The sequence below is a fragment of the Sorex fumeus genome, unplaced genomic scaffold (assembly GCF_029834395.1).
Source record: "Sorex fumeus unplaced genomic scaffold, SorFum_2.1 ptg000008l, whole genome shotgun sequence".
NCBI classification, from domain to species: Eukaryota; Metazoa; Chordata; class Mammalia; order Eulipotyphla; family Soricidae; genus Sorex; species Sorex fumeus.
This window is the reverse complement of record NW_026606065.1, coordinates 6,999,964-7,072,052: the sequence shown is the minus strand read 5'-3', so window position 1 is coordinate 7,072,052 and position 72,089 is coordinate 6,999,964. Positions and strand designations below refer to the sequence as shown.

The 72,089-nt window shown below is 38.4% G+C and overlaps 1 pseudogene; it reads right to left on the bottom strand.

Moving 5' to 3' along the window:
* Nucleotides 1-43,748: 43,748 nt before the first annotated feature.
* On the bottom strand, nt 43,749-62,652 carry LOC130019314 (disks large homolog 3-like; annotated as a pseudogene).
* Nucleotides 62,653-72,089: the final 9,437 nt, after the last annotated feature.

Here is a 72,089-nt window from a genome sequence, read left to right as displayed (position 1 = left end):
TCTGCTTTCAGCATGCTCCTCCCATCCTGGGAGGATCCTCCCAACACCCTTTATTTGGTGTTCCCTTATCTATCTGAGCTTCCTTTTCCCCTAGCCCAGGTGGCTGGCCTCTAAGTCATGAAGCAAAATTCCTGGTACTAATCTTGGCCACTCCTGGGTGTTAGTCTCCCATTTTGTTACTTTATGTTCCCCAGATGAATGCAATCTTTCTGTGTCTATCCCATTCTTTCTGACTCATTTCGCTTAATGTGATACTTTCCATGTAGTACCAGTTGTATGTAAATTTCATGACTTCCTCTTTTCTAACAGCTACAGAGTACTCCATTGTGTAAATGTACCAGAGTTTCTTTAACCAGTCACCTGTTCTTGGGCACTCACGTTTTTTTTTCCAGATTCTGGCTATTGTAAAGGGGACTGGAACTTTTATCAGAGTTCTGCACAGATACAAAAGTATATTCCTTAGCAGTGTAAGCCAATAATAAGTCCATTGGTTAAAAAAAGAAATAAGTGTTGGAGAGAAGGGAAACCTTATATATTGTTGATGAGAAAGTAAATTGGTGCTACCATTATGGAGACCATTATGGAGAACAGTATGAAGATTTTTCAACAAATTAAATTGAAAGTTCATTTAATTCAACATCTCACTTAAGGATGATTACCTAAAACAATTTTTTTGTGTGTGTGTAATACAAGTGCAGACGAGGACTTCATAAGGAGGACTTCATCTCAAAAGGGGCATCCATCACTTCTAAAAAAAAAATAGTTCAAACCATGGCTAACCACAGGAAGAGCCTGATTACCCCTCCACTGAAAATCCTTTGTTTTACAGATCCTCTTTGATTTGTCTAATATGTCACATGGCTCTCACTTTCCTTTTTCCTAATTAAATCTTGGTTCTATGATTTCAATTCCAGCTTTCATCCTCTGAATTAACCAATAAAAAGTAGGTTGATGAAACTCTAAAACAATCAAATTTGGCACCTGAAATTCCGCATTATCTGTGAACACATTGTATCTCAGATACGCAATGTAATTTCAAGATTTTAAGAGAAATAAGCTATACATATACAAGAGTCTCCTGCCCCTGCGCCTAGCTGTCCTCACCTGGGCCCCTTGGAGGGGGTGGGTTGAGTTTCCCTCCCTGCCCCAAGCAGAGCCCCGGCAGCCGAGGACCTCCAGAACCAGCAACAGCTATGCTGAGACCACTCTCCATACATCCGGACAGGCCTTGTGCATGAGGGAACCGGCAGAGGAACCCAGGCATGCAGGTCCCGGGCTGAAATCTCCAAGCCTGCTCGGATTGGAACTGGGCCTTCTCCACCCAGATCCCCCATCTTCCAGTAGGTAGGCATTACACCCACCAGCTGCTGCCAGCACCAGGTGGTTCCCATCAACGGCTAAGACCCAGAGACTATAAAATCCAGCTCCCAACATCTTATTATCTCATTTTTACTTTGGACAACCCAGCAGGCTACTGGAAGTATCCTGCCTGCACGGCAGAGTCTGGCAAACTTCCGTGTCGAACTCAATATGCCAAATACCAGTGACAATGATAGGTCTCATTCTCCTAGCCCTGAAAGAGCATTGAATATGGCTGTTTTAAAACCTCAGGGCTAGGAAGAAGGAGACGTTACTGGTGCCTGCTCGAGGCAATTGACGAACAACAGGATGATTGTAAAGCTATACATTTAAAAATTTCCTCATGGTTATTATCAAAGGGTATCCTGAAATATTATCTGTTCTCATCATAATTATGAGTAAGCTGAGAATAAATAAATAAAAATCACTTCAAATAGTAAAGAATAACTTCCAATGAATTGAAACTGAGAGAAGTAAAAAAAGTTCCTCTAAAACATATAATGGTGAAAGTTTACTTTCAAAGTTGCTCAAGATTTTTCTAAAGAAAAAAAGGTGTTGAGAAAATAAATTTTATTAGAAACAATTTGGCAGGTTGGAAGATGGTGAACTCATGTGTAGAGAATTCACTCAACTGCCTAGACACCAGTGAGCAGGTGGCAGACAAGAGGGTCCCAGTGTGATCAGATAGTTCCCTTTTAAGAAATCAGAGATCAACCCTCACATTGTCTTCTTAGACTTTTGGTGGAAGGACCTGGGAAAGGAAACAAATTCTTCATATTATCAACATCCTGTGCCTGAAGAGTTTACTATTTTTGAGTTCATCCCTTAATTTTTTTTATCATTTCCAGATATTTGATAAGTCTTAGTTTACCTATCATAAATCATTAAAGAGATACAGAAAACTTAGAACCCTTTGTGCATAAGCACTTTGTTTTTGGCCTATCTTTGTGTTAATTCAGTCTTTGCTGTTCTTTCCATTTGAACATAGACATTGTTTACTATCTCTGTTGCCTTAGATAAGTAAACTTATGAGAATAAGTGGAATTACTTTATTTTAGTTGTATCTAACTTTGATCTAATGTCCATATGTGAGAAATAGTGAGTTTCCCTGAATCTTCAAATGTTTGTTTGTCCATCAGCTATAATCATGAAAAGAGGCAGTATGTTTTCTGTTTCTGGAATATAAATTTTCACTATGTAACTTGACTTTGAAAACTAGAAGTAGAGAACAAAGGATAAAAGTATACGTTAGTTGCAACCTTTTACTTATTTTAGGTATAATTCCAGTGTTCTCACAAGATTCCTGTCCTCCTGTAATTCATATTCCAGCTGTCACTGTCACTGTCCTCTCGTTGTTCGTCGATTTGCTCAAGCAGGCCCAGTAACGTCTCCATTGGAGACTTTTGTTGTTACTGTGTTTGGCATATCAAATACATCACAGATAGCTTGCCAGGCTCTGCCGTGCGGGCAAGATACTCTCGGTAGCTTGCCGGGCTCTCCGAGAGGGGCAGAGGAATCGAACTCGGGTTGGCCATGTTGGCTGCATGCAAGGCAAACGCCCTACCGCTGTGCTATCGCTCCAGCCCATATTTCAGCTAAGGGATTTTTAAATGAAATTAGGGTTACCAATTACTTAACCTCATGGGCAGGATGCATTGATGACCTTATGTAATTACACAGACCATTAAAAATAGAAGAGGAAAGTAGAAACATAATGTGTAAAAATACAAAAGAAGGGTAGTGAAATAGAAAGAGAGGTCAGAGTCACTGAAAGCACAAGGAAGACTCAACTCACCCTCCAGTGCTGTCTTTGAAGACAGAAGTTCAGGAAGCTTTGCATCTTCTAGAAGCCCACAGTCCTAGCATCACAGGAATTGAATTGTATTAACCTAAATATGCCTGGATTTAGATTTATCTCCAGAATTTCCAGAAAGGAATATAATCCTGCCAATAATATAGGCCCTTTGAAATGCAGAGGAGAGAATCAACAGAGCAATGCCAACTGAGACTCTGGCTTACAAAGCTGTGAGAAAATACAAAGTATTTAAGCTGTTAAATTTGTAGTAATTTGTTATATCAGCAAGAAAAAAAAACATGCCTTTATGAGCCAAGAAAACTATTTTAACATTAGGCAGAATAAACCATTGCCATTGAAATGAGCCAGTGGTGCTCCCTGAATTTTAAAATTCACTTTGCCAAATGAGGTTTTTAAAATATTCACAAGCTTATTGTTAATTATCAGAAACCAATAATACAACCTCATAAGTATCTACAATGTTAAGGGAAATCATATCATTGAAGGAATTTTAACAAATTTTAATAAACAAATTTATCATTGAAGGGAGTCCACTGCGTTTAAGGTCATTCTTGTAATGATAATACAGAAGATTCCAATATATTTTGAATTGATAAAAAGAGGATGCAGACCAGCTTTTGTATACCAATTACTTTGGCATTTTCAGCTTCAAATTTTCCATTATGTTTTTTAACTTTCTACATTATATCTTCACATCCCTTATGTTGAATTACATTGACAAAACTGTCTCCAACTCTGTGGTAATCCATTTGGAGACAACACTGCATTCTCATTAGAAAAGAATTTCTGAAGAGACATCTGGTGTATAAAAATGCTTTAAAAATCAATGAGTTTTTAGAAATGGTGACAAAATGATAAAGCAGCCAACTTCAAACTTGCAGTGAAGGTATTCTTTTATATCAGCAAACATTTATTAAAACTCTACTGTGTCTTGTACTTGAGAAACTCTTAGGCTGTAATGGCAAAAACAAAATCAACTTGGAACCCGACAAATTTAGGACTGGTTCAAAGATTCAATGTCTTCAGGTACCTTTTGGACTTTAGTAGTTTCATTTGTACATTCAGAGTAGCAATACGGTATGGGTTATTAAAGTTTGGATCTTGTGACTTCAGTGCTCTTAACTCTAGTTTGGGTATTTAGCTCTATCATTCCCTGAATGATGTCCCTGAATCCCCCTGCTCCTATTACTTCACATCTATCTCTTCTTCCCTTCATCTTCACTCTTTCCTTCCTTCTCCTGCCTATATTCTGGGGCCAAGGGTAATCTAGGCATACTCCCTTTAAACCATTGTGTCTCCTCACGCAATTACTCCAAACACCACATGTAATTGATATGCTGTGTCTGTCCTTTTTCTTGTTTACTTTGTTTAACATGATGTCTTCCAATTCCATCTATGTTGCAGCAAATTGCATGATCTCATTATTCCTTACAGCTGCATAGTATTCCACTGTGTGTGTATATATATTATATATATAATAAGGTAAGGTAAAGGTCCTCCCGTTGATCGTCGATTTGCTCGAGCGGGCCCAGTAACGTCTCCATTGGAGACTTTGTTGTTACTGTGTCTGGCATATTGAATACTCTTGGTAGCTTGCCGGGCTCTCCGAGAGGGGCGGAGGAATCGAACTCGGGTCGGCCCTGTTTCCCGCGTGTAAGGCGAACGCCCTACCTGCTGTGCTATCGCTCCAGCCCACCTTTACATATATAATAACAAGTTCAGATGCCAGTCAAGATGGCAGCCTGGTGCAGGGGGATAGGAGAAGGAGCAATGGTGGAGGAAAATTGACACTGGTGCTGAAAATGGTGAGGAAACAATGTATGTCAGAAAAAAACCATGAATAGCCTTCTAACTCATGGTGTTTTTATACTATAAAGTTTGGAGAAAAAAATAGCAATAACTACTCCGCAGAGTAGTTGTCAAAATGCTTTTATGATGCATTGGGACTTGATATTTTAGCAGACTGAGAAATGTCCTACAAAGACACAAGTTACTAGTCCCTGGAACCTCATAGTACCACCTTTTATGGAAAATGGATTTTTGTAAACACGATTGGAACTTTGAGTGGAAATACAATTTTGGGTTATCTCAGTATTCCCAGACACAACCTCAAATGTCCTTATTAAAGAGGAGAAGAAGAAGAAAATTTCCCAAAGGAGAGAGGGCACTGTACCTGAGGAGGAGGAAGTTGAAGAGAGATCACCATAAACCAAGGAATATCAGTAGTCACATGGAAACAGTTAAACGATGCAAGGATTAAATTCTCCAAGAGCCTCCAAAGAGTGAACTTTCTAATACCTGTTTCAGCCCACTGACACTTATTTTTGGACTTCCGTTGTTTATAGAGATGAAAGAAAAAATTGCTATTTCTTTAAGTCACTAAGTTTGTCGCATTTTGTTACAGAAGCTACACATGATCAAGATAATGCTCAATGAATGCCAATTTGCTTTTAAAATATTTTAAAGCACTCTTATCTATTATTACCTTATTGGAATTTTTACTTCTTTTTCATCTTTGGAAACTAGATATAATAACTGCTTTAAACGGTGATGCAACTCGTTCAACCAGTTTCAGTTTTCCTAAATCTAAATAAAATATTTGTTTAAAATTATTGCTACATTTATTTATTAATAACTATCTTCAAGACAATGTATTAGGAGTATAGTGGATGACAATTTGGACAAAGACCAAGATCTCAGCCTAGAAACAACTTGTAAACTGTCTTATTAATCACACTTATATAAGGCAATTTATGGTAAATAGGCCAGAAATGTTTTAATCAAGTGAGGAAAAAGGTTAATTCCTGCTAATCTGAAAAGGTTTTGTGATTTAATTCACCTTTGATTTTAATCAGTAAGATAGATATTTTTTACTCAGATGAAAGTATAGGTCAGAAAAGAACAGTAAACATTGGGGCAAATATGAACTTACAAAGTGGGCCATTCCTCTCTGAGAGGAATGGATAAAGATATTCATGAGAAACACTCTACATATTTCAAAATGAGATGGTCAATAACCTCATACATATTGAAATCAAATCTAGTTCCTTATTTTTGAAGAGCCCATAATGTTTAGTTTTTAAATATTTAAGATCCTATTAGGTCTCCAAAGGTTTTGGCAACTAGATTATGAGAGACAAGTTGAAGTGTCATTTTTATTGTGGTGTAGATATGACAGATATCTGATACTCCTAGGTCAGGAAATCACAGCTTAAAGCTCTCCAAGACCACCTATCCTCTCATTTTCAGATCTAATTCAAACTTAACTTCATATCATTTTCATCAGCAACTAACTGAATGTAGTGTACACAAACTAATGCAGCAATTATTTACAAAAGTATTGGAAAGTTTCATGAAAATTAATGTTTCACACATTTACTGTTTTATATTTATTGTTCTATGTGTCGTGTTTTTATAGTTCCCTGAGACAATAAATATTACTATTTTATTGATGGAAAAATTGAGGCACAGAGAGGTTATAGAGTCTTATAACTAATGCTATCCAGGTTTTTTAGATAAGGAAGTCGAACTTCAGACCTCATGTTACTAACAATGTCATATTTTGCCTCAAATTCAATTGTGTATAAACATTATTTTAGGTCTAGCTTTCACTAACAAGTATTCATCCTCTAAATGCTCTGCTTGATTTAATTTGGGCATCTTTACATTTCATTCCTCAGCAAATTGCATTCAGACCTACCAAAAGGCATCATTAGATAATTTGTTTTCTATTGCTGATTATGAAGAGCATATGATATCATGTGGCCACAATAGTGGCCACGCAAATTTGGATTTCTGATATTTTAGTAATAAGCCTAGAGAGATTACTGCTCAAAGACCCGGGTTCTGAGATTGTGTGCCTCTGGGATTATGGTCCTTCAGGATCCGGAGGTGGCGTTTGAGGGTGGCAATCCAGGGCATTGTCATGGCGAGGAGAAGAGCCGATTCCACTCTCCATCCCACGAGGCCCCATGTGCCTCGTCAATGCAGTCTCATACCTGGTTGTTCATTAGGTTCTAAAAGATGGAGGCCACCACGCTGCTGCCGCAAGGGGGGGACAGACGGAGGGACAGACACCCTTCCCCTCCCAGGGCAGCATAGCACCGTAGTTAAATGCACAGTCCAGATGCATTTTGTTTGGGCATTATATTTTGCTCAGATTTTCCCACCACTATTTAAGCCTGATTTTCAGGGACAAACACTAGATCATTTACTTTCCAGTGATCACTTTGCATATCAGGAAATTTCAGTTCGGAAGAATAGTCCTGGTACCTGCATACTAGGCCGTGCTTGTAGAAGCTCATGGTTGCCAGGATTCCATCTGGAGAAGGCGAGGAGATAGCCCCTACCCCATCTGGGACCTCCCAGTGATATCTGCTCAATATGGGGCCTGGAGAATTCTCTGGGAATGGTGGAGCCCACAGGCCAGTTTTTTTCCTATATGTTCTAGAAAAATAAGAAAAAATTTTTCTTTTGGGTTTTTTTGTTTTGTTTTTGTGTCACACCCAGCAATGCACAGGGTTTACTTCTGGCTCTGAACTCAGGAATTACTCCTGGTGGTGCTCAGGGGACCATATGGGATGCTGGGAATTGAACCCAGGTCAGTCATATGCAAGGAAAACGCCCTACCCACTGTGCTATTGCTCCAGCCCTGCTTTGGTAATTTTTTTATTCATTTGTCTATTGTGGATTGAACTGTGTAATTTCCAGGTATGCTTTGCATGCAAGAGACACGGGTTCAATACTCAGTAATGTGTGATCCCTTAAATATGAAAAGGAGCAATATCCAAGCAAAGTGCCAGAAGTAACTCTTGAACACTGCCAACTATGGTCCCCAATGGACAAAAAATAGTACATGAGCTAGTAGATTTAGCATTATTGGAAAAACAGAAGTATTGTTGGAAAAACAGAAATATTTTTGACCACTATTAAATGTGAAGGTAGTTAGTAGAGTCAGTCACAATTACCCAATGTTTTCTATTGAATATGGAGGAACCTCTCGATATTAATGAAGATATAGACTTCTGAAGTTGAAAGAATTTAGAAAAAACTTCAGAAAGATACAAAATAACTTAGATAAGCAAAGCAAATGTAAACGAGGAAAAAATGAGGACAAATCAATGAACACAGAAAAAAATCTAAAGGAACAGGAGGTAGAAAATGAAGCTTTAAACAAGAATCTAACAGAGGTTCAGAATATGAAGAGCTCAATTAAAAAGATCAAGAGTGCTAGAGAGGACACACAAGAACAAAATAATAATGAACAAATGCGTTCAATGATAGGAACCTAGAACTAGCATAGGTGTAAAAACAGAAACTTCTTTTATAAGACCTATTTCACTCCATTAGTAAAAGCAAAAGGTTTTGGGTTCCATAGGGTTAAATCTATTGATTTAAAAAGAGAACAGGGAGTTTAATCAAAGAAATAAGACTTTGAATATAATAAAAGTTTGGGGAAGAACTGAGCATTGCTGTTCCCTCTGATACCTCACTCTTCCAATATAGTGTAACTCCTATTTTAAAAGAATATATTTTTTCAAGCTTCTTTGGCAATTTATACTAATTTGAGGAACTTTCTTTGTATTTCTTCTCCCAAATTTTTGATGGAGTTGGATGTTTTATTTTTGTAAAGTTCTACCAGTGCCTTAAGTATCCTGGATATTTATCCTTTGTCAGAATGATTGCACACACTTGTGGGGTTAAAAAAAAACAGAAACAAACAAACAAAAACTACCATAATATGAGACCAATAGCCAAGGATGGTAGAAACAAGAGCCAGGATCATTGCCTGTGATTGGAAGCCTGTCTCAAGTGCTGGGGAAGTAGGCAGTTTGAATAAAGAAGAGACTACTATGACAAATATGTTTGGAAATCACCACTCTGGATAAGAACTGCATGATGAAAATAAGTAAATGAACCAATGGGATAAACACTCAATATTTATATTGCAAACCATAAATGTGGAAGAGGAAAGAGGTGAGGGAGAGGCAGAAGGAGAGAATATAGATAAGGAGAGGGAGAGAGAGAGAGAGAGAGAGAGAAGGGGAGAGAGACACAGAGACACAAAGAGAGTGTGAGTGTGTCGTTGAGGCAGGTGGGGAGGGGACACCAGGAAACGTGCACTGGCGGAGGTAGTTGGAGTATTGTACTACTGAAACCTGACCATGAATAGCTTTGTAATTTTGTATCTCACGGTGATTAAATTAAAAAAAACTTAATTAAAAATTAATTTTTTAAAAAAGAATAAAGATGGATTTGATTTGCCAAAAACAGTAACAAGTCTCACAATTTATTGTGAAATGTTACTGGTGCCCGCTCGAACAAATCAATGAATAATGGGAGGACAGTGCTACAGTGCTACAATAAAAATATCAATACCTTAGTATAAACTGAAATATAAGAACTTTACCCTAAAGATTATAAGGTCTTGGTAAAAGGAATAACAGAAGGAAGGAATATTAAAAACAATAGAATGTTTCTATGTTCAGGGACATAAAGGACATTATCATTAAGATGGGTATATTTCCTAAAACAATGCAGAGAATGTAGTCCTTATAAAAATTGCAGTGACATTTTTCATAAAACTAGAATCATTTTAAATCTTAAAAAATTTCAAGTGAAAAATACCTCCAAAAGCAGAACTAATCCTTAGCCCAAAGAAATAAAATACAGGAATCATACTCCCTCACTTCAGACCATACAATAGTAAACAAAATTGCATGCTAGTAGAATAAAATACAGACACAGATGGATGAAATAGAACCTAAAGCCCAGAAATAAATTCACACACAGATGGACACTTGATTTACAGTGGGAGCCAAGAACAGACAATATACAAGGAAAGTTTCCTAAGAATATCACGGGAAAACTGCAGAGCTAAATGAAGACTAATGAAACTAGACCACTATCTACTACCATATAGAAAAATTAAATGAGGTGCATCAATGTATTTAACATAAGAGCTGAAATCATAAACACAGAGGAAAATGGAAAAATGGACAATATGCTCAATATAAGTATCAGAGATGTCTTTAGAGTCTTGATAGCAAGAGACATGAAAACAAAAATAAATGAGATTACATTATATTATAAAGCTTTCTCTAAGTAAAGTAAAGTAAAGTAAAGGTCCTCCCGTTGATCATCAATTTGCTCGAGCGGGCCCAGTAACGTCTCCATTGGAGACTTTGTTGTTACTGTGTCTGGCATATCGAATACTCTCGGTAGCTTGCCGGGCTCTCCGAGAGGGGCAGAGGAATCGAACTCGGGTCGGCCATGTTGGCTGCGTGCAAGGCAAACGCCCTACCCGCTGTGCTATGGTAGAAATCGTATCATTAATTAAAAACGTTTCTTTTTTTGAGTCACACCAGTCTCTGCTCAAGGCTTCCTCCTGACCAGGTAAGCCGACTCTGTGTGTTAATCAAACCTGGGTCAACCACATGTAAAGTTATCTACTGAACTTTCTTTCTGGTGCTTTGTTTTTATTTTGGGGGCCACGTCCAGCATTCCTCAGGAGCTATTCCTGGTTCTGTGCTCAGGAACAGTCCTTTGCAGTACCAGATTTTTTTCTTAAGTTTAACATATGAAAATAGAGGCAATAGACAGAAATAAATGCTTCATAATAGCTTTTCTAGGTCCAGAGAATAAAAACATAAGTCCCCAATAAAATGGGCCTTGGGGAAAAAAGGAAAAAAAAAACTGTGTGCCCCATTTTTAATTTACTTAAATACATATATTTATAATCTGTGATTATTTTAAAAATAATTTCATAACATTTTATATAGTATTATTAGAAGCTGGAAAGCCAGATCAAAACTACAAAAAATACTGTGGTAGAAAGAACTCATTGCCTATAATTCCAAAATAGTGAAGACTTTTGACATTAATACACTGGAAGGTCTTCTGAAAATATATAAATTTGGGAGCATATTGCAGTTGTCTAGTTGAGCAATGAGTGTGATAATGAAGGTGGAAAACCCTTATCTGGTAACATGGAAAATGTTTTTGTTTAGGGGACATATCCATCAATACTGAAGGCTTACTCCTAAACGTTCTCTGGGATCAATTTTAGTAGACTCAGAGGACTCCATATGAAATGCCAGAGATTGAACTGTGTCAGTCACATGCAAGTAAGTGCCCTATCTGCTGTACTATCACTCTGACCAAGAAAACATTTTTAATTGATTAAAACCGGAGAGATAAAAGTCAACAATTATGAGGTCTAAAATAAAATCTGCATGAAAAGTATAAAACATGGCCTCCTGAAGATTCACATTATATCTACAAGTTATCATTAAGAGGCTGACAAGAGGCTTTAAAAAATAAACTTAGTGATATCAAATATCAAATCTACTCTCAATATACTAATATTAACGTATTAAAGGTAAATAATTTGGTAGGGGGATTGTCTATGACATCATTGTTCCTCTATATTTTTGTTGTTTTATTTCTGTAAATTTAAATGTTCAAAAATATGTTTGTATACTCAGTTCCATATTCCTTTTTAATGATGTGATATCACGTTCAGATGATCAGGTTATTGCCCTCAAATAGTCAAGATTAAAAGCAAGGGGCTGGAGAATAAGTGGCTGAATTCAGAAAAGATTTTATTTAAGGAAAGAGAATGGAATGCAAGGAAAAATCCCAGATTATGGGCATGATCTTCTAAAGGACTAAGGCAGAAACTGAGGCACTTTTATATACTTAAAGATGGGTTCATGAGAATTTCTTTAATACATTCCAAGAATCACTGTCACTGTCCTCCCGTTGTTCATCAATTTGCTCAAGTGGGCCCAGTAACATTGTGAGACTTGTTGTTACTGTGTTTGGCATATCGAATATATCACAGGTAGTTTGAAAGGCTTTGGCGTGAGGGCAAGATACTCTCAGTAGCTTGCTGGGCTCTCCAAGTGGGTGGAGGAATCAAACTTGGGTTGGCCGGGCTGGCTGTGTGCAAGGCAAATGCCCTACCCGCACAGGATGGGAGAAGCTTGCTGAAAGTAGACTATAGACCAAACATGATTGCCATTCAATTTTTCTTTTGCAAACCACAGCACCCCAAAGGAGAGAGAGAACAAAAGGGTATGCCCTGCCACAGAGGCCGGGTGGGATGGGGCGGATGGGGGGTGGGAGGGATACTGGGACCCGTGGTGGTGGAAAATGGGCACTGGTGGAGGGATGGGTACTCAATCATTGTATAACTGAAACCCAAGCACAAAAATTTGTAAGTCTACAACTGTACCTCATTGTGTTTCACTAATAAAAACAAAAATGCCCGACCAGCTGTGCTATCACTCCAGCCCATTCCAAGAATAGCACTATTAAAATAGGGGAGAAGGTGCTGAGATGATTCTCTTCTGGTGTTCAGATCTATCAGGGACTATATCAAGTCATTCAGGCACCACATAGGCCTCCCTCAGGACAAATGACTCCTTTTCTTTATGGCCATAACTATTCCCTTTTTCCCTATCAATAACAATTAATCTATTCTACAATGATTCCTTCTGCCACAAAGGTTTTCAGAAAAAGATTTTTTTTCCCTTTGGGCCACAATGCTAGGGATTGAAGGTATCCCTGGTCACTCACATGATAGGCGAGCACCTTACCTATTGTATATAACTTACCTATATGGTATCAGAAAAATTAAAGGAGAAAAAAAATCATGAGGTGAGTAATGGCCAAGGACAGCATAAGAAAGTTCTTGTGGTATTGTCTCTTTATGCCACCTTTATTTTTAATAAAAGATTTGAGTGCTAAGTGTTAGTAAAATCAGGCATTTTTCTTCTATATGGGCCTAAGGAGTAGTACATTTACATATCAAAAGAGTCTCACTCACGGGGAGGCACCCAGAGAAAAAAAATCCTTAGCTCCAACCATAGTGGCAGTAACCTCACCTTCATTGTTGAACACTTACAGCATGTAAACAAATCAATAGCATTTATAGCTGGAAGTTCCTTTCTGAAACAGCATGTAGACTAGTAGCTGCTACCACATTTACACAGCCTTTTAAAACTATGCTCGTGAATTCATTCTCCAGCACTGAATCCATTATGTTTAAAATACAGTCCATGGGCTCCTAACAATCATGGAAGTTTGTAAACCACTATAAACATTCACAATTAGTTTCCATAAGGTTCAGAAATGTATAAAACTGTAAGAAAATATGACTAATAGAAGCATCAGAATCAAGGATTCAGTATTATACAGACTATGATTCCAGTGGGTAGAACATTAATGTGGCATACTATTCCCTAGTATTTGGACTAGAAGATCTATCCTACCCAGTAGTGATGTCAGTTCTAAGCCTTGTCTATCCTGTGCACCATTTATGAAAGGACGTATTTAATCAAAAGATCCAGGCTCTCCCAACAGTAAATGGTTTGATCGACAATAAGATATCTAGTTATTATGATTTAACCGGGATACATAAATGGGATGTCAATTTTGTCCTAGATTTTAAGTTTATTTCTATGTTGATAAATTTTAAAGTCAGTTTTTAAAAATTACAAAAATTTATTATGAATAAGTTTTCACCTTTTCTATATATGACCTTGAAGAAATGCCTTTGTGCTAACACTTAAACACTTATATTATTTTCGACTCATATTCGTCTTTTCAAAAATAGTAAAAGGTAAAGGTAAGGTAAAGGCCCTCCCATTGATCGTCGATTTGCTCGAGCGGGCCCAGTAACGTCTCCATTGGAGACTTTGTTGTTACTGTGTCTGGCATATCGAATACTCTTGGTAGCTTGCCGGGCTCTCTGAGAGGCTATTACTATTACAAAAATAGTAATAGGAAATGAATTCTTTGTATGAACACATCTGAAAAATATGATGGCTTGGGTTTAATTAGATTCTATTAAATAAAAAAGTGAGATATTGGGGAGCCCTGGGACAGCTTTGTGGTAGAATACATGTCTTGAAGATGAGTCTTCAAGCTGCAAGTTTCATTCCTGGCACTGATCCAAATGAGTGAAATCCCAACAACTTCCAGTAAAGAGCACTGACACTATGCAAAGTGGCCGATGTTCACCCAAGTGCAACCATGTATGTACAAAAAAACATGTTCCCACAACCATTCCTACTCCAGTCACAGCAGTAGCAAAAACAGATAGAGTAGACATTGACCAATCAAACATAATGTCCATGTTTTTCATTTTATTGTTGATTCCCATCAAAAGCTAAGGTTAGAGAGCTCCCTGTCATTGAATGCCTCATTTGAAGATGAGTATCAGAATCTGACTACTGCAAAAGGCATAGCAAGTATCTAGTCAGTACTGTACACATATTTCTTTGTTAAGGGCTATGTATTTTTACCTGGTGAGTTTTGATTAACTTTTACAAACATATTCCTATTAAAAATAAATAATAGAAATGTTTCAATATAGCTTAGCCTAAAATAAGTTTCTTTAATTGAAGAAACATAAACTTTCTTGGAACATGAGTTCCCTTATTTAACTAAAAAGATGTTGAATGAAAATAAAATTAAATTCATTCATATCTCCATCCCTAGTATACATTTTTCATTGTATATTGATATTTTATGTGAATAAGAAATCTCTTGTTAATGATGATTGAGGATTTTTTTTGTAACTTTAAAATATCATGTTTCTCATTATTACTAGTTTGTTAATAGAAATTTATTTAATTTTACTATTACTTTAGTGGAGCTATTACCATCTATGTTAAGCACTTACTCCTAGATCTGCAATCTGGGATCACTCCTGGTAGTGCTTGGGAGACTATATATTTCAGAGCCCAAGATCTAATCCAAGTTGGCTGCCAGCAAGGCAAGAACCTTACCTGCTGTACTATCTTTCTGACCTTTCATAACAATATAAGTATGCCTGCATAGAAATAAGTGACCTCACCCAATCTTAAGTTTAACAATTTGTGAAATTATCACTCCTCACTAATAAGGAAAAAAAATTACCATCATCCAAGGAAGCTTTTGAAAATTTCATCCCAATCTTCATCACCTACATTCCCCACCCCAAATAATCCAAAATTATGACTTTTAGCAAAAACAGATTAGTTTTGATCATTTTACCTTTTGTATAAAATGTGATATGTAGTATTTATCCTTTCCTCTGTGTATTTCTTTCATTTAACTTGGATCTTTAGGAGTTATCAGTGCTATTGAGGACACTGAAGTTGGTCCATTTATTCTACTATCAGCTATTCTATTTCAAGAACAAAACAGAACTTAATCAAGTTATTAAAGTTACTGGACATATGCATTACTTTACATCCTTAAAATTTCTATAATAAGCAGCTACAAGGGTTCTAGTATATCTATTTTGATGCACTGTGTGTTAAGCATTTCGGTGGGTAATATGAAAGAAACAAAAGTGAATGTGTTGAGGAATCTCGATCCAAGATCTAGATCTTGGTACCTACAATATATTAGACACAAAAGTCACCAATATTCAAATATTTATTGCTTTTATTTTTGGATCAGAAAAAAAATTAAATGGTAATTTTCTGAACTCTAAAAATTTAGATAATCAAAAAAAAGTTGCTACATTTTGCAGTAGTGTATGTTGTTGCTAATAATGAAGAGTACCTTTCTCTGTGATAAAGCTTACTCAGGAAATAGAGAACATCCTAAGATAATTGCCTTTTCTCCCTATTTTTAATTTTACTAATGATGTAACAAGGTTTACATGTTACATGGTTTACAAGTTACATGGTTTACATGTTACATGGTTTACATGTTACATACTTTACATGTTACATCATTAGAAAAATTAAAAATAGGGAGAAAAGGCAATTATCTTAGGATGTTCTATACTGGCTCTTTCAGGGTCAGGGGAATGAGATCCATTGTATTTACTGGTTTTGGCATATCCAGTACGCCACGGAAAGCTTGGCAAGCTCTGCTGTGCAGGCAGAATACTCTTGGTAGCTTGCCAAGCTCTCCAAGAGGGATAGATGCTTTTAGGGCAGCCTTTAATCACCCTTGTAGGTGTTCCCATGGTTCAAACCATATTTGAATCCTATCAACTATGGTACGGTAATCCTGGAAGATGGGTATTAAGTGTCTTAGGATGTGCCGCAAGGCTGTGCGGCCTGGAAAGCATCGTGGAGCATGGCGGCAGCTGGGAAGTGGAGGTAGTGGAGGTCTGCCAGTGAGGTATTCATCTGGTAACAGTAGGGTGGGTCTTCTGTGTGTAATTCCTGGGTCGCTGGTGGTTGGTAGAAGCAGACAGAGCAGGGTAAAGTGGGGCTCTGGGTTTTAATCCCTTGGTCACCTGTGATTGGTGGGAGCAGGCAGAGGCTCTCTGTTCCCAGGTCTGTTGAGCCTGGAGTCCAAGGTCTCAGAGTTCTGCTTCCCTGGTTCTGTGGGGCTTCACTTGTGCATGAGTCTCGGCCCAAGTATCTGGAAAGCGTCCTGGAGCCTGGTGGGAAATAGCTAATACACAAAAAAATCTGCAAGATTTTTCCAATTTAAATAAGCAGAGACATAGAAAATAATCTGAGGATAAGATGTCAGTGCAATTAGGATTGTCTATAACAGTGAAGGAGGACAGTGCTACAGTGCTAATATTAATATGATTAGTTTTCCATATTAATGTATAATTACAAGATTAATATTCCCTAATATTACCTGTAGGGCATACTGTATTTTACCGATTTAACAAGTGGTACATTTTTGAAACAACCTGGAATATAACAAATTACCTAGTATATTATTAGAGAAGCCCAAAATTATTTGATAACTTTGAAGCATGAATAACTATTCTTCATTTAGAGAAGAGATTTTCATCTGTGCATTCGTCCTCTAGTTCTATTATTGCCATTTTAATAAATTAGATTTAGAGCACTGCAATTGCTATTTAAGGCAGTCAATTAGAAGAGCAACGTGTTGAAAATACACCACAAATTTGTGATTATAAAACACTTTATATGCGCTCTAAAAAGACCAGGTTTAGTCTTTTCCTATGAAAAAGAAATAACAAGAATTCAGGATATACTGGAAATGTGTGGTTTGAGGAGAGACCAGAGACAAAATGAAGATAAAGAGAGAGAACATTAATAAATTTTATCTAAAATAGACTGGAGCTGGAGCAATAGCACAGCGTTAGGGCGTTTGCCTTGCACATGGCCAACTTGGCTGACCTGAGTTTGATTCCTCCACCCCTCTCGGAGAGCCCAGCAAGCTACCCAGAGTATCTCGCCTGCACACAAAGCCTAGCACGCTACCCATGACGTATTCGGTATGCCAAACACAGTAACAAGTCTCACAACAGAGACCGTACTGGGCCCGCTTGAGCAAATCTATAAACAAAGGGAGGACAGTGCTTCAGTGCTATCTAAAAGAGAATATGTTACAAGATTATTTACAAATGGAAAATGATGATACTCGGTTACTAAAAAGTTTATCGCTGAATTGTAGAGCCAGAAGACATGGATAAATTTTTAGTTATATTTGTTTATTTTGTGGGCTACACCCAACAGTGCTGTGGCATTATTCCTAGATGTTTCAGGTTTCACTCGTGTCAGGACTCAGTGAAACATACGAGATTCTGGGGACCGAATCAGGACCAACCATGCATAAGGGTACCTTACCCACTATACTATTCCTCTAATCCAAAAATTGGTAAATTTTTATATTCTTGAAATGTCCCAAGACTGAATCAGGAAGTAGAAAACCTGAGCAGACCAATTACTAGCATGGAAACTGAAACAGTGTTAAAAAATGCCCCCAAACAAAAATCCATGTTCAAATGAATTCATTGTAGTTTTTTATTAATACTTTTCCTTCTCAATATCTTTCAGGAAGTTAACAAAAACAGTATTTACTCCAGTTTATATGAATCCAACATTACCCTGGTGCAAAATATAGACATTACATAAAAAACAAAATTGTAAACAAATATTCCTGAGGAACAGGATATTATGAACAAATGTTTCTGATGAACAAACTTCAACAAAATATTAGCAAAACAAATGCAACAATAAATTTAAAAGTATATACATGACCAAGTGAAATTTATTCCAGGGATACAAGTTTGGTTTAATTTTCACAAGTCAATGTAGTACAGCATATCCAGTTTAAAATTATAAAATCGTGTTAGTAGATGCAGGGATTTCAACATATTAAACACTCATGTATGTGAATTAAAAAACACAGCAAAATGGGGTATAAAAATAACTCTTAATATGGCAAAGATCAAATAAAATAACTCTCAAGTTTTTAACATACCCAAGGGTAAAAAAATTAAAACTTTCCTCTACAATTAGGTACAAGACAAGGGTATCCATTCTTAATATTAAATCAATATAGCTACACGTGATCGAGCCACAGAAATCAGTCATGAAAAAGAAATTTAACAGAAAACTAAACTATCACTATTTATAGGTAACATAATATATTATATTAAACTCTAAAGATAGCAAAAAATAAAGACTGTTAGGTGTTGCATTCCATAACTACACTTTTTTAATTTAATTTGTTTTGCTAACAAAACAATTATTGCTTTCTCATAATTCCAACACCACACCATCAGTGTATCTGTCTCACTTCCAGAACCCCAACCACCCTCCTCCTGATCCCTCCAACTAAATTAATTGTGTGGATCAGTTCCCCCACTATGTTGTCACATTTATCTTTAAGTCCCACATATGGGAGAGATCAATTTGTGTCTGTTCCTTTTTATCCTGACAAATTTCAGCATGGCATCTCTAGTTCCATCCATATTGCTGCAAATTGCATGGTTTTGTTTTCAGAGCTACTTAGTATTTTATTGTGCATTTATTTCTCAACATCTTGATCCATTCCTCTGCAGTTGGGCATTGGGTTGTTTCCATAGTTTGGTATTGTACGAAGTGCAGTGATGAGATTGAAGCCAGGTGTTTCCTGACTTTAAACTATAATATGAAAAATGTGTGGTACTAGAATAACAGCAAACTCTCAGACCAGTGGAATAAAATGGAGAGCCCCTAAGTAAATTCTCAGGTGTATTGATAGTTTACAATAAAGGAGATTGTACATTATTGGAGCAAGGAAAACCTGTTGAACAAAAGGTTCTAGGAAAACTTCTCAACAACGTGTAAAAATCCAAAATTGTGCTAACTTACACTCAATGTATGATAAAAATGTATTAAACACCTGACATAAGACTTGGATATATAAAATACTTGAAAGAAATATAGCTAGAACTTCCGTGGTATTGGACCTGGGGTACTTTCAGTAGCTTGACTAGTTTTGCAAAGAAAACAGAAGCTAAAACACATGAGACTTATGAGCTAAATTTTTTTCTGCACTGCAAAATAAACTATGAACAAGATAAAATAATCCTATAGAATAGAGTATGCAACAAAGTTGTTAGTTGTTTGGGGGTCAAACTTGGCTATGCTCAGGATTAACTCTCAATTCTGTGCTCAAAGATCATTCCTGGTATGGCTTGGAGGGCTGGATGCAGGAAGGTGAATTAACAGAGTTGGTTGTATGCAAGCAAAGCACTTTAAACGCTGTGTTTCTTTCTGACCCCAAAGGGATAATATGTTTGCATACCATACACCTGATAAAGGACCAACTCCAATATATAAAACGTCTTCACAGAGTATCCCCTTCCCCCACAAAACAAGAAGAACAGTAGATGGAAGATGACATGCAGATTGACAACAGGCATATGTTCAGATATTCATCAATATCAGAAAAATGTAAATCAAAGCAATGAGATATCATCTCACAACAATGAGGCTGGCCTATGTCAAGAAGATTTAAAAAAAAACAGTGCTACTGGGAATGAGTTCAAAAACTAACTCTCTCTTAATTGTAGGTACAACTGTCATCTGGTAAACCTTAAAAACCTTAAGGAAGCTTCTGAAAAAAATAAAAATAGACTTTATGGAGGTCAGGATGATGACTTAAAGAACCAGTGTGAAAGTTTTGCATGTGAAAACTCCTGGTGAGACCCCAAACACCACATGGGCACTAAGCACCAATATGGGCGACCCTCTAGCACTGAGTCTTGAGTGGCCTCCCCAAGCAGATGTTGCTCCCAAATTAATTTCTGTATAATCCAGAAATTCTGTACTTTGGCTTCTACTAGAAATATATGAAAACTTTAATTCCAAAAGATATATGCACACCTAAGGTTCTTTGCAGCATTATTTATTTATACTAACCAAGAACTGGAAACAACCAAAATACCCAACAATAGATTAAAAAATAAATAAATTGTGGTATTCATATACAAGGGAGTACTTACTAAGTTACCAGAAGTGAAATATTGTGTGAAATATTTTTCAGGTAAGGATGAAATGTGTGAAATATTATGTGAAAATATTCACAAGAAGTGAAATACAGTGAGGCAGTATTGTGGATAGGGCATTTGCCTTGCATGCAGCTGACCCGGGTTTAATACATGATATGCCACATGTCCTCCAGCTCCTGCCAGGAGTGATTCATGAGCAGAGACCCAGGAGGAATTCCTGAGCACTGTGATGTGAATATAAAAAAAGGGTAACATATATGATGTGAGTCAGGAGGAGGAAAACAAATAAAAGACGAGGCCATTCATTTAAGACTATAAAGAAACAAAGTAAGGGAATCGTACATGGTAAGTGAAATTCTGTCTACAAAACTTATTCTGACAAGTAGGGTAGGGTGGGAATGAAAGTAGATAAGAAAGGATCCAGGATTATTTGCGTTCTGTCAATTGTTGTGATATAGTAACACTGTATGCCTAAAATAATAAAATTGATACCATTATAAATCAAAGTACTCCATTTTTTTTATTAATGAAACTCCATGTGGTACAGTTGTTGACCTTCAAATTTTTGTGTTTGGGTCTCAGTTATACAATGATTGAGTACCCACACCCCCCACCAGTGCCCATTCTCTACCACCAATGATCCTAGTAGCCCTCCCACCTCCCCGCAACCCCTCTTCCCAGCCCACCCCTGTGGCAGGGCATTCCCTTTTGATCCCTCTCTCCTTTTGGGTGCTGTGTTTGCAAAAGAGGCATTCAGTGGCTATCATGTTTGGTCTATAGTCTATTTTCAGCATGCATCTCTCATCTTTGGAGGGTCCTCCCAACTCCCTTTACTTGGTGCCTCTCTCTCTATCTGAGCTGCCTTCTCCCCCAGCATGTGTGGCTGGCCTCCAAGCAATGGAGTGAACCTCCTGGTTCTTATATCGGCTACTGTTGGGTGTTAGTCTCCCAGTTTGTTACTTTATATTTCCCAGATGAATGCCATCTTTCTATGTCTTTCCCTATCTTTCTGAGTCATATCGCTTAGCATGATACTTTCCATGTAGTAGCACTTGTATGTAAATTTCATGACTTCATCTTTTCTAACAGCTGCGTAGTACTCCATTGTGTAGATGTACCAGTTTCTTTAACTAATCATCTGTTCTCGGGCACTCGAGATTTTTCCAGATTTTGGCTATTGTGAATAGTGCAGCAATGAACATAGAAGTGCAATTATCTTTTTGACTGTACTTTTTTGCCTCACCGGGATATATTCCCAGTAGTGGTATTCCTGGGTCAAATGCGAGCTCCATTTCTAATATTTGGAGAATTATCCATACTCTTTTCCAAAAGGGCTGAACCAGTCAGCATTCCCACCAGCAGTGAAGGAGGGTCCCTTTCTCGCCACGTCCACGCCAGCACTGGTTGCTTTTGTTTTTTTGGACGTGGGCCAAAAGTACTTCATTTTTATATAAAGAGATTAAATTTAGTATGAAAATAAGATTTTTGGCTTTTATGTACTGTAACAACAAGACTTTACTAAAATAAACAAGGATCAAATAAAATGCCCAACATTTGAATATATAGCATATATATGTATATAAACACACATATATACATATATATTGCTGCATTACATGTAGCAATTTGATTTTTATATTTGTTCTATTTTTAAATTTTTTTTAAAAGGCTGAAGCAGTAGCACAGCGGTAGGGCGTTTGCCTTTCACGCAGCCAGCCTGGCCAAGCTGGGTTCGATTCCTCCGCCCCTCTCGGAGAGCCCGGCAATCTTCCGAGAGTTATCTCGTCTGCAGAGCAAAGCCTGGCAAGCTACCTGTGACGTATTCAATATGCCAAACACAGTAACAAGAAGTCCCACAATGGAGACGTTACTGGGCCCGCTTGAGCAAATCAATGAACAACGGGAGGACAGTGGACAATGTATTTTTAAACCAAGATATTAATCTTGTATAAATATTAAAAAGGTAATGGTCTTTTTTGAATATTTTTCCGTTTCCTAGAACACTTTGAAATTATGTGACCACACGTTATCTCTAGTAAGAGTTTAATGATTTCTCTCTCAAACCTCAGATTTTATTACTGATAAAATGAAAACAATTTAAGTTCACGCTCTAATAATCTTTCTCAGAATACTTCTAGTTCCCTCACAAATTTTCATAGTTCAGAATTTAATAGTTCACAACTAACCATATACTTTGAAGAGCAGATCTAAATTTCAGGAAACCTGGACTTACACATTTAAGATATAGTGCTTGAAGGGAAAGAATACAAAATGTTTTATAAAAAATAAGGCATAGGACCTTGGAGGTAAATGAGGTGTCCTGAGGTTTCTACTTCATTAAGCTTTAAGACAAATCATGATAAAACTTACGGAAGCTAGATACTTTATTCATCTATATTTATTGTAATAGGATACGCAATGGAGCAATCTGTATTATCCAAGCATGATAGCTCAACCCTCAAAGATTAAGGCAATGAATAACACCCTAAAATTCAAAATAAATTTTCTAGAAGCATACATGGAAAGTCACTTAGAGCAATTTCCAGATGATCTTCGTATCATGTTATCTAAAAACTACACCAAAACTTTTAAAGAAGAGGCAAGAGATTTATTGTAGAAATGTTGGAATAAAATTTATATTACCAGAGATAGCTGAGGATTTTCTCAAAAATCAATTCAAGTTGGAGAGCAATACAAAAGATTAAAGATATAGGTATCTTGTTTACTGGTTAGAAGTTTCTTAACTTGTCAAATATTAAAATGTCTAGTCTATGGTCTTATTAGACTTGAGGGCGTTAAAGAGGCATAAAGAAGAGTTTATTAGAATATAAAGTCAGAAACTTAAAAAATGAGAGGGCAAATATTTGTGAGGTTTTTTTTTCCCTTTATTGTATTTTTTTTTAAAGTTGTAGATTTACAATTTTTTGTGCTTTGGTTTCAATTATACAATGATCAGATACCCATCCCTCCACCAGTGCCCATTTTCCACCACCATGGATAATATCCCTCCCACCCCCATCCCCCCATCTCCTCTGTCTCTGTGGCAGGGCAATCCCCTGTGTTCTCTCTCTCCTTTTGGGTGTTGTGGTCTGCAAAAGAGGCATTGAGTGGCAAACATGTTCAGTCCATAGTCTACTTTTGACATGCATCTCCCCTCCTGGGAGGATCCTCCAAACATCCTTTATTTGGTGCTCCCTTCTCTATCTGAACTGCCCTTTCCTCTAGGATACCCGGCTGGCCTCTAAGTTATGGAGTAATCCTCCTGGTGCTGATCTCAGCTATTCTTGGGTATTAATCTCATACTTTGTTACTTTATATCCCCCAGATGAATGCAATCTTTCTATGTCTATCCCTCTCTTTCTGACTCATTTCGCTTAGCATGATACTTTCCATATTGTACCACATGTATGTTAATTTCATGACTTCATCTTTTCTAAGAGCTACATAGTACTCCATTGTGTAGATGTACCAAAGTTTCTTTAACCAGTCATCTGTTCTTGGGCACTCAGGTTTCTTCCAGTTTCTGGCTATTGTAAAGAGTGCTGCAATGAACAAACAAGTGCAGATGTCACCTCGACTATACATTTTTGCCTCTCTGGGATATATTCCCAGGAGTGGTATTGCTGGGTCAAATGGGAGCTCAATTTCTAATTTTTTGAGAATCGTCCATACTGTTTTCCAGAAGGGCTGAACCAGTGGACATTCCCACCAACAGTGAAGGAGTGTCCCTTTCTCGCCACATCCACGCCAGCATCGGTTGCTTTTGTTCTTTTGAATGTGGGCTAGTCTCTGAGGTGTGAGATGGTATCTCATTGTGGTTTTGATCTGCATCTCCCTGATGATTAATGATGTAGAGCATTTTCTCATGTGCTTTTTTGCCATTCGGATTTCTTCTTTGAGAAAGTTTCTGTTCATTTCATTGCCCCATTTTTGGATGGGGTTGGATGTTTTCTTCTTGTGGAGTTTAACCAGTATTTTGTATATCCTGGATATCAACCCCTTGTCAGATGTGTATTTGGCGAATATCCTTTCCCATTCTGTAGACTGTCTTTGTATTTTGGTCACTGTTTCTTTGGAGGTGCAGAAGCTTCTTAGTTTAAGATAGTCCCATTTATCTATCTCTGTTTTCACTTGCTCGGCCAGTGGCGTGGCATCTTTGAAGATACCATTAGCTTCAATGTCGTGGAGGGTTTTGCCAACTTTATCTTCAATGTACCTTATGGTTTCTGGTCTGATGTTGAGGTCTTTAATCCATTTTGATCTTACTTTTGTAGATGGTGTTAGGCAGAGTTCTGAGCCTATTTTTTTGCATGTAGCCGTCCAGTGATGCCAACACAATTTATTAAAGAGGCTTTCCTTACTCCACTTCACATTACTTGCACCTTTATCAAAGATTAGATGAGCATATGATTGAGGAGAGATGTCAGTGTATTCAACCCTGTTCCATTGGTCTGCAGTTCTGCCTTTGTTCCAGTACCATGCTGTTTTAATTATTACTGCTTTGTAGTACAGTTTGAAGTTCGGGAGGTTGATTCCTCCCATTTTCTTTTTCCCAAGAATTGCTTTAGCTATTCGTGGGGGCTTATTGTTCCATATAAATTTCAGGAGTGTTTGCTCCATTTCTTTGAAGAATGTCATGGGTATCCTTATAGGGATTGCATTGAATTTATACAATGCTTTCGGTAGTATTGCCATTTTGACAATGTTAAGTCTCCCGACCCATGAGCAGGGGATATCTTTCCATTTCCTCATGTCCTCTTTTATTTCCTGAAGTAGCGTTTTGTAGTTTTCTTTGTACAGGTCCTTTACTTCCTTAGTTAAGCTGATTCCTAGGTACTTGATTTTCTGGGGCACAATTGTGAACGGGATTGTTTTTTTCATGTTGCTTTCTTCTCTCTCACTGTTTGCGTATAGGAAAGCCATGGACTTTTGGGTATTGATTTTATAACCTGCAACTTTACTATACGAGTCTATTGTTTCTAGGAGTTTTTTGGTGGAAGTTATTGGGTTCTCTAAGTAGAGTATCATATCATCTGCGAATAGTGAGAGCTTGATTTCTTCCTTTCCTACCTGAATGCCCTTAATATCTTTTTCCTGCCTAATCGCTATTGCAAGTACTTCCAGTACTATATTGAACAGCAGTGGAGAGAGTGGGCATCCCTGTCTCGTCCCTGATCTTAGAGGGAAGGCTCTCAGTTTTTCCCCATTGAGGATGATGCTTGCTGTAGGCTTGTGGTAGATGGCTTTAATTATGTTGAGGAAGGTCCCCTCTATACCCATTTTGGCTAGGGTTTTCATCATAAAGGGGTGCTGGATCTTATCAAATGCTTTCTCTGCATCTATTGATATGATCATATGCTTTTTATCTTTTCTTTTGTTGATATGGTGGATTATGTTGATTGATTTCCAAATGTTAAACCATCCTTGCATCCCTGGGATGAATCCTACTTGGTCATGGTGTATGATCTTTTTGATGAGTAGTTGGATTCTATTTGCTAGTAGTTTGTTGAGGATCTTTGCATCTGTGTTCATCAGGGATATCGGCCTGTAATTCTCTTTCTTTGTGGTATCTCTGTCTGCTTTTGGTATCAGTGTGATATTTGCTTCGTAGAAACTGTTCGGAAGTGTTTTTGATATTTCAATTTCGTGGAAAAGCTTAGAGAGCATCGGGAGTAAGTCCTCTTTAAAGATTTGGAAGAATTCACTAGTGAATCCATCCGGGCCAGGACTTTTGTGCTTGGGGAGACTTTTTATTACCATTTCAATTTCCTTGATGGTGATAGGTCTGTTCAGGTATTCCAGGTCTTCTTGGTTCAGCCTTGGGAGTCTGTAGGAGTCTAGGAATTTATCCATTTCCTCGAGGTTTTGATGTTCCGTGGCATAAAGCTTTTCAAAGTACTCCCTGAGGATCCTCTGAATTTCTGTGGTTTCTGTTGTAATGACCCCCTTTTCATTTCTGATTCGGTTTATTAGGGTTTTCTCTCTCCCTTTATTTGTGAGTTTTGATAGAGGCTTATCGATCTTGTTAATTTTCTCGAAGAACCAGCTTTTGGTTTCATTGATCTTTCGGATTGTTTTTTGGGTTTCCATCTCGTTAATCTCTGCTCTGAGTTTTATTATTTCCTTTCTCCTGTTCGGGTTGTGCTCCTTTTTTTGGTCCTTCTCCAAGCTCTTAAGCTGTGAGGTTAGGTTACTTATGTGTGCTCGCTCCTCCTTCCTGAGGAATGCTTGTAGAGCTATAAACTTTCCTACTTCATTAAGCTTTAAGACAAATCATGATAAAACTTACGGAAGCTAGATACTTTATTCATCTATATTTATTGTAATAGGATACGCAATGGAGCAATCTGTATTATCCAAACATGATAGCTCAACCCTCAAAGATTAAGGCAATGAATAACACCCTAAAATTCAAAATAAATTTTCTAGAAGCATACATGGAAAGTCACTTAGAGCAATTTCCAGATGATCTTCGTATCATGTTATCTAAAAACTACACCAAAACTTTTAAAGAAGAGGCAAGAGATTTATTGTAGAAATGTTGGAATAAAATTTATATTACCAGAGATAGCTGAGGATTTTCTCAAAAATCAATTCAAGTTGGAGAGCAATACAAAAGATTAAAGATATAGGTATCTTGTTTACTGGTTAGAAGTTTCTTAACTTGTCAAATATTAAAATGTCTAGTCTATGGTCTTATTAGACTTGAGGGCGTTAAAGAGGCATAAAGAAGAGTTTATTAGAATATAAAGTCAGAAACTTAAAAAATGAGAGGGCAAATATTTGTGAGTTTTAGCAGCTCAAGTAAACTTCTCTTTTTAATACCTAAATTTAAAATTTTTATTTATTGCAAGATTATCCACCGCAAGAGATCATTAAATGTAAGATCTGAGAGTACGTAGGAAGATCAGATTTTGTTTGCCCACAAACTTCATGCTATTCAATAGAAGAATAATTACTAGTCAGAAGTTTTCTACCAGTAGGTAAACTGATATAGAAGGAGGGATTTAGCTTTATGCCCGAATTTATTTTCATAACATTTGATATAATTTTAATAATTTGTTCTATAAATACTATTTTATTATTTGTGTGCATTTCATATCATTGTCAATTGGATACAACTGTATCTGCTTAAGTAGTATTTTTCAAAGCACTGACTTAGCACAGACACACAACTAACTTCTTAATATCCTGTATTGCTTTGCTAAAATGATGCTTCTTTCATAGTTCTGAAAAGTCAGTATTCATCTATTCAAGTTTACTGACAGTTGTACAGCAGTGAGGAGTTGTTCCCATGTCTACAATTAGAATAAAATTCATATAGACTTTCCGCAGGAACAAGAACTCAAATTTTCACTGAACTTTTCCCTTCAAATTCATAGACACGGACCCTAATTGAGATAATATAATTAAGTTCCATCCCAGCTTTGAAGTGTTAGTTATCAATTTTCATATGGCATTTAAAAAAATTGAGAGTATTTCTCATTTAAAACAATTCCTCAGTTTTTCATCTTTTATTTCCTTTGAAGACAGTTCAGTATTGTTTAAAAAAATTAAGCATACATTTTTATATCTCCTCCCAAGCATATGATCATCTAATATTTGATAAGGGGACAAGAAAAGTGAAGTGGAGCAAGGAAAGCCTCTTTAACAAATTGTGCTGGCAAAACTGGATGGCTACATGCAAAAAAGTGGGCTCAGATCTCTGCCTAACCCCATGTACAAAAGTAAAATCAAAATGGACTAAAGACCTCAACATCAGACCGGAATCCATAAGGTTCATTGAAGACAAAGTTGGCAAAACCCTCCATGATATTGAAGCTGACGGTATCTTCAATGATGTCACGCCACTGGCCAATCGAGTGAAAACAGATAGACAAATGGGACTATCTGCACCTTAAGGAGTTTCTGCACCTCAAAAGAAACAGTGACCAAAATATAAAGACAGTATACAGAATGGGAAAGGATATTCGCCAAATGCTCATCCGACCAGGAGTTGACATCAAGGATATACAAAGTACTGGTTGAATTCCACAAGAAGAAAACATTCAACCCCATCAAAAAATGGGGCAACGAAATGAACAGAAACTTTCTCAAAGAAGAAATCTGAATGGCTAAAAGGCACATGAGCAAATGCTCTACCTCATTAATCATCAGGGAGATGCAGATCAAAACAACAATGAGGTATCATCTCACACCACAGAGATTGGCCCATGGATCCAAAAGAACAAAAGCAATCAGTGCTGGCGTGGATGTGGCGAGAAAGGGACCCTCCTTCACTGCTGGTGGGAATGCCGACTGGTTCAGCCCTTTTGGAAAACATTATGGACGATTCTCCAAAATTTAGAAATTCAGCTCCCATTTGACCCAGCAATAGCACTCCTGGGAATATACCCCGGAGAGGCAAAAAAGTATAGTCGAAGTGACATCTGCATTTGTTTGTTCATTGCAGCTGTTTACTGTTTACAATAGCTAGAATGTGGAAAAAACCTGAGTGCCTGAGAACAGATGACTGGTTAAAGAAACTTTGGTACATCTATACAATGCAGTACTATGCAGCAATTAGAAAAGATGAAGTCATGAAATTTACATACAAGTGGTACTACATGGAAAGTATCATGCTAAGTGAAATGAGTCAGAATTAGAGGGATAGACATAGAAAGGTCGCATTCATCTGGGGAACATAAAGTAACAAAATAGGAGACTAACACCCAACAACAGCTGAGATAAATAAATACCAGGAGGTTTACTCCATGGCTTGGAGGCCAGCTGCACACTCTAGGGATAACGGCATCTCAGATAGATAAGGGAGCACCGAATAAAGGGTGTTAGGAAGATCCTCCCAGGATAGGAGATGCATGCTGAAAGTAGACAATAGACTGAACATGATTGCAACTCAATGCCTCTTTTGTAAACCACAGCACCCAAAAGGAGAGAGATAACAAAAGAAAATGCCCTGCCACAGAGGGAGGGTAGGATGGGGAGGATGGGGGTGGGAGAGATACTGGGATCCATGGTGGTGGAGAATGGACACTGGTGGAGGGATGGGTACTGGATCGTTGTATTATTGAAACACAAACACAAAAATGTGTAAATCTACAACTGTACCTCATGGTGTCTCACTAAAAAAATTTTAAAAAAAAGAAACTTTGGTACATGTACACAATGGAATACTATGCAGCTGTTAGAAAAGATGAAGTCATGAAATTTGAATACAAGTGGATCTACCTGGAAAGTATTATGCTAAGGGAAATGAGTCAGAGAGGGACAGACGTAGAAAGATTGCACTCATCTGTGGAATATAAAGTAACAGAATGGGAGACTAACACCCAAAAACTGTTGAGATAAGTATCAGGAGGTTTGTTCCACAGCTTGGATGCTAGCAGCACATGGTGGGGTGTGTAGGGAGGAGCAGCTCAGATAGAGAAGGGAACACCATGTAAAGGGTGTTTGGAGGATCCACTCAGGATAAGAAATTCAGGTATGTCTATAATTAGTATATTATAGACCAAACATGATGGCCAGTCAATACATCTATTGCAAACCACAACACCCTAAAGGAAAAAGAGAGCAAACAGGAATGCCCTGCCACAGAGGTGGGGCAGGGTGTGTGGGATGGAGTGAGGGGGGTTAACTGGGATATTGGTGATGGAGAATGGGCACTGGTAGAGGGATGGTTACTGGATCATTGTATAACTGAAACCCAAGCACGAAAGTTTGTAAATCTACAATTGTACCTCATGGTGTTTCACTAATAAATTTTTTTTAAATTAAGCACACATTTTAAAAGAAAATTCTTTGGTTTATATGAATTCATTAAACCAATAAGAATTCCTGAGCATATCAAAAGAAGAAGCTCAAACAATATTTTCAAATAATGAAATTTTCAAACAGGAGCACATTATTTCATGAATCCTGGGAGTTCTTCAACCTCAGGTCAATTTTGTGCTTATGTCACCATCTTAAACAATTTAAGTAGCACCAGTGTGACAACACCTGTCTTAGAATGCTACATTTATGATATTTCCCATCAGAGCTTTACATCCTCATTTACAATAGAAAGGAAGTAGTTGTGTCAGATCTTCATAGTTAGCCTGAACTCTGAAGATTAGGGCTCTTTCTCCTACTATTGTTCTTCTCATTTCCAATATTCTGAATAGGTATACTTCAATTTCTCTTTATGAGATAATCTAGGTTAAAATTAATGTATTAGAAAAATATTAACCATAATTTATAGTCAAGATACATACAATAAATTTCTAAGTAAAATAATAACATCTAGAACTTACTATAGTCCTTAATGTCTTATGGTAAGATTATAAAGCCTAACTGTCCGCAGAAATCTCATTTATGTTTTGTAGTTTTATGGAATGAAAGAATCATAGTGCTTTAGAGATGAGACTACTTAAAGTATCAATCGAGATTGGGTGGCAAAGACACTTCTCTTTTATTGACTAAAATATCAACTTTAAGCTAAATATTTTAATTTTTAAACTGTGAGCATTCAGACCCTATTGGTTTTTTAAAGTAGCATTATTTCAACCTGGTTTAATGGCATATTTAAAAAAAATAGGACTCTGAGGTTTTGTTTATTGTTTTTACCTAGAAACCTTCCCTTTCTGGTCAAGGGATTTTAACACTAACCCTCTACCTAAACATCCCCTGACTTCAACAGTCTGGATATGCAGTAATAGTGTGGTTTTTCTACAGTGAAGTCTTTTAGGGCACATAGGAACTATTCACGAATGAGAAGTAAAACATTCTTGTTGGCAGCAAATATTATATATGCGGTACTTTTTTAAAACCTAATTTTCAGATGAATGATATTCACAATTCTGTATCTTTTCCATATAGTTTTTTTTTTAGTTTGGTTTGGTTTGGGATTTGGTTTTGTCACACCTGGTAATCCTCAGGACTTATTAAATGGCTGTGCTCTGGGATTACTTCTGGCAGGCTCAAGGACCATATGGGATGCCAAGGATCGAACCTGGGTCGACCATGTGCAAAGCAAACACCCTACTTGCTGTGCTATTACTCCAGTCCCTATATGGTTTATTTTTTGCTTTTTTGGGGGTCACACCCGGTGATGCACAGGAGTTACTCCTAGTTCATGGACTCAGTAATTACTCCTGGCAGTGCTCGGGGGACCATATGGGATGCTGGGCATCTGACCTAGGTCGGTTGCGTGCAAGGCAAATGTCCTACCCACTGTGCTATTGCTCCAGCCCCAATATGGTTTATTTTTTAACCGAGGAACAAAAATCTGATGGAATATCAGCAATCAACTTCACTACAGTAAAAAAAAAGTAATGAAAATGTTTCAAGACACATTAGTACAATTCATATATGATTGGTGAATCATTCCAATTCTTTCCTAGCCCCTCTTCTCTAACAGTGGTAAAAAAAAATCTTTTATTTTTTGAGCAAGTTGAAGGGGAACAGTTAGAAAGGAATTATACTGTGAATCTTTGGGACCTATTGAGTGAAAAGGCTGGCTTCATATTTTTTCATTTATATTAGCTATAATAATAGATCAATAGAAAATTTGGGTTGTCATTATTCTCAAAAGAGTGGGCCTCCCCTTTTCACATGATATAAAAACTTCACATAGTAAAAATTAACACTGAAGTTTCTTCTTGTTTTAAAAAATTTAGAGGCTAATGTTTAGAAAATATAAAGGGAAAAATCACAGGGGTTAAAGTTCTGACCTTGCTCTCTGTCTAGTCAGGTGTGATCCCCATCATCACATAAGGTCTCTTAAGCACCACCATGAGTGACCCCTAGGCACAGAATCAAGAATGAAGCCTCATATCCTCAAGGGTGGCCCCAAAGACAAAACAGAATGAAAAGATACTTTGTTTCTATGATGGAATGTAACACTAGAGAATATTAATATCAACAAAGAAAGCATCTTCCAACTATGCAATTCACTGACAGGGACCACAGTGACAATAGAGTAGATAGGGCGCTGATCTTGCATGTAGCCAACCTGGTTTGATCCCAGGCACAGCATTATGGTCCCTGGAAACCTACCAAGAATGATACTTTCGCACAGACAGGAGTAAGCCCTAATCCCACAGCCCAGAGCTGAGTAAACTCCCTGCACAGCCAGGTATGAGGCCCAAAATCAAAAAAAAAATGAGACTTAAAGACTTTGTCTTTACGAGACAAAGATTTGTCATTGATATGGCAAATCAGTATTTAGCTCAGTATTCTTTCAGTTGTATTAAATTATTGTGATAATTATAATTATAAAGAAATTATATATAAATTTTATATTTTTACAAATATATTATCACAATCATACTGGAAACTTTTAAAAATAAAAAATACTGTCCTAGCAATTGTATGGCTTTACATGTTCTACTATTAGTTTTAATTACTGCTATATGAAATAAAGACCTTACTATATTTTACAGGTGAGGAAATTGAGGCACGAAAAAGGAGATAAGAGGTAGAATATGAACCAGTTTGCAGGACTTCAAAGTCTATGTTTTTAGGTACAATATTAATTATAATACTTCAGACATGAGTAGAAAACAAAATTGGTCAATGGCAAGGCAAGAGCCCTAAACACTGCAATTTCTGTTTTTAAATGCTTAGTATTAAAATTGGGTTTTGTCCAGAAATGTTTTTCCTAGATAATATCAGTATCAAAGGTACTGATGAATAAAGTTGATTTCTAAAATGTTTTTTTCTTGCTAAAATAATACACTCCAAAATAATGTTTGTGATAAAAGTATTCTGATCTTTGTAATTACGACTCTTCAGATAACTTTATAAAACATTTAATTGTAGGTTTTCAGTATGCAAAGGGGACTGAAACAATTTTCTCAGTATGAAATACAGGAAGTGACAGAATATTGCATTTGATGTATTTAAAAATCCATTTCATAAAAGAATGAGTGCAGGCTTTAGAATTAGAATTACCCTGGTTCATTATTTTCTGGTTTTTCGACCTGAGTTATTTAGCTAAAAAAAGCAAAAGAAAATAAAAGAAAAATGGTAATTTTAAAATCAAAGAAAAATGGTAATTTTCAATAACCACAAAGAGGTAGATCTGCAATAGTAAAATAAATGGTACTTGAGTTAACTGTTAACCTCTGGTTGAATAAATGATTGGGGCAAGATATAATAGAAATCCTCTTCAGAGTCCACAATTTTTCTTAAAACCTAAAACTTTTCCCAAAATGGTTTATTAAATTAAAAACTGAAAAATAATTGAATACATTAAGATTATTAGATAACTGTTGCTAATTATTACAGTGAAGATATTCAAGGGTGAAAAAATTATACTTTAATTCCCTTGGTATGATGTAGAGGAGATTGAGGTAAGAATTGCTTTCAAAACAGTTATACTTCTCCAGAATTTCTATATTTGCCTCTGGTTTTAGAATTCATATCACTGTCACGGTCTTCCCATTGTTCATTGATTTGCTCAAGCGGGCCCAGTAACATTGTGAGACTTGTTACTGCGTTTGGCATATCAAATACATCACAGGTATCTCGCCAGGCTTTGCATTGAGACTTTGACACTAGATGCTCCTATTTTGTCTTTAGCGTAGTTTTGCTTGTTTTAAAGCATATTTAAAATAAATCATCTGTCAAGTATCTCGGACATCGGAGTTTTCAATGCAGATTCTACTGCTGACTACTCCCCCTTGCATACAGATACCACTATTTTGTGAGTTTCCATCTTGTTTTCTTTTTTGGCTGAAAGCTCAGTATTTCAGAGAAGACACTGGCAACCCTGGAGACTGACTTCCTCTCATCCACCTCCTCCTTGGGACTCATTTATTTGGTGAGGTGCCTGGTCTGTCTGAGTCTGTATCCTTTGAGGTCAGCGGACTCTTGCATTCTCAGATACCTGCTAAGGCAGAGATTAGGCTCCTGTCTTTGCCCTGATCTCTCTCTTATTTAACACTTTTTTTTACTGAATCACAGTAAGATATATAGTACAAAGTTGTTCATGATTGGCTTTGTTATTAATGTTCCAACATCCATTCCTTTTATCAGTGCACATATCCACCACCACCAAAGTTCCCAGTTTCCCTTCCCCGATCCTTGTTTGCCCTGATCTCTCCTCTGAACTATTCTGCCACAGGTATTGAATCTAAATGTTATCTTCTACTCTGATTTTGCCATTTTTTTAAAAAAACAATGCTCTGTAGCAGAAAACCCTCATAAAATTTGTGCCCTTTGTATGAATCTGAGGCATTTTTCAATTCTAGGCGGCATCATCTTTTATTTATTTTTAGATTTTTTTAATTTAAAGAACTGTGATTTACAAAGTAATTGGTAATTGAGTCTTAGGCATATAATATTTTAACACCAATTCCACCACTAGTATCAACTTCTCCAGGAGGGATCTTCTTAGGTTTCCCAAATTACTTCCTTAACTGCATTTGGTAATCATGTAACTGTACTTCACTTTAGCTTCTTAAGGAATTGCCAGTTTCCCTTTAATTATTTAAGAACAAATTTTCATGATTTTCTAAGATATCCTTAGAATTCACTTTCCCTGTAACTCTACTCAAAGGAAAGTCAATTGCCTTGAGATCCTTTGAGCTTAAGGAGAGCTTAAGAGTTCTCCATTTTTATGGTCTACCCCATATCCAAGGGAAAAATTTCAATGTTGCTTTCAAAGGAACCAGAGTCAATGAAATTAATAGCTTCTTTGAGTGACTCTCCTGCATTATGAGGATTGTAGTGGGTGGAGTCAGCAGATTCTGGTCCTCCTGCTTCTGTCTCAATCATGGAATCTCTTCCTTACAAGAAAGGAGAGCACTAACTGGAAAACAGCTATGAAACTAGTGGGTGTGTGTAAACTTGTCTAGGTTGTACATAATTGTTTTTATTAAATGCTGATTCACTTGCCATATTCTTTTTTTTTAATTTTATTTATTTATTTATTTATTTTTTTTTTCCCTTTATTTTATTTTTTTTTTAAAGTTGTAGATTTACAATTTTTTGTGCTTTGGTTTCAATTATACAATGATCAGACCCATCCCTCCACCAGTGCCCATTTTCCACCACCATGGATAATATCCCTCCCACCCCCATCCCCCCATCCCCCCTGTCTCTGTGGCAGGGCAATCCCCTGTGTTCTCTCTCTCCTTTTGGGTGTTGTGGTCTGCAAAAGAGGCATTGAGTGGCAAACATGTTCAGTCCATAGTCTACTTTTGACATGCATCTCCCCTCCTGGGAGGATCCTCCAAACATCCTTTATTTGGTGCTCCCTTCTCTATCTGAACTGCCCTTTCCTCTAGGATACCCGGCTGGCCTCTAAGTTATGGAGTAATCCTCCTGGTGCTGATCTCAGCTATTCTTGGGTATTAATCTCATACTTTGTTACTTTATATCCCCCAGATGAATGCAATCATTCTATGTCTATCCCTCTCTTTCTGACTCATTTCGCTTAACATGATACTTTCCATATTGTACCACTTGTATGTAAAGTTCATGACTTCATCTTTTCTAAGAGCTACATAGTACTCCATTGTGTAGATGTACCAAAGTTTCTTTAACCAGTCATCTGTTCTTGGGCATTCAGGTTTCTTCCAGTTTCTGGCTATTGTAAAGAGTGCTGCAATGAACAAACAAGTGCAGATGTCACTTCGACTATACATTTTTGTCTCTCTGGGATATATTCCCAGGAGTGGTATTGCTGGGTCAAATGGGATCTCAATTTCTAATTTTTTGAGAATCGTCCATACTGTTTTCCAGAAGGGCTGAACCAGTCGACATTCCCACCAACAGTGAAGGAGTGTCCCTTTCTCGCCACATCCACGCCAGCATCGGTTGCTTTTGTTCTTTTGAATGTGGGCCAGTCTCTGAGGTGTGAGATGGTATCTCATTGTGGTTTTGATCTGCATCTCCCTGATGATTAATGATGTAGAGCATTTTCTCATGTGCTTTCTTGCCATTCGGATTTCTTCTTTGAGAAAGTTTCTGTTCATTTCATTGCCCCATTTTTGGATGGGGTTGGATGTTTTCTTCTTGTGGAGTTTAACCAGTATTTTGTATATCCTGGATATCAACCCCTTGTCAGATGTGTATTCGGTGAATATCCTTTCCCATTCTGTAGACTGTCTTTGTATTTTGGTCACTGTTTCTTTGGAGGTGCAGAAGCTTCTTAGTTTAAGATAGTCCCATTTATCTATCTCTGTTTTCACTTGCTCGGCCAGTGGTGTGGCATCTTTGAAGATACCATTAGCTTCAATGTCATGGAGGGTTTTGCCAACTTTATCTTCAATGTACCTTATGGTTTCTGGTCTGATGTTGAGGTCTTTAATCCATTTTGATCTTACTTTTGTACATGGTGTTAGGCAGAGTTCTGAGCCTATTTTTTTGCATGTAGCAGTCCAGTGATGCCAACACAATTTATTAAAGATGCTTTCCTTACTCCACTTCACATTACTTGCACCTTTATCAAAGATTAGATGAGCATATGATTGAGGAGAGATGTCAGTGTATTCAACCCTGTTCCATTGGTCTGCAGTTCTGCCTTTGTTCCAGTACCATGCTGTTTTAATTATTACTGCTTTGTAGTACAGTTTGAAGTTCGGGAGGTTGATTCCTCCCATTTTCTTTTTCCCAAGAATTGCTTTAGCTATTCGTGGGGGCTTTTTGTTCCATATAAATTTCAAGAGTGTTTGCTCCATTTCTTTGAAGAATGTCATGGGTATCCTTATAGGGATTGCATTGAATTTATACAATGCTTTCGGTAGTATTGCCATTTTGACAATGTTAAGTCTCCCGACCCATGAGCAGGGGATATCTTTCCATTTCCTCATGTCCTCTTTTATTTCCTGAAGTAGCGTTTTGTAGTTTTCTTTGTACAGGTCCTTTACTTCCTTAGTTAAGCTGATTCCTAGGTACTTGATTTTCTGGGGCACAATTGTGAATGGGATTGTTTTTTTCATGTTGCTTTCTTCTCTCTCACTGTTTGCGTATAGGAAAGCCATGGACTTTTGGGTATTGATTTTATAACCTGCAACTTTACTATACGAGTCTATTGTTTCTAGGAGTTTTTTGGTGGAAGTTATTGGGTTCTCTAAGTAGAGTATCATATCATCTGCGAATAGTGAGAGCTTGATTTCTTCCTTTCCTACCTGAATGCCCTTAATATCTTTTTCCTGCCTAATCGCTATTGCAAGTACTTCCAGTACTATATTGAACAGCAGTGGAGAGAGTGGGCATCCCTGTCTCATCCCTGATCTTAGAGGGAAGGCTCTCAGTTTTTCCCCATTGAGGATGATGCTTGCTGTAGGCTTGTGGTAGATGGCTTTAATTATGTTGAGGAAGGTCCCCTCTATACCCATTTTGGCTAGGGTTTTCATCATAAAGGGGTGCTGGATCTTGTCAAATGCTTTCTCTGCATCTATTGATATGATCATATGCTTTTTATCTTTTCTTTTGTTGATATGGTGGATTATGTTGATTGATTTCCGAATGTTAAACCATCCTTGCATCCCTGGGATGAATCCTACTTGGTCATGGTGTATGATCTTTTTGATGAGTAGTTGGATTCTATTTGCTAGTAGTTGGTTGAGGATCTTTGCATCTGTGTTCATCAGGGATATCGGCCTGTAATTCTCTTTCTTTGTGGTATCTCTGTCTGCTTTTGGTATCAGTGTGATATTTGCTTCGTAGAAACTGTTCGGAAGTGTTTTTGATATTTCAATTTCGTGGAAAAGCTTAAAGAGCATTGGGAGTAAGTCCTCTTTAAAGATTTGGAAGAATTCACTAGTGAATCCATCCGGGCCAGGGCTTTTGTGCTTGGGGAGACTTTTTATTACCATTTCAATTTCCTTGATGGTGATAGGTCACTTGCCATATTCTTTAAGGACACTCTCCAGATATACGAAATGGAACAAAAAAATTGGGATGTAACTGTGACAAAGATAATTTTATTTGCATTATTAACACATGGAATGATATGATATATTAGATAGGAGAGAGGTCTAGATGTACTATGGCCAAATACAGGTATTTTACCATGGAGGAACTTCATAGAGCCCCATACTCCACTATATTGTAGCTACTTGTGGTAGGGCGTTTGCCTTCCACGCAGCCAACATGGCCGACCTGAGTTCGATTCCTCTGCCCCTCTCGGAGAGTCTGGCAAGCTACCAGGAGTATCTCGCCTGCACGGCAGAGCCTGGCAAGCTACCCGTGACGTATTCGATATGCCAGACACAGTAACAACAAAGTCTCTGATGGAGACGTTACTGGGCCTGCTCGAGCAAATCGATGATCAACGGGAGGGCCTTTACTTTTACTTTACTTAGTCTTTGGCTTTAAAGTACTAATTCAGTCTCAGCCTTATTTCTAAGAAGAGCCTTATTTCTAAGAACAGTGTGCAAGAGTAGTAAAATTTTATCTTTATCATGAAGGAAAAAGTGAAGTATAGCACTTCTTTGTTATGATAGAATTATTGTTGAATACATTACAAAAATCCCATTCAATTTTTGTTTTAGGGGGAAGGGAGTCTCCCAAGTGGTTTTCAAGAGACCAGGGCTCAGCTAACTGGGTAACTTGATTGATTAGTCTGAAGTTGTGCTACTACTAGGATTCTGAAATGTTGGAATCCACCAAGGCTACCCCGGGTATGTCTAGAGGAACATTTGGAACTGTGGTTTCAACCAGGGTCTGGCCATGCACCCTAACCTCTGCTCTCCCCCCCCCCCTCCGAAAAGTTCCATTTTAATAAGTAGCACTGTCCTCCCATCGATTTGCTTGAGCAGGCACCAGTAATGTCTCCATTGTGGGACTTGTTACTGTTTTTGGCACATCGAATACACCACAGGGAGCTTTCCAGGCTCTGCCGTGAGGGTGGGATACTCTAGGTCACTTGCTGGACTCTTCGAGAGGGACAAAGGAATCGAACAGGGTCAGCTATGTGCAAGGCCGACCTGCTGCGCTATTGCTCCAACCCTTCAATAAAGTAACTTGATTATTAGGTTCGGATCATTTGTTATTGTATAGCAATTTATAAGCAAAATATGCAAAGTAATTTTTGTTCTACAAAACTTTAAGTAAACTGAAAGAACTATATCCAGTAACAAATAAAATGTAGACTATTAACTGCCTTAGAAACCAATCAGCCAGACCAGAATTTCAGGAGTGACCATCGATAACTAAGAGTGGGCTGAATTATTTAAGGAACAAAACAGAGCCTAAGTCTTCTATATTTCACAGAAGCCAAGAGATACAAATTACTAAATACTAACCATGCTTGCTAAGATATTTAAAATACCCGAGACTTTAAAAAATGTGTGCAAACGCCCACACACACCACTCTATATAGCTCGTATAGGTCAACAGCTCATATTCTCTATAACTTCTCAAATTTTTCATTTTGGAAGGCAGTATTTAAATTGTCAAGTTCAGATTTATGGCCAGTGTGAGGACTGGCTCAATTACAAGCATACATTCACAGATACAAACCACACATTAGGATACACACAACTGAGATGGAGGCAGGAGTCATCTAATACAGTTGCCTGATTTAAGGTTTTCTTCATGTAAATATATGTTATATGTTCAATATGTTTTACTCTATCAAGTTTCATATTTCTTGAATTTGAATATAAATTTCTGGGTATTTGTTATCCATGATCATCTGTGGAGCATAGCTACAGGCACCAGAGCTGATAAGATCTGTCCCTGGATAGCAGATTCAAGTACCAGAAATCTGGCATTGAGTCCCATTCCCCAAGATTTATCCCCTAACTGCATTCCTAATTGCAGCATCTAACCTTATCTGGGATTCAACCTGGATAAAGCAGAGTTGGAAAGATGATAGGTCAATTATGCTATGTGACTGGACCATCCTTTTAAGCCAAGACCCTCTATAAAATAGGTGTAAAGTTGGCAATAAAGTCAGCAGCCATTAGCTGTCTTCCAGAATGGTTTCTCACACACCCGTCATCCTTCACCCTGTGTCTGCCTGGATCCGGTGCGCAACGTGGCTGGGCATGTTGGGGAAAAACTGTTCCCCAACAATTATCTTCCATTTTTTATATTTGGAGCTTGCCAGGCTCTGCTGTGTGGGAGGGATACTCTCGGTGGCTTGCCTGTCTCTCCAAAAGAGATGGAGGAATCAAACCCAGGTCAGCCACATGCAAGGCAAACGCCCTACCTGCTGTGCTATCACTCCAGCCCATTAAAAAATTATATCATATAAATTACAAAATATTTGCCCACATGGCAGAACCTGGCAAGCTCCCCATGGTATATTTGATATGTCAAAAACAGTAACAAGTCTCACAATGGAGACCTTACTGGTACCTGCTCGAGCAAATTGATGAACAATGGGAGGAAAGTACTACAATATATATATTTTATATTATTGTTTACGTCAGCAAAATGAATCATGAAAATTGGTGGATATTCAGTTTTTTTTTAATTTATTTATTTATTTATTTTTTTAATAGTGAGGCACCATGAGGTACAGTTGTAGACTTACACATTTTTGTGCTTGGGTTTCAATTATACAATGATCAAACACCCATCCCTCCACCAGTGCGCATTTCCCACCACCTCGGATCCCAGCATCCCCTCCCCCCCACAGCCCCTATCCCACCCTGCCTCTGTGGCAGGGCTTTTCCCTCTCTCTCCTTTTGAGTGCCATGGTCTGCAAAAGAGGCATTGAGTGGCAATCATGCTTGGTCGACAGTCTACCCTCAGCATGCTCTCCCATCGTGGGCGGATCCTCCCAACACCCTTTATTTGGTGTTCCCTTCTCTTTCTGAGCTCCCCCTTCCCCTAACATGTGTGGTTGTCCTCCGGGTCATTGAGTAAAATTCCTGGTACTAATCTCTGCCATACTTGGGTGTTAGTTTCCTATTTTGTTACTTTATGTTCCCCAGATGAATGCAATCTTTCTATGTCTATCCCTTTCTTTCTGAGTCATTTCGCTTAACATGATACTTTCCATGTAGTACCACTTGTATGTAAACTTCATGACTTCGTCTTTCCTAACAGCTACGTAGTACTCCATTGTGTAAATGTGCCAGAGTTTCTTCAACCAGTCATCTGTTCTCGGGCACTCAGGTTTTTTCCAGATTCTGGCTATTGTAAAGAGTGCTGCAATAAACAGACAATTGCAGATGTCACTTTGGCTATACTTTTTTGCCTCTCTGGGATATATTCCCAGGAGTGGTATTGCTGGGTCAAATGGGAGCTCAATTTCTAGTTTTTTGAGAATCATCCATACTGCTTTCCAGAAGGGCTGACCCAGTCGGCATTCCCACCAACAGTGAAGGAGTGTCCTTTCTCACCACATCAGCGCCAGCACCGTTTGCTTTTGTTCTTGTGGATATAGGCCAGTCTCTGTGGTGTGAGGTGATACCTCATTGTGGTTTTGATCTGCATCTCCCTGATGATTAATGATGTGGAACATTTTCTCATGTGTCTTTTAGCCATTTGGATTTCTTCTTTGTCAAAGTTTCTATTCATTTTATCTCCCCATTTTTTGATGGGGTTGAATGTTCTCTTTTTGTGGAGTTGAACCAGTATTTTGTATATCCTTGAAATTAACCCCTTATCAGATGTGTAGTTGGCGAATATCCTTTCCCATTCAGTTGACTGTCTTTGTATTTTGGTCACTGTTTCTTTTGAGGTGCAGAAGCTTCTTAGTTTAAGACAGTCCCATTTATCTATCTCTGTTTTCACTTGCTTGGCCAGCGGTGTGACATCTTTGAAGACACTATTAGCTTCTATGTCATGAAGGGTTTTGCCAACATTATCCTCAATGTATCTTATAGATTCCGGTCTGATGTTGAGGTCTTTAATCCACTTAGATCTTACTTTTGTACATGGAGTTAGGCAGAGATCTGAGCCCATTTTTTTGCATATAGCCGTCCAGTTTTGCCAGCATAATTTGTTAAAGAGGCTTTCCCTGCTCCACTTCACTTTTCTTGCCCCCTTATCGAAGATTAGATGCTCGTATACTTGGGGGGGGGGGGGGGGCGTCAGTATATTCAACCCTGTTCCATTGGTCTACAGCTCTGCCTTTGTTCCAGTACCATGCTGTTTTAATTATTACTGCCTTGTAGTAGAGTTTGAAGTTAGGGAGGTTGATTCCTCCCATTTTCTTTTTCCCAAGAATTGCTTTAGCTATTTGTGGGGGCTTATTGTTCCATATAAATTTCAGGAGTGTTTGCTCCATTTCTTTGAAGAATGTCATGAGTATCCTTATAGGGATTGCATTGAATTTATACAATGCTTTCGGTAGTATTGCCATTTTGACAATGTTAAGTCTCCCGACCCATGAGCAGGGGATATCTTTCCATTTCCTCATGTCATCTTTTATTTCCTGAAGTAGTGTTTTGTAGTTTTCTTTGTACAGGTCCTTTACTTCCTTAGTTAAGCTGATTCCTAGGTACTTGATTTTCTGGGGCACAATTTTGAATGGGATTGTTTTCTTCATGTCTTTTTCTTCTCTTTCACTATTTGCGTATAGGAAAGCCATGGACTTTTGGGCATTGATTTTATAACCTGCTGATATTCAGTTTTGAAGCAACAGATTAGTATGCCATTTCTAGGGACACGGGACACAGTAATGGGGATGGATTTGTGAGAAATAAGATTTTACTTGCTTTGTAAATATGTTGACTGAGGTGATCTATTCTTCTGTGGTAAGAATTTTAAAATAAGAGAAACATGAACTTGGGATGCTAAGTGGCGATTTGCAAATTGTAAATAGTATAGAGTTTCTTATTGTGTGTGTAATATATGTATACATATATACACATATACACACATATGTATATGAGATTTGAAAGCTGGAAATAGTATAGAGTTTCTTCTTGTGTGTGAATATATGTATGTATATATGTTTAATATATAATAATTTCTATATATTTTATATAAATTACACTCAGAGACACACATATATATATTTTCTGCCACGATTATGTTGTATCATTCAGAGTTGCAAAACAGTAGTATGGATAGGTAGAAATGCCAGGAGCTTCTCTTCACATGGGCGCACTTCTCAAACTGTGCAGCTGCTTAGAGTCTGTCTTACCATCAGTCCTCCTCTTTTTCTCTCCATTTTTCTTTGGATTGAATGAAAACAAAGACTCAGATGGATTTGCACCTGTGACAGCACTTGGGACAAGTCCATGCAGGAATGGAAACAGTCACATGAGTGAGACAGCATCGTCTCCAAAAGTAAACTGAAAAAAAAATTTTTTTAAAAAGACTAGAAAATTCATTAATTTTTTTTTCTTAAAAAGGGGATAAGAACATTTCTTCTCCCCATGGGACAGGAACAAAGCTGGAGGAGAGAAGAGGGACTTGGTTTCTTCTGTGAAGGATAGAATGATTGGGGGGGATTCTTCAGAGTTTTTCAGGGGAGGGGACCCAAATGTAGTGCCTAGACGACTCCTCCACGATTTGTCTGATTGTTATAAATCTCTTCTAGTGAGTCACCCTGTACAATGGCTGCGGAGTACTCTCCAAACTCCTGCTCCAGCTTCATGGCTTTCTCATAGATCTTATTTGCTTATTCATATGTCTGTCATCAGTTCATTTCCATAAATGTTTTAATGGACTTGGGCTTGACAAAAATGGCAATAGGGTAAAGTTGTTCTTGCTGTAGCCTCTTGATAGCACTGCCAGAGACATCAAAAATGCAGTGCTTGTTTCTCTCTGCAGTTGCCGGCACTGACTGGATGCCAGTTCCATAGAGATTATCATTGAATTGGCCAGCCTCAGTGAACTCATTGTCCTGAATATCCTTCTCCATCTGTTCTCAGGTTACCAAAAAGTGACAGTCTTGTCCATTCACCTCATTATCTCACTGACATCAGGTAGTATGTGGCAGACAGGATGCAAATTTATGTAGAAACTCTGAGATGAAGTCATCATTGCCTTGGTCTTTCAACAGACCCAGGATGATGACAGGTTTTGCATAGTGAATTTCTTACCATGTACTGATTTATATGATAAATTAGCATTTTTCCCTCCCTTGGAAACTCTTTTGTTGTCACTGTATTGGACATCACTCCCTGTTCTTACATGCTGCCATCCTGGGCCATGTTTCCTTTGCTCTTGTAAAATGGAAACTTTTTGAAAGTGGTGAAAACTCTTGTAATATTTATTTTTGATCGACCTATCATCAGTCATTTCCATTCTGTCATGGAACTTCAGTTTTCAATCAAGCTCTCTCTTTTCCACCTTCTTCTTACTGGGGATCATACAAGTTTGTTCACTTTCTCCATGTGGGGTCACCAGTCTGGCCTGCCACTATTCTTCTTCAAAGGCATTAATGTCATGCAAGATATCACCCTAGGACAAGCTGAGTCCCTGGCTTGGCAGACAGCTGTCATAATCAAACAGAGCCCAGACATATGAGGAGCTCTTCTCACTTGTTACAAGGGAACTAGTCCCAGAACTCACTGCTGCTCATCATTTGTCCTCGCCAGTCTTATATCTTTGATTCAAAGCAACTGAACTCTGGTTCCTTGTCTGAGTCCAGGTCTAGAGCTGAGTAGCATCAGCTCAGGCCAGCCCCTCTCTTCCATGCAGGAGATGATGGGCATAAATCAGGGACTAGTGCAGTGTTTCTTAAATTTTTCCTAACCATGGTCCTCTTCTAAGCGTGTTCTCTTCCTGTGTTCTCTTCCCCTACCTCACACACTCCTTCTGGTTGGTCCCCAGTTTGGTGCTCTGGGAGCCCAGATAGGATCAGAATCCCAGTTGAGAAACACTGGTATACAAGACTGCAAAGAAAAGCCTTTAAAAAATTATGGTTAGGAAAAATACATGGAGTAAAATGTTTGTAGATTAAGAGGAGTCTGAAAAAGTGGATAGTGAGGAAGGTAACCTGGAAAAAAAGAACAGAAAACAGAAAACAAATTAAATATTTGTCACCGGCGCCATAACAAATGCCAGAAACTAAAATGAACAAACATAGAAGGGTTGAAACTTTCCATTTTAGATTTATTATAAAACCAGTAGGATATTAAATATTGTTTCAAGTTTAAAATAAGATCTAAACATTCTATCTAAATTGGAACTGGCAGCAACAAGCTCGGGAATATGATAAACCAACTAATATAAAGCATTATTTCTTTGGGCAAAACCAGGAAAATAAGGACAGAAAATATTCCAGCAAAAATATATTTCTGAAAAGAAAAATAGAAGCAAGCGGAATCTCTACGATAAATGATAATTCTTTTGTTAGAAAAAGAAACACATAAAATATCTTCTTTCCATTATTATAAAAGAGTAATCTAGATTTTAAAAAAACTATGAAAACAAATTAAGTGCTTTATCAAAACAAGATTCTCAAACATTAGGGAATACTGCTTGGTTCATGAATTAAAAAATAACTATAAATTCCTAATTTTTATTATCTAAGGGTTAGTTAAAAGAGATTAGTACAGAATTCTCACAAGTTTAGAAAGACAAATTTATGCATGGTAACAACTCTGTTAATTCCTTGAAAAAGGGAAACCGGTGTTTCTCAGTTCATTGTTTCTTCATTTGTAACTTCTTGTTATATATGGTATACGATTTTGCACATATGAAATATTACGTCTTTCTGAAATTGCCAAAATAAAGATGCAACTTTCTGACTTGTGCTTTCAACATTTTAATAATTAAGACTTAGATTACTCTTTTAAGACAAAACAGACCACTATGACAATAACAGTTGGAAAGGATCACTCAGGACAAGAACAGGGTGTTGACAGGCGATAAAGTGATATGAATGACACCCATTCAGTAATAGTTATTGCAAACCACAGTGCCTCAAAGAAAAAAAGGGGGGAAAAGAAGAGAAAAATGTCTGCCCTAGAGGCAACTGGGGTGTGGTGGGGGGAGCCGCTGGGGACATTAGTGGTGGGAAATGTACACTGGTAAAGAGATGGGGCTGAAACATTGTATGACTGAAACCCAACCATGAACATATAACTGTTTATCTCACAGTGAATCAACAAAATTAAAACTATAAAAAGTCTTAAAAATAAATATGTCATTATCTGAAGCAAGCATATGAATATAATTAAAAGTTTAATTCTAATAGCTTTTAAAGTATAGTCCAGACAGCGATTCAAACAGATTACTTTAATGGACAAAAATATTTCTAAGTGCTGTTATGATCACTGGTTATCATTTGAGATGTTTACTTACGTAGATTGAGGAAAAAGGCATACAAGGGAATTTTGAAGATAAAATATCAAGGCATGTTATAGGCAATGGATACATAATAATCACTCCTACTTCTGAAGTATATGTTTCAATGCCCCTAGCTGGTGTCTGACTAAGGATAGTGTCTAATCCTAAATATTAATATTCTTTTTTCCAAGATATGCATAAACGCACCCTATGATAAATTTTAAATTAAAAAACAGGTAAAGAGTTTAAAAGCTAATCATGAAATAAAACTATTATAACCATCATAGAATATATATAACATATCTGTATCTTTCCATAGGATCTATATGAATATAAAGAGTAATAAAACTCAGTGTTGGTGAAATGTTAGAAGCTCTTTCCTATAATGCTGGAAATAAATTGGCACAGGCTTTTTTTGCGGAAAAATTTAACAACATGTAAAGGTAAAGGCCCTCCCATTGATCATCTATTTGCTCGAGCAGGCCCAGTAACGTCTCCATTGGAGACTTTGTTGTTACTGTGTTTGGCATATCGAATACGTCACGGGTAGCTTGCCAGGCTCTGCCGTGCGGGCGAGATACTCTCGGTAGCTTGTCGGGCTCTCCGAGAGGGGCGGAGGAATCAAACTCGGGCCGGCCATGTTGGCCGCTTGCAAGGCAAACGCCCTACCCGCTGTGCTATCACTCCAGCCCTAACAACATGTAGATGACAAAATGTATTAAAACTTAGTATGTGAAGTTTTTCTTGTTTAGAGTCCACAGCCAGGGGTGCTCATAATTTACTCAGACTCTCATTGTACTCAGGCTCCCTCTTGGTAGTGATTAAAAAAATACATGTGGTGCTGGTGATCAAACCAGGATCAGTTACATGAAAGGCAAAAGAATAAACACCTTAACTCTCCTGTCCACAATGAGAATTCTTTTGAATCTAATAGAACTTTCTTAACTCTTTCATTAGATGATCAAATTTCTATTTGAAGATTAATAAAAAGAGGGGGTGTATTCAGATAACATTAATTTTTTTTCTATAATAAGGCTTTTGAGAATAACACTTTGTATTTGTATTTAGTACCCAGGTTCAATTCCCTTGCCCCTCTTGGAGACACTGTCAAGCTACTGAGAGTATCTCACCCTCACGGCAAAGCCTGACAAGCTACCCCTGACATATTTGATATGCCAAAAATAGTAACAACAAGTTTTACAATTTGTTGTGAGACGTTACTGGTGCCCACTCGAGCAAATCAATGAACAATGGGAGGATGGTGCTATTCTATAAATAAAAACTCAAAGATTGTTGACATAGTCACATAATATTGTAGCACTGTAGCACTATCCTCCCGTTGTTCATTGATTTGCTTGAGAGAGCCCGGTAACGTCTCCATTATGAGACTTGTTGTTACTGTGCTTGGCATATTGAATATATCACGGAGAACTTGCCAGGCTTTGCTGTGCGGGCGAGATACTCTTGGTAGTTTGCTGGGCTCTCTGAGAGGGGCGGAGGAATTGAACCTGGTTCGGCCGGTGAGGCCAGCACCATGCAAGGCAAATGCCCTACAGCTGTGCTATTGCTCCAGCCCATTCACTTAATATTAATGATAAAATTCTTTTAAAAATGTACATATTGGGCTGGAAAGATAGTATAGGAGGTAGATAGTCACCTTACAAGCAGCCAACCACAGATCAATCCCTCACATTATTCATGGTTCCTGGGTACCACCAGACATGATCCCTTTAAGAGTATATTTAAATGTAGACAAGTATATGAATATTTGTTCATAATTTTAGAATCAGAAAATTCAAGAATTACAACAATATTTAAGTGGTAGCATTACTGCTCTCATTAATTTTTCACTTAGGTCACACCTAAAAACAAAGTTACATAGAAAAACATTGTTTTAGTATATCATCTTTTTTCTTTCTCAAATTCATAAAAGAAAAACTTTAAAATAAGTCTAACTTAAAATTTTATAACAGGAATCAAGGGGGTTCAGCTACGTTGGTGGTGTTAAGGAAAGACACAGCTAAATATTCAAACCACAGCATCAACAATACTAAAATTGCAAGATCCAAATTTTAATAACCAAACATAAAAGATGACCATCAAGATGGCAAAGTGGAGCAGGGGCAGGGTCGTAGGAGAGGGAAACCCAGGAACACTGATGGAAAGAAGTTTATACTACAATTGGGATCAGTGAAGGAACACTATGTCAAAATCCCAACTATGAATAACTTTGTAATAAAATAATATTTGGGAAAAAATTAAAAAAATATATGAATGAGGGAAAAATTGTATAATGACTTGGGAAAACAAAAGTGGATCCTTGTAAGAAAAAAAGGGGAGGACAGTAATCCCTCTGGGGGGAAAAATCCAATTAAAGGTTGTGAAGTCTATGTTGAGTCAAATAGACTCCACCTTGTCTCTCTGACCACGATCAGATTTCTTGGTCTAAACTATTGAATCTGGAAGCTAGAGAGAACACAGCAGGTAGGATGCTTGTCTTGCACATGGTAGCCTGAAATCAAACCCCAACCCCTAATATTCACTTCCAACCCCTGCCAGGAGTGAGTTCTCAGTTCAGAGCTTGGAGTAAGCCCTGAGCACTGCCACGTGTGGTCCCCAAACCAAAACAAATATGCAACCTGACTCCTGATTCAGCTTCCTATTGGTAGCTACAAAGAATACACATTCACTGATTTCTCGTTACCAAGGACTACAATAGACTGTCAACATTTTATTCACTCCTTATTGAAGATTAGGAAAGAAGAAGGAATGTCATCTGTTACAAAGATTTCACAGTCCAGCATTCTGTCTGAAAATGCCTGTCAGCTCAAAATTTCAAGTAAATGTCCCCCACTGAATTAGACCAACTGCCTTGTTTGTTACTTTAAATTTCCCCTTTCCCTTTGTTTGATGTAGTGCCCCTTGGTGTGAAAGCAGGCATATGCCTTATACCTGAACAATTTCTTAATTATATTTCTATTTGGTTACTTTCAATCTGCCAAAGTATCATCAAGACACAAAATAAGCAACAAGAATGTCTTAATAAAGAAGGAATTACTTTGTGCAAACAATGCTCCCCATTGTAACAGATTGATATTAAAACTAGAAAGTGATCCAGGAACACACAGTTTTGAGTGACTGAGATACCAGAATAGGTACTGAGTAAGTTAACTCTCAAATGTGGCAGAAATCTTGAGTTTAGGCAGAAGCAAACGGAGTTTATTCCCAGATGCTGATACCCAAAAGGACTAGATAGAACTGGGACAAAGAAGACTATATTTGAGAATCCATCTCATAACATTTGTCAGACTCTCAGTCACTTTAAAAATATTCAAGTTTGAGGTCAGAAATAACATTTTGTAATTTTTTAAAATTTAAAAAAAAATTTTTTTAATGAATCACTGTGGGGTACAGTTACAGACGTACAAACTTTCGTGTTTATGTTTCAGTCATACAATGATCAAGTACCCATCCCTTCACCAGTGCCCATTTTCCACCACCAATGATCCGGTATCCCCCCATAACATCCCCCCACCCCACCCTGCCTCTGTGGCAGGGCATTCCCTTTTGTTGTCTATTTCCTTCTAGATATTGTGGTTTGCAATAGAGGTATTGAATGGCCATCATTCGGTCTGCAGTCCACTTTCAGCATGCGTCTCCCATCTCAAGCGGGCCCTCCAAGCAAGAGATCACTTAATAGGCTGGAATGGATGTTTTCTATTAAGGAGGCCCAGGTTCAATACCCAGCACATGGTCCCCTAAGCACTGAACCTGCAGTAGTCCCAGAACCTGGCCAGCTATGGGCTCTCCAACAGAAAAGTTAGCTCTGTAGCACTGTCTTCCCATTGTTCATCGATTTTGCTCGAGCGGGCACCAGTAACGTCACCATTGTGAGACTTGTTGTTCCTGTTTTTGGCATATCGAATATGTCACAGGTAGCTTGCCAGACTTTGTCCTGCAGACTGAATACTCTCTGTAGCTTGCCAGGCTCTCTGAGAGGGGCAGAGCAATTGAACACTGGTTGGCTGCGTGCAAGGCAAATGTCCTACTGGCTATGCTATTGCTCTGGCCCAAACAGAAAAATTACAAACAAAAATTTAGCCGTCAGGACATAATACTGAAAGAATAGGATAACTAGGGGCCAGGGGCAATAGTACAGTGGGTATCGTGTTTGCCTTGCATGTGACCGACAGGAGTTTGATTCCCAGCATCCCATATGGTCCCCCAAGCACCGCCAGGAGTGATTCTTAAGTGCAGAGCCAGGAGTAATCCCCCTGTGCATGGCCAAAAAGCAAAAAAAAAAAATAGCATAATGAGGAAGACCTTTTCTAAAAATGACAATAAAAATGAGGTGTGCAACATATACAGACTGAAAAACTCAACAGCGAAATTTAAGTTCTTTTCCAAAGCATTTAGACACTGTTTCTCACCTTTTAATGACTGTAGGCTCCTTCAGATTGTGTCCTTCTGGTGTCCTCTTCCTAGTTGTGGACCACCTAATCTAATTTCAGACCTTGGTCACTATTTATACAATATTCACCTATACTCCACTTAGAATATCCTCGGTGGCCACAGGGCCCACCTGGCCTTAGTTGAAAAACACTGGTTTAGATTAAAATCCTAATTATATTTCCACAGAAGTTGATGTACTGATTGCAAAATAATATCTAATACCATGCAATAATATTTTCACCAGATCCCAGAACCGCGCGGCCGCATTCGCGGCCGCGCGACATCTTAAGAGAACTTTTTTTTATGACATCTTATTGTCTTATTCCTACTTTGGACAAACTTGCAGGCTATCGAATGTAGCCTGCCCACAGGGCAGAGTCTGGCAAACTCCCCGTGGCGTACCAAATATGCCAAATACCAGTAACAATGATGGTTCTCATTCTCCTAAATAGCCTTGAATATAATCTCAGGGCTAGGATGAAAGAGACGTTACTGGGGCCTGCTCGAGGCAATCGACGAATAACAGGATGATGAAATGAAATGAAATGATATTATATTTTGGGAAAGACAAATTATATAATTATAGTTATTAATAAAATAATGATACATAAATAAAATATAAAAATGCAATGGATAGTGTGTCTATGCAAACATGGGAATTTGTTATATAACAAAATGGCATTTTAATCAAATGAGGAAATAACTGACTGTAAAACTTACTAAAGAAAATTCTTTAGTCATTTGACCTTCTATTCCATAATATAATGGATTTCTATCCATGGAAGCAGAATCAATGAAGGGTTTTAGGATGATGCTAAGCCTATCTTCACTAACTACATACATAAGAACTTATCACAAGATTTAACCTATTCATTTATAACACTAACATGGACTTAACCAAATTTTATTCATACTTGATCATTCTGTCCTGTAAACTCCCACAATGACAAATAGACACCACTGGTGCCTAGATTCCAAACATTAGTAATATCATAGACCTATAGTCTAATAACCAATTCCTTCTAAATAGTTCCCTTTCTCTATCATAGTCCTACCTTGAAATATAGCCAAAGTGTATTTAGGCAAGATTTGGAAGGACTATTATCAGAGTTTCTGCTACCAAACTCTTCCCATAAAGAGAGAAAAGTGTGACTGTTATTAATTGTGGTCTGGAAAGGCATCATGACCTTTTACCAAACTAAGAACCTAAGTCTTAAATACCAAAAATTGAATTTTTTTTATTTTTTTGGGGTTACACCTGGTGATGCACAAGGGTTACTCCTGGCTCTGCACTCAGGAGTTACTCCTGACGGTGCTCAGGGGACCATATGGGATGCTGGGAATCGAACCTGGGTCGGCTGCATGCAAGGCAAATGCCCTACCTGCTGTGCTATCTCTCCAGCTCCAAAAGATTGAATTTTTTATTAGATCATGTGGGGTATTTGAGAATTATCTATTCATTTAAGTTTACTATGCTCTCTGCTAATACCTCCTGGTTGACACCTTTTTATGATCTTTCACTCTGCTATATTTTATACTATCCATCTTGTTTTTGATAGTAAGTGCAACTATTTGGTATCTGACACTCTGATGTCTGTTTATTTTCACTGACTCAGAGAGCCTTTCTTAATGGTAACATTCCCTACTTATGGCTGCTTTATTATTTCAAGCATTTATCTCACCAATATGAATTTTATATCCAGTACTGTGAACAACTTTATAAAAATAAAATAAAATTGGGGAAAGAAAAAGAAAATATGCTATAGTGTTATAGTGCTACATTACCTACACAAACTAGTATTTCTACTCCATTTTACATTTATCAGATATTAATATTTTATTTAATTTATTGGCCGCTTGTAAGGCGAACGCCCTACCTGCTGTGCTATCGCTCCAGCCCATTTTCTCGTAATAGAAAATGGTTCTAATGACATAAATAAAATTAAAAGGTTTGTTATTTAAAGATATGTTGTTGGAACTGGACAAGTTCATTATGTTGAAAAGATTAAAATAATAAAGTAGATTTAAGATACATAGAATATTATTTTCAAGGAGATTTGGGTCACTTCTTTCAACTTAATAGGAAGATAACTGTAAACTTCTTATAAAAAGCAAGAGGAGTGTAAATTAATCATGAGAGATTGGAAGGGATAACTATCTACACATTAAACATCATCTATTTAGTCAGGCATGGTCTGAGAGTTAACAGTCTCATGTAATCTATTCTAAATTAATCAGTGGCTTCAGGGCATCCACCTACTTAATTTTAGCAAGAAAATAGCCCTTCAAAATGGTCTTTTAAGTATGCAAACATGTATCTAGCATTTATCTAGATAAATGCTAGATGTGTTTGATAAAGAGATTTATTTTTCTAAGAGAAATTACTACTGACCTCCCCCTTCTTGGATTCCTTAACATTTTCAACAATATTGTTTTTAATGTTGTTTTGTTAACCTGTAACTTGAAATTACTGTTTGTCTCCTCTTATAGGTTTCTAAATATCAGAAAAAAAAAAGAAGCGCATCAGCAATTTTTTTTTACCTTTACTGCCTAAATTGGGGTCAGACACATATGTGGGAAGTTGTCTCTTTACTAGTAACCCCAAGATAGGGATCTTTCCTGGTGTTAAATAAATTTAAGTAGTTTTATTCAATGAGATTTGAAAAGGTGTGGCCAGGTAAGAATAGAATGAATTACCATAGCTTCAATGCCATACAAAGGTGCTTGCTGATCACCATATGACTACAGCTATGAAATATCCCAGCCTTTGCTCTGTATCTATTTTGATGTATCTATTAACAACTAATGTATGTGCTAACTGTCCTTAATATACTTGTCAATGTAAACAATGTGTCTATGGGGGTGGGGGGGGAAGCCAGGGTTGGTGAGCAGAAATTGTATTTAGTAAATGGCAGCCTATCCCTCTGGGACCATCAAGGCTAACTTGCAATCAGTACAGGCCATTGTGTCTGTTTCATTCTTTTCGTCTGAACTCTCAGAGTCAGGACTGAAGTTGCTGCTTTGACTCTAGTGGTGATAACCCTCACATGGCTTCTCAGTAAATGGAACAACTTAAAAATAACAGGAACAAACAAATAACAGTGGGAGAAGCATGCTGAAAGTAGACTAGAGACCAAACAGGATTGCCACTCAATGCCTCTCTTGCAAACCACAGGGCCCAAAAGGAGAGAGAGAGAGAGAGAGAGAGAGAGAGAGAGAGAGAGAGAGAGAGAGAGAGAGAGAGAGAGAGAACAAAAGGGAATGCCCTGCCACAGAGGCAGGGGGGGATGGGGGGATGGGGAGTGGGAGGGATGCTGGGACCCGTGGTGGTGGGAAATGGGCACTGGTGGAGGGATGGGTACTTGATCATTGTATAACTGAAACCCAAGCACAAAAATTTGTAAGTCTATAACTGTACCTCATGGTGTTTCACTAATAAAAAAAAATAATAAAAAATAAATAAAAACAGGCAGAGAAGATTTTCAGAAGTGTAAATTTTTAGAATAGTAATGGTAGTTTCCACATTTGCTTCCATAAATCTAATGCATGACTACATAATAGAGCCCATCTTTTAGAAAAATTGCATGCGTTAACTGAAGTTTGAAAAGGTTTTAGAGGCCAGTACAATTTTTGTTTGTGGGGGATGCGGGCTGCCTAGCAATGCTTACAGCAGCCCCAGCGTGGAGGATAGAACGGAGTCTAGCACAGGGTTTACTGTGAGCCATCTCCGTGGCCTAACGATACAATTTGGGGAGTTGCTATATAGCAAAGGGATAGAAAGTTTTTCCAGAGAGTCACTCTGGGTTTTCTGGGGAAGGGGATTGTTTTTGCTTTTTAAAAATCTTTTTGCTTCTTTAATTAAAGAGCAATAAAAATACCTCACACATTGTTTATGTTTGTCGCGAGACACTGAGCTTAATTCCTTTCAATTGGGACTGTTCTATCTAACCAGAAAATGCCCAGATTCTTAGTAGAAAAAATTATGCATCAAGAAAGTGATGAGCCAAAACACCTTAAGAGTCCCTTCAAATCTTCTTGAAGTTCTATAACTCTATCTGCTTTTCATCAGTTCAGTGTTTAAACTTGAATCAATAATAACCAAATACACACAGCACTTGGAGCCCTAGGCTGTTTCTTGGTAACATTTTTGTTATTCACAGAGCTCTGATCAGGATATCCATGAGGGAGATTTTAAATAGTAAGTGTAACTGCATTCCTACAGAGAGAAATTGCCACAGATTGTTTCAATACTAATGACTTAGCAGTTTATAATGTACTAAGGGAAGAAATATATTTAACAATTAGACTTTAAAAAAATAATACTTTCGTCTTTCTGTATTTCCTTCTATCTGACTAAAAATAACTGCCTATGCAATAATTCCAGGCAAAGATTTATCAAATGACAATCAAAAGCTTTGGAAAATAGTATTTTGTAAACCACACTCCCCCCACCCCCCAAAAAAAGAACCCCATATCAGTTCTATATGACAATCTTGAGTGGAGTCTATATATTTTATGTTGTTCTAATGAGGGGTGGAGCATGGGGGGGGATGGAGACACATTTTATAATCTTCATCCTTTACATATTTTGGGTTAGATCACGATCTGAAGACATGGATGCTTTTAGTGGATGGGCTTCACAGCTAAAAAAAAAAAAAAAAGGAGACAATAAAATTTTCCCAGATGCTGCATATTCACAAGCTTCTGCTCCCATGTATCACACTTTTTTCTTTTTTTTAAATTGAATTTACAGTTACAAAGTTGTTCACGATTGGGTTTCAGTCATACGATGTTCCATCTCTCATCCCTTCACCAGTGTACATTTCTCATCAACAATGTCCCCAGTTTCCCTGCAACCCTCCTTTCCCAAGCCTGCCTCTGGCAGGTGCTTTTCTGATCTCTCCTCTTCCTTTTCTCCTTCTCTCTCCTTTTTCTCTTTTCTCTCCCACCCCTTCCTGAGACCCACTCTCTCCCTCTGTCTCTTCCTCCCATGCCCCTCTCCTTTTGGGCGTTACGGTTTGCAATGCAAGTACTAAAAAGGTTATGTTTATCCCTTTACTTACTTTTAGCACTCAGTTCTTGTCCACAGTGATCATTTCCAACTATCTTTGTCATAGTGGTCTCTTGTCTACCCTAGCTATCACGAGTCCCACTATGACTTGTGGCAAGCTTCCAACTATGGACCATTCCTCCTGGCCCTTGTTTCTACTGTCCTTGGGTATTAGTCTCATACTACAATTTTTTTTAATCGCACAAATGAGTCCAGTCATTATATGTCTGTCCATATCCCTCTCTTTTCACTCAGCAGGATACTCTCCATATCCATCTACTTATACATGATTTTTTTGACTTCGTTTTTCCTGGTGGTTGCACAGTCCAGTGTGTAGATGTACTACAGTTCTTTACTGAGTCATCTTTCTTAGGCACTCAGGTTGTTTCTGGATATCGTGATTTGTGCTATAATGAGGTCCATTCTAAATTCCTCCAGAGAGGTTGGTTATACGGCTCATTATTATTGGTTGGGTCAACTGAGAAAGCATCTTCAGTCACTAAGCCTGGTGAGTTTCTGCGTTGCTTTACCATTGTGACCTTCATAGTTTGGATTTGTTTCTTGCATGTTTCTGTGTGGTTTGAAGCATATATTAGGAGATCTTTGTATGTTTATGGTGAATTATGGAGGGGTGAAGAAACGTCTGGCTGTGGTTCACTGCTACCTGTGGAGGAGAATGGCTCTCCTGGGTCCAAAGCTGCTACCTCAAATCCCCCTGCCCCCGCTGCCCACCGCATCTCATTTTTGTCTTATGTTTTAAGACCCAGCTTCCATGCCCTGCAGTATTGCTTGACTGCATTTTTACACTGACAATTCTTACTTTGATCTTTCCTGGTGTATTTCCCTGGTGTTTTCTTTCCTGACACAACAACTAAAAAATTCAGTGTATTGCTACACCTCCCAGATCAACTAAGGTTTATCAACTGAGAAAAAGCAAAGTGATAATGCATAACCAGCAAAAGTCTATCTCTATAACTTAAAAAAGAGTAAAAATATGTTATACAATGGAAATAGAAACTTTTTAGAAACATAAATTTTGCTTATTTTATAGGGATCTCAGCTTTGCTCAGATTCAGTCAAAGTTCTCATGCATTAAAGCCTACAATAATAGACATCATGGTAGCATCTCAGTATTTAACACTAGCACTAAGAAAAAAAGAATACAAGCAATCCAAGAATTTTTCTGTGGCTCACCAACAGTCTATGTTGTTTTCATGATATAAACAATTTCACATACCAACTTCAGACAAAGTGACACAAAAGCAGTATATTTTTATTTTCATCTACTAGAAAAATATGAATATTCTTTTGCAGATAACAGGAGTAACTTGATTATCACTGAAGTTTTATAAGGCACAATAGATGGAATTTGTACAAATATTTGGTCATAAAATTTCTCTTACTTCATGGCAACATCCAATCCAGATACAGCTTTGCTTCTTCCAACTCCCTGAATCACTTCTTCAAAGCTCTAGTCAAGAGTAGGCCCTTTCTAAGACTTACTGTAGTGGGCTGCATAGTTCCCTGTGGTATCTGATGTTTCTAACGATAATGAGTAATATTACTTAATTGCTGATGTGAACTTTTATTTTTGTTCTATTAAAAAGATTTCCACATATCTATACAATTTTTGCAAAATTTTAGTATGGCTCATAATATTTCATCTAGTGGCTAAATAATAATTTAGTAAAATATACCTCAATTGTTATATATTTGAATCTGTTAGCAAATATTTGTGTCTTATCATTAGATACTGGCTAAACTAATTTTCTTCACATATTTGCTAAAACTAAAAGGTTAAAAAGTAACTCTGGTTATAAAATTGTTCACTTGTTAAGTAAATTAAATGGTTAGCTTTGGATATAAAACCATATAATTTTTAAAAATTTTAGAAACAGTAAGAATTATTCCCTTGGTCATGAGGTCATGAAAAGACTGGTTTCTATAAGGTAAAGGTAAAGGCCCTCTCATTGATCATCGATTGCTCGAGCGGTCCCAGTAACGTCTCCATTGGAGACTTTGTTGTTATTGTGTCTGGCATATCGAATACGTCATGGGGAGCTTGCCAGGCTCTGCTGTGCGGGCGAGATACTCTCGGTAGCTTGCCGGGCTCTCCGAGAGGGGCGGAGGAATCGAACTTGGGTCGGCCAAGTTGGCTGCGTGCAAGGCAAACGCCCTACCCTCTGTGCTATCGCTCCAGCCCTATATAGATATGACAAATATTTGGTGGAATGACTTATTTGAATATTTACTGTTATTGACCTCAACTAGAAACTGAGAACTTCAATGGAAAGAGAGAAAATAGCAGAGAGAGACAAGAATGGGAAAAAAAGATATGAAAAGAGAAGAGAGACAAATAGCACCTACTTCAATGAGGCAATCTCTCTGTTCTCCAAGACTTGAGGCCAAGAGGAAGTAAAGCCTTGCTAAGAGCTAACTCCACTTTTCACCCTGACAAGGCAAATGCATCTTCTGTGCACTGCTAGGGATAAGATCCCAGAGCAGGGAGCCAGGAAAAGCCCTTGACCACCACCAAATGTGGCCCAGAAATCAAAAACTAATCTCCAAGTTTTTTTCCAGGTGCCTTGGGTTAAGCTTTAAAGCTACCTCCACAAACACACCTGAGGCATTTTATTTAGTCTCACTTTTTATTATTCACCTTTTTCACATTCACACTCTTTACCTTCTCAAAATTTTCTTTTGAAAACCGCGCCATCAAATTCTATCTGGCCCTTCCGTTCCATTTGAATTCCATTAAACACACAGTACACTTCTCTAAGAAAATGGCTACGGAGCACCATGAGTGAAGCTCTGGAGGCCCCCAGCACCACAGGTCTTGATCAGCTCTGTGTCCCCTTTCTGTTTTGACCACTCTCCTGTTTGAATGTGTTTGGTTTCTGTTTACTTAGATTCACTGTGTCTCTCTCAGCATCATTCCTTTTCTAAAGTTCAGACTGAAAGACCCCTTGGTGCTGAGGAGGATCAAGCAAATCGGCCTTATCAAGCCACCAGATTGGGGTGCTTAGGTGGTTAACACATCCCTGTTATCATCACACGTTTCCCATTAACAGAGCAGTGAAGGTGCTCTGCCAAATTTCATTAATTATACTTTTCCATTGTTCTGAGAGCACAACAGAAAGCTCAATTGACAGATCTGGATAAATCTTGACATTGATTATAAGTTGTATGCCTGAAACTTTCTTTTAGAAGTCTCCTTAAAAAGTCAAATGCTAATTTTGCAGCTAACTTGATTTATGTTACATTGTTATCAATCAATCACGCTTGTAATTGGCTTTTGCTTTTATAGCAATTCTAATATTCATGTGACTTTAAGAATGATGGAGTCCACATTTGTTCCAGCTTCTTCACCGAATAACAGGTAACCCAGAGAGACTAAGTCATAATTGTTAGAACCTAAAAGTAAATTCTCTCAAAAGTGAAATGGTCACATGACAAAATAAACAATTTTAAATAATAACAGTTCCTTAAGTTCTCTTAAATATATTAAATAGTATTCACACAATGAAAAACTTTTAAAAATTATATGCCATGTACAAGTTCTTTTATGCATCAATAACTACTTGCAGAGGATATTGCTCTCAAAAACAAATCATAATCAATAAATTTTAAGCCATTTTAAAATTGAATAGTTCTCCATAGTGCTCTAGTTATAATTTAAAAAATAATTTTAGAGCAACTATTACCTCTTCAATCATTTTCAGAATATTAATAATTTTGTCACTCGTCTTTTATAGGCAGAGAGAAGCAAGTAACTTTCTCATTTGAAACAAATCCAATTTCTAATCATAACTTTCTATGATACAATTGAACGACTAATATTTGAAAGTTTGGGTAGAATTGATATTGAAAAAACCTTTAAGATATTTTTTAAACCCCCAATTCTATGTAGCTAAATTAAATTTATATGGACGTTAAATTCAGATAAATTGAGTAGAAAAACAGCTTTTATTAATTTCAGTTTGTCAAGGAAATAAAAAAAATTATTTATAGTGAAAAAGTATGCAAGAAAATTTTATATGTGAATTTGGGGCTCATTTTTATATTTTACTGTCCAATTACACTTTGCGTTCCTTTATTCATATCTAATATAAATCAACAGAAAATTCAAACTCTACAACTTGAGGACAGGAGGCAAAGATACCTTCAAACTATCAAAATTTACCCAAGTCTACAAATGTGCTTTATTGACGACAGTTAGCAAACAAGGTCTGTAGGTGTCTAGAATTGTTTCCACTACCCTTTGCCCAATGTATTTGTAGAAAATATGGACAAATATACTGAGGACAACAGATAGGAACACAGTAGATGGGCAATTCAATACTAAGTGGAAGCATTAGTAATTTCTACAGAAATATTATCTTTGTAACTGATATGCTGTGATTTGCCAAATCACAGCTTTCAGACTCTAAGGGTTTCTTCTTAATGGTCCTGATATGGTCTACAGATGAGGCTATACTACATTGTATAGTATAAAACACTCAGGGTGTTTAATTCTAAGGAACCTCTGCTGAGGCATTTCTTCCAGAGCTACTCAAAAAAAAAAACTGCTTCAAATGTGATTGATTGATATTATGCTCTTAAAGATGGGAGGTATTGTGGCAATTTGTTCTTCAGTGAGTTTAAATTTCAGTGTTTACTTAAAATACATGTGCAAAATAAATGCTCAACTTTTTCTACTTTTAGTAAATTATATCACCATTTTAGCCCAGGTTAGAATAGTTTATTATGACTTTTACTCACAGCAATTACAACCTTTCAATCCTATTGTTTATTTTTTTAGGTTTTATTCTTTTTTTTTAAATTGAATCACCATGAGATAAGGTCACAAAGGTTTCATGTTTGAGTTTTAGTCATACAATCGTCCAACACTCATCCCTCCACCTGTGCACATCTTCCACCACCAATGTCCCCGGTATACCTCTCCTTTCAAACCCTCGCTGGCAGACAATTCCCTCCCATCAGCTCTCTCTACTTTTGGGCATTATGGTTTGCAATGACTATCACGTTTGGTTATTTATCTACTTTTAGCATACATCTCCCATATGGAACGATTCCTCCAATCATCATCGATGAAGTGATCCCTTCTCAATCCCAACTGCCTTCTTCCACAGCTCACGAGACAAGCTTCCAACTATGGATAAACGTGTTTAATATGATAAAAGTATTTAATCAATGGCCTTTGAAACTTTGTGCTCCTTCTCTATGACTCTCATCTCACTACACATTTTAAGAAAGCCAAAGAAAGATAAAAAGATCAAAAAGGTCAAAATGTACTGACTTTCCGTCCGTGGCTTAGGAGGTATAGTTTCTGAGAGAATTCCCATGCTACAATCATTTATCTTTGACTGGGCCAAGAGAGAACCTTGGCATTTTTGTCAAGGGGGCACATAACCAAGTTTGCTGGATGCTAGTTTTTAGAGCACACGAAGGAATTACAAGAACAGTTGCTGGTGAACTCGCTACCACTCACCACTGAACTGGCCCACAACAACACTGGCCTATGTCTCACTCAACAAACAGACCTAGAACATAGCATTGGTAGCAGCAGACAACACTTAGAACAACCCCAGGGCACACCTGCCATGTCTTCTAAAACAGATGAGCAGTGGCTTTGTTCCCCGAGGCCATCACCTCGACAGGAACCTGACCATCACAGCTTGGTTAGAGGCAAAACAAATCTGAGTCAGCTTCGGTGATAGCAGAAATAACAGCAGTACTTCCTAAAACAGCACAGCCAACTCCAATGCCACCATTAACTGTGGTGTCCTCAGGGACAGCCTTGGGGAGCAGATACTTGTCAAGGTCACTTACCTTTGGAAGACTGGCAATAGCAGGGACACAGCAGTCTTCAGCTATGAGCTAGAAGCAGCAGCGGCAGTTTCTGTGATCCTGAGTTGGCTGTTCAGTTACTGCCATCACATGTCACTCCATGTCCTTCACTTGAGTGGAGTTGGCTGAGGTGTTCAGTCCACAGAGAGCAGCGAGTTCCTGAAGAACCCACAGAAGCAGACCAATAGATGGTCACCAGTGAGAGTGTGTGGTAGAATTCTGTCTGCCAATAGACCCAGCGTTCAGGAAGTTCTAGGAGCACATCTTGCCCAGAGAAAGATTCCAAAGCTGGAGCAACTGAGCAACATGTTCAGCGTCAGACGATCTTTCACCCTGAGCAGTGACCAAACGCTGTTCTCATACTGGTTTTTGCCAGCAACCTACTCACACGAATGTGCACAACTCAAGAACAATGTAAAACTGGAGAACTCTTTTCAAGCAGCTGCAAAGAGTATGTAAAGCAAAGATGCTCCCCAGGAAATGCTGGCCGGGAGCTAGCAGCAGCCCTTTAAATAAACTAGACGCCAATGAGCTTCCCATAGGTGCCAGGTGCGGATGGTGGAGTTCATCGCGGGGATGATGCTGATTGGCTTGTGCATGCTCTCGCTCACCTGTAGCTGGTTTGCTATTGCATTGAGGATTCAGACCACACAGTAAGCCTCCAAACAGCCTGCACAGGGAAAAATCATTCATCTTTCCTGACCTTAAAAGAACCAGTATTACCCAAGTGGTGTCCAGCTCATTTCTCTGTTCTTGTAGTAGCTCCATAGTGTTACGCTTTAAAGCTTCAAGACCAGAAGAAAATTACCCATGCCTTGCAGAAAGTGCAGGGGTAAGGAAGAGAGTCAGCTCAGAGTTGGAGAAACAGAGCTTTATCTTCATGAATTTAGTTTAGCCCAGGATTCTGGCCTCTGTAGGGCCCTGAGGTGGTTTGCCTGAACACAGTGATACCTGCGACAGAAGTCTGAAGAATACAGCCTCCTAAGAAAACTCCATCAAAACTAGAGTGTCTACTGAGTTCACTCTAAACCAGTGTTTCTCAACTGAAATGCCAGAGGGCTCTTGTAGGCCCCCATGATGTGCTCAGGGCCTACAGATGAAAGTCTTATAAATAAAGGACAACAGCATGGGAATAAGAAGCCAAGTGGTAGTTCAGAGAGGCCACAGGAAGAAAAGATCAGAAGGGAGACACAGTTAGAAGGTTGGGAAACACTGCACCAGACTACAGGGCGTTTTCTCTAACTTTTTGGGGCTATTATTTGTGAGCATATGGGGAGTCTCCACTCCAGGTTACAGGCCCAAACCTTCCCCAGTTGTTCACAGGACCTGATCTATTTACCGCTCTCAAGCATGCTGTGACCAAGTGCTGCCCACCCAACATTGTGCATGGACACTGCTACTCACCCAGCCACCTTGTCTGACCCCTACCACATACAGGCCAAATCTTGTGGCATCAGTTCAATTGCATGTAGAGAGCCTATCCATAGACAGCTGCACAGAATACAGTAACCTGTGTCTGGTGTCCCATTCCATGAACTGGGGAAAAGAGGCTCCTGGCCAGGCCCACCTCAGTTCAGACACCACGAGGTATCTATGTGTGTCGGGGGATATTTTGCTATGAGCCACCAGTGCTAGAGCTATACCCCATAGTGCTTGGGAGATTGTGCAGAGAAGGTGATTTGACTGAGGTTCTGGTCCAGTGCTTTGAGCTCTCTCCTTATCGACAAGGGTCCCTTTCTTTCTGTCTCTCACATCTGCTCCCTGTGGCTGGACTCAAGCCACATATCAGTCCAACATTTGGCCCTAAGCCTCCAACAGCTTCTTGGAAAGCTTCCGTGTGAGGAAAGAGAGCGCTTTCATTTCATTTCATCATCCTGTTATTCGTCGATTGCCTCGAGCAGGCCCCAGTAACGTCTCTTTCATCCTAGCCCTGAGATTATATTCACGGCTCTTTAGGAGAATGAGACCCATCATTGTTACTGGTATTTGGCATATTTGGTACGCCACGGGGAGTTTGCCAGACTCTGCCCTGTGGGCAGGCTACATTCGATAGCCTGCAAGTTTGTCCAAAGTAGGAATGAGATAATAAGATGTCATAAAGAAAAGTTCTGATAAGATGTCGCGCGGCCGCATCCGCAGCCGCGTGGTTCCAGGATCTGGATTTTATAGTCTCTGAGTCTTGGCCGCTGATGGGATTACACGGCGCCAGGGGGCCAGGTGGTGGGTGTGACCCCCGCCTACTGGAATTTGGAGGATCTGGATGGAAGATGCTCGACTCCAATCCGAGTAGGCTTGGAGGTCTCGGCCCCGGAACCTGCGTGGCTTTGTCCCTCTGCCAGTACCTTCATGTGTGCAGAGAGTGGTCTCAGCATGGTGGTGGCTGGTCCTGGAGGTCTTCGGCTGCCGGAGCCCCAGTCGGGGCAGGGAGGAAAGCTCAACCCGCTCCCCTCCAAGGGGTCCCAGCGAGGGACACCCAGGCGCGGGGGCAGAAGACTGCACTGTTCTCGTCCGGACGAGAACAGTGTATACTACATGTCATATAATATATTAATATTAATATACTAACATATTACTATATAACATTATGTAGTCATATATATTATATCATATTACATTTATATATAACATTCCATATAGTATAAAGTACTACATCTTATATAATAGAATTATATTATATTATATATAATCATATAATGTATAATGTACTGTACATGATATTATATATGTGTTCTGTGATACTGTTATATCGCACATAATACATATTATATGTCACATACATAGTATATATGATATATTAATATACCTTTTTTTCATAATTGACACAGTCACAAAAATGCTTTGACAAATTTGAATGAAAGGAAAATCCCAGACTATAAACTGATTAGGTGCAAGTAAACAGCCCGTGCCGTCCCTCACTGCCAGGGGCAGCACTGCCCGCTGCGGATTTGGGGGAACAGAGGGACAGAAAGGAGCGAGCGTCTCCTCTCCCCAGAGAACCCAGTGTGCACTGCAGACCCCAGGAAGCAGGCGGGTGACCAACTTCTCCCCCGGACAGCAGGCAAAGACCAAATACCAGGTCTCCTTTTCCGCAAACCAGCGGGAATGAGAGGGAAGAAAAAAAATGAATCCTAACGGCAGAAACCCAGCGGTCTCAGCAGTCAGGTGTCAGCACGTGGTGGGGACGGCAGGCGTGTCCCCCCAGCAGACCCCATGGGCAGAGGCGGGGCTCTTCCTGGCAGGCAGAACAGAGAGGCAGAGAGAGCAGCTCAGGCAACACAGCTCAAGGCCCAGAAAGGAGCCCAAAATCACTGGGGTGCTGTGGAGAGCTGTGAACAGACCCACACACACCACACGGAGCAGTGCAGGGCACACTGACACACCCCACCCACGCCGACTGACATCTGCCCAGGACACACTGACACACCCGCCCACACTGACACACCCACCCAGGACACCCTATATCTTACACTATATAGGTAAGTTACTGATTCTTAGACAAACAGCTTTCACAACTGGAAATGTCCAAAACCCCATATTTCTTTTATAGTAGATGATTTAGTACACATCTGGTAGTGTCATACAAACTGAAAACAACACCTTTTGCCCTGCTTTTTCCAACACCTTAGGTTCATATTGTTTCTAACCTCACAAACCAAAGGCTTCAAACATTTCTTGTGGAAATGATTCCCTTATGTTTTCTGAGTGGGAGCTTTGCAGATCCTAACGTGATGGCACAACCTCTGCTCTCACCATGAAACATATGGCCTTTACCCAACCTTCTTCTTCTCATAGACAATTAGCAGCTGGGCATCACATATTTTGGCTGTAATTTTGTCATTTTAGTGTTGGAACAATACCAACTATCCAAAGAGCAGGCATTGTAGGAGGCAAGACCTTCGTGCCTAAGTCAGTCAGACTATCCTCACCCCTACAGCCTCCTAAGTTCCTAAACTGTGGGTCTGCAGACATCCCATGGTACCTGCCCAGACAAAAAGTCTTTTCACAAAGGAAGACATGAATGAATCACTGAGGGAGGAGGTGCTCTGTGCTCCAAGACAGTGCGGCATGGATGCTAGACTAGAAGGGAGGAGACCAGAGCAGAGTTCATCCTCATTCCCTTGCTAGAGATTTTTTTAAAATTTTTATCGGGCTGGAGCAATAGCACAGAGGGTAGGGTGTTTGCCTTGCACAGAGCCAACATGGCCGACCCAAGTTTGATTCCTCTGCCCCTCTCAGAGAGCCCAGCAAGTTACCGAGAATATTGCCACCTGCACAGCAAAGCCTGGCAAGCTACCCATGACATATTCAATATGCCAAAACACAGTAACAACAAGTCTCACAATGGAGATGTTACTGGGCCCGCTCGAGCAAATCGATGAACAACGGGAGGACCATGACCATGATGACCATGAAATTTTTATTAGTGAAACACCATGAGGTACAGATGTAGACATACAAATTTTTGTGCTTGGGTTTCAGTTATACAATGATTGAGTACCCATCCCTCCACCGGTGCCCATTCCCCACTTCCAATGCTCCCAGCATTCCCCCCCATCCCCCCATCCCACCCCACCCCTGTGGCAGGGCATTCCCTTTTGTTTTCTCTCTCCTTTTGGGTGCTGTGGTTTGCAAAAGAGGCACTGAGTGGCAATCATATTCGGTCTATAGTCTACTTTCAGCATGCATCTCTCATCCTGGGAGGATCCTCCCAATACCCTTTACTGGTACTACCCTCTCTAACTGAGCTGTCTTCTCCCTCAGCATGTGCAGCTGGCTTCCAAGTGTTCCATAAGTACCATGGAGTGAACCTCCTGGTACTTATCTAGGCTATTCTTGGGTTTTAGTCTCCCAATTTGTTACTTTATATCCCCCAGATGAATGCAATCTTTCTATGTCTGTCCCTCTCTTTCTGACTCATTTCGCTTAGCATGATACTTTCCATGTAGTAGCACTTGTATGCAAATTTCATGACTTCATCTTTTCTAACAGCTACATAGTACTTCATTGTGTAGATGTACCAAAGTTTCTTTAACCAGTCATCTGTTCTCGGGCACTCGAGTTTTTTCCAGATTTTGGCTATTGTAAATAGTACAACAATGAACCTAGAAGTGCAGATGTCATTTCGACTGTACTTTTTTGCCTCTCCAGGATATATTCCCAGGAATGGTATTGCTGTGTCAAATGGAAGGTCAATTTCTAATTTTTTGAGAATCATCCATACTGATTTCCAAAAGGGCTGAACTAGTTGACATTCCCACCAGCAGTGAAGGAGAATCCCTTTCTCACCAATTCTGTACCAACACAGATTGCTTTTATTCTTTTGAATGTGGGCCAGTCTCTGTAGTTTGAGATGATATCTCATTGTTGTTTTGATCTGCATCTCCCTGATGATTGTGATGTAGAGCATTTTCTCATGTGCCTTTTAGCCATTCGAATTTCTTCCTTGAGAAAGTTTCTGTTCATTTCATCACCCCATTTTTGAAGGGGTTAGATGTTTTCTTCTTGTAGAGTTCAACCAGTGCTTTGTATATCCTTGATATTAACCCTTTATCAGATGGGTATTGGGTAAATATCCTTTCCCATTCTGTAGATTATCTTTGTATTCTGGTCATTGTAGCTTTTGAGGTGCAGAAGCTTCTTAGTTGAAGATAGTCCCATTTGTTTATCTCTGTTTTCACTTGGTTGGTCAATAGAGTGTCGTCTTTGAAGATACCATTAGCCTCAATAACGTGGAGGATTTTGCCGACCTTGTCTTCAATGTATCTTATGGATTTTGGCCTGATGTTGAGATCTTTAATCCATTTTGATCTAACTTTTGTTCATGGCGTTAGGTCGAGATCTAAGCCCATTTTTTTTTGCATGTGATTGTCCAGTTATGCCAGCACCATTTGTTGAAGAGGCTTTCCTTGCTCTACTTCACATTTCTTGCACCCTTATCAAAGAATAGATGTTCATACATTTGGGGTTGTGTGTATGAGTATTCCACCCTGTTACATTCATCTGAGGCTCTGGCGTTGTTCCAGTACCATGCTGTTTTAATTATTACCACTTCATGGTAGAGTTTGAGGTTGGGGAGGGTAATGCCTCCCCATGTCTTTTTCCCAAGAATTGTTTTAGCTATTCGTGGGCGTTTGTTGTTCCATATGAATTTTAGGAGTGCTTGATCTATTTCTTTGAAAAATTTCATGGGTATCCTTATAGGGAACCCCTTGAATCTGTATAATGCTTTTGGGACTATTGCCATTTTGACAATGTTGATTCTTCCTATCCTGAGCAGGGGACATGTTTCCATTTCTTCATGTCCTCTTTTATTTCACGGAGTAGCGTTTTGTAGTTTTCATTGTACAGATTCTTTAGCTCTTTAGTTAGGCTGATTTCGAGGTATTTGATTTTCTGGGAGCCAATTGTGAATGGGATTATTTCTTTTTTCATGTCACTTTCCTCTCTCTCATTATTTGCATATGGAAAGGCCATGGATTTTTGGTCATTGATTTTATAGTCTGTGACTTAACTGTACAAGTCTATTGTTTCTAGGAGTTCCTTGGTAGAGGATTTAGGATTCTCGAGATATAGTATCATATCACCTGCGAATAGTGAGAGCTTGATTTCTTCCTTTCCTATCTGGATACCTTTAATGTCGTTTTCTTCCCCAATCACTGTTACAAGTACTTCCAGTAATATGTTAAACAGAAGTGGTGATAGTAGGCATCCTTGTCTTGTACCTGATCTTAGAGGAAATGCCTTTAGTTTTTCCCCTTGAGGATAATGCTTGCCATATGTTTGTTGTAGATGGTATTGACTATCTTCAGGAAAGTTCCTTCAAAACCTATTTTGGTGAGAGTTTTCATCATAAACCGGTACTGGATATTGTCAAAAGCTTTCTCTGCGTCTATTGAAATGAGTATATATTTTTTATCTTTACCTTTGTTGATATGATGAATTATGTTGATTGATTTCCGAATGTTAAAACATCTTTGCATCCACTTGGTCCAGGCATATGACCTTTTGGGTGAGTTGCTGGATTCTATTTGCTTATATTTTGTTGAGGATCTTTGCATCTGTGTTCATCAGGGATATTGGCCTATAGTTTTCTTTGTTGGTAGTTCTTTTTTTGCTTTTGGTATTAGGGAGATATGTATGTGCCTCATAGAAGCTGTTTGGGAGAGTTCCTATTTTTTCAATTTCCTGGAAAAGCTTGAGGAGAACTAGCAAAAGTTCTTCTTTAAATGTTTGGAAGAATTCACTAGTGAAACCGTCTAGGCCTGGGCTTTTGATTTTGGGAAGACTTTTGATAACCACTTCAATTTCTTTGATATGAATGGGTCTATTCAGGTATCCCAAGTCTTCCTAGTTCAATATTGGGAGTTTATAGGAATCCAAGAATTTATCCGTTTTTTTCTTGGTTGTCTTGTTTTGTGGCATACAGACTTTCAAAGTAGTTTCTTTTGAATTTCATTGGTTTCTGTTGTGATTTCCCCTTTTTCATTGCTGATTCGGTTTATTAGGGTTCTCTCTTATTCTTTATGAGTCTTGCTAGTGGTTTATCAATCTTATTAATTTTCTAAAAGAACCAGCTCTTGGTTTCATTGACCTTTCGAATGGTATTTTGGTTTTCATTTCGTTAATTTCTTCTCTAAGTTTTATTTCTTTCCTTCGGCCAATTTTGGGTTCCTTTTGTTGGTCTTTTTCTAAGATCTTGAGCTATGTTAACCACATAGTTATCTATGTAGGCCTTTTCTTCTTAGGAATGCTTGCAATCTATAAATTTTCCTTTTAGCACAGCTTTAGCTGCGTCCCATAGGTTCTGTTAGCTCCTGTCTTCATTCTCATTTGTTTCCAGGTATTTTTGATTTCATCTTTGACTTTCTTCCTGGGACCCACTCATTGTTCAACATTGAGTTGTTTAATTTCTAGGTGTTTGATTTGTTTTTCAATGTCTTTGTGTCCTTCACTTCTCTTTAGTGCATTGTGGTCTGAAAAGATTGTTGATACTACTTCTATCTTTCTGCTTCCATTGAGGTATGTTTTGTGGCCTAGTACATGGTCGGTTTTGGAGAATGTTCTGTGTGCACTGGAGAAGAAAGTGTAGACTTTCTTTGGGGTGTGTAGCCCTCTCTCTTCTATTTCTTCCTTCAAAGCCAATGTTTCCTTGTTCAGTTTTGTTCTTGTTGATATATCCAGAGGTGATAATGTGATCTTGAAGTCTTCGGATACTATTGTGTTGCTAGCAATGTCCTCTTTAAAATCTGTTAGCATTTAAGTATTTAGCTGGTCCCTCATTAGGTGCATACACATTTAAGGGTGTGATTTCTTCCTGTTGTACTTGTCCCTTGATAAATAGAAAATGCCTTTGGCTGTCCCTTCTAATCTTTTTCAACCTGAAATTTATGTTGTCAGATATTAGTATGGCCACCCCAGCTTTTTTGAGGGAGCTGTTTGCTTGCAGGATTGTTTTATATCCTTTAACTTTGAGTCTGTATTTGCTCTCATTATTCAGATGGGTTTCTTGTAGACAGCAGAATGTTGGTTTCAGTTTCTGGATCCATTTTGCCACTCTGTGTCTCTTGATCGGTGCATTTAGACGATTGACATTGAAAGAGATTATTTTCATGGAGTTTTGTGCCATCTTTCTGTAGGGGTTGGTTATGTTTATAAGTGTTTTCCTTCTTATCTTACAGAAGCCACTTTAATCCTTTTTTAATTTGGGTTTTGAGTCCAAGAAGTTTCTGAGCTGTTGTTTATCTACAATGTGGTGAATAGTTCCATCGAATGTGAGTGAGAGTTTATTTGGATAAAGTATTCTTGGTGAAGCATTCATTTCATTGAGTTTTTTCACTATATCCCACCATTATTTTCGGGCTTGGAGGGTTTCCTCTGATAGGTCTGCTGTAAATTTAAGGGGTGCTCCTTTGTATGTGATTTCCTTCTTTGACCTTGCTGCTTGTAGCATTGTGTCTCTGTCCACAGCATCCATCGTTCTGATGATGATATGCCTTGGAGTATTTTTATTAGGGTCTCTTTTAGCTGGCACCCTTCTGGCTCTTGGATCTGTATGTCTGCATTCTTTAACTCTGGGAACTTGATTGTTCCACAATCAAGTCAGCAATGGTTTCTTTGACTGTGGCTTTTTCATTGGAGTTGCCTCCCTGTCCTTCTGGTACTCCGATGATTCTAATATTGTTCCTCTTGACGTCATCTCTTAGGACGCTGATTCTCCTTGGAGGTATTTCGAGGTCTTTTCCCATTTGCTTATTGTTCCCGATGCAATTTCTGTTGCTCATCTTCAAGCTCACTGATCCTGTCTTCAACTGTATTCATCCTACTACTAAGGGCACCTACTGAGTTTTTAATATCGTCTACCAAATCCTTTATTTGTGACAGTTCTTTTTGTAGACTTTTTATTTCTGCTCTCATTTCTTCCTGTATTTTCTTGACTATCTGTTTTACTGTTTCTTTCATTTCTTCCTTTAGTTTTCTGGATATCTCCTCCATTGATTCTTTTAGTAGATCCTTGAACATACTCTGAATTTCATCTTGAAATTCTTTATTGGAGAGCATATTTGTGGATAACCCCGCTTGAGGATTCGGGACTCTTTTCTTCATCTTCTCTTTGTAGTGGAGATTTTCGCGGTTTCTTCATGTTGTTTTGGTTGTCTTAGTGGTAAAACCCTGAAATTCACTAGTACTGTTCCTTCTTATCGTGGGAAAGGATTCTGGACAAGGTCGGTCGATAGTGGTCACCCTTCTCCCTTTCTAGAGTCTGACCTTCCACTCCGGCATTATTCTTTAGCTTATGACAGGCATCTAGCGAAGCTTTGGAGGAGGTGGTCTTTAATATTGGGCTTGTACAGTGTCTTGCATACTGGTCTTTTGTTGAAATTCGAGTAATTGAGGTATTGTAGTTGAGGTCGCCATAATCCATAATTTTTTCCACAGAATTAGGTGACAGAGGCTGGGATGAAAGTCCAGAGTGCTGAGAGTGAGAAATAGAACTGTGTCTGCATGAGTGTCCACCAGCCCAGGAGAAGGCCAGGCCCACTTTTGAGGAAGCTACACCCCTTACAGTAGTGGCCACACCCCCAACCAGTCCAGATTTTAGTCCACAGACCTGTTGGGGTGGCGACTAGTTGGGTTGGAGCTCTCTGCAGAAGTGGAGGCAGGTGCCCCAGGCCGGGGTCCCGAGGCGGCTGGCTTTCAGGGTCTCG